Source organism: Euprymna scolopes, chromosome 19, assembly GCF_053919585.1.
Source record: "Euprymna scolopes isolate OS-2025 chromosome 19, ASM5391958v1, whole genome shotgun sequence".
Classification (NCBI taxonomy): Eukaryota; Metazoa; Mollusca; class Cephalopoda; order Sepiida; family Sepiolidae; genus Euprymna; species Euprymna scolopes.
In genome coordinates, this window is record NC_136500.1 from 152,646,619 (window position 1) to 152,718,707 (window position 72,089).

Consider the following 72,089-nt stretch of genomic DNA (forward strand, 5'->3'; position numbering starts at 1 on the left):
TGCAGTCCTTGAGCAGGTGAGGACACTGGCACCGGAAACACTTGATGGCAGGTCTCCCCTTCTGTCGCCTCGCTGCCTGTCTCTCGTCATTCAAGTGGGGCCTCATGCACTTATTTCCACTCACAGCTGCAGCCACGATTGGGCCCTTGACATTCTCGACTAGGACTCTGGCGTGGACCAAGAGATTGTCCACTTCCATCGTATTGATCTCAGTGATTCTTTGCATGTTCGCGGAGATTTCTGGGAAGCCGTTCACGAGATATAGCTTTACCGTCATCTCCAGGCTCCTCCCCATGTAACCAGCCAATCCTGCCAGTCTTTCTGATTTCTACAGCAAAGACGGCAACAGACTTGCCAGTCCACCTCAAACTTGCAAGCTTGCCGAGTGCTTCAAATGAACTCTCAGCAAAATCCAATTTCAGTCTTTGCTCCACTGAGGCAAGGTTTCCCTTATCTTCATCGCGCATCTGCTGGTAAATAGTGAGGGCTTCCTCCTCTAAGTAGAGCGGCAGCAGGGTGACCACGTCTTCGATTTTTTGCAACCTTGCCACCATCTTTAATTTTTCCAGCCATTTAATTAGGTCACGCTCCCCAGTGAAGGGTCTCAACATCTGAGTTGAGAGTCTCCAGTCAGCCATGTTAACCTGCTTGATGAGCCGAAATAGCTTCTCCCATCATGTCCTGCCTTCCCAAGATGCCCTTCGTGTATATAAATGAGCTAGCCATCCTTTTTTTCTTCTTTACCAAGAGCGATGCAGATACGCCCGGTACGTTTATTTTTCTTTTTTTTCTAACCATATACCGCACACACCATCCGATACACAACCAAAAGCAACCTCTGCCGAATACCATCCTATATACAACCAAATCCAACCAAAAGTATTCGATCCACACCACAATTCACTACACTACCATAAGAACCCCTTCCTAAATAGCATCTCATATACATCGAAATCCCCAACACACCAGTCTGTCAGCAGATATAATTAGGCGAAACTGTTTGATAATAGAGTCTCCAACGGCCAGGTAAGAGAAAATGGCAACTGTTTTCGTTGCTTTAGGGTTTTATAACAAAATCAGTAAAAACTTTCTCAACGAGTGAAAACATGTTTTCTTACATCTGCATGATCGACTGAGAGTATCTTTTCGATCATTTGTAATACATATAAAAGAGAGAGTCTGTTCGGGTGGTGCTTTTGAGCTCCTCACATGTGAAAGAATTTATCCGTATTATTTCGTCTTCATAAAAAAGACAAGTAAAGATGTTCAATGGTTTAGTTACTCACAGAATTGTGGAAGACGTGATTTTAACAAAGTGAATGTGTTCAAAATTGATGAAAATTATTCAGATTGTGATAAGACATGCAAATTCCACCAGTTGTTTTTCAAAGTGTTTCAAAAGCACCGTTGCATAAAAAATGATGATAACTAAGGGCAATAACTCTTTTTAACTTGAGAGTTATAAATAGAGTAACTATCAAAAGATCCAGCAATCACTTTTTTACCTAATATTTAAAGTATTTACCTAATATTTAGATTGTTTACTATGAAATAACGTTTGATTAGACTGAAATTGTTGGAATTTTGAACTTTTCAATCTGTATTTGATGATTTTTATCATAATTTTGAATATAAGTTCCTTCTGCCAATCATCAAATGACTATCAATTATTGTACAATTATACTCGTTGTCAAATAATGGTAAAATGTTAATCTGATATAAAAATGTGAGTGAATCGTTTGGAGACTTTAAATCTTACCAGATTAGTAACGTAATAAAATCGCTAATTTTTACACAAAGCTAAAATTGAAAAAGTAGTGTTAATATTCCTTAATATGAATACTTGATTTTCACAAAAAACGGTTATTTAACAATAACTATCAATTTATATAAACCTTTGATTTTCATAAAAAATAATTATTTGACAATTACTATAAATCTGGATGAAAAAAGAACAAAAATATATTAATCATGTATTCATGATAGTCAACTGAAAATATATGAAAACCTAATTGAAAATTAAGAAATCAAAAATTCACAAAACGTTTGAAAAATTTTATGACACTATGGTAAACATGATTATAATTTAATGGTTTAGACAATGCATTGCACAAATATTGATTCGATCCTCATATATGTGTGGAATTTGTTGACGGAAATATTAACTAACATAGCATTTCAATATTTTATTCTGTATTAATTTATAAGACTAGCATGGGTGCCCGGCGTTGCCCAGGAGTTTGGAGGTGTGTGTTGAGCAAAAAAAGTGTTAGTACAAAGGCATGTTCGAACTCGTACCGTGAAGGAGGAAAAGAACGTGAAAAAAAACGTGACGTCTGTACTGTTACGACTACCTCCAAATCGGAAGAGACGTAAGTTTAAATTAAAGCTAGAAAATCGAAAAGAGGGGATGACTTTAGAAAATATCGGCGAAAAAAGCGACCCCTCCCTGTAGAAAAGTGCTCACTTGAGGGTGAAGAAATTAATGTTTTTAGCCAATTGTTCGGTATTTGTCGCCTGACAGGTCGAGCTTCAAAACGATACTGATCTTGTGAAAATCTGTCGCCTCTGTCGAAAGTTTTAGGCCGACATGCAACCATACATACATAGATTTATATATTTGTTCCTCAAATTTTCGCCCCAAACCGATTAAAAAGCTTACCCTATCTCTGAATACCCTTAATGTTAAATTTCAAATGTTTAGACCAAAAATTGGTTGAGTAATTTGGTAGAGACCGCAGAGGTCAAAATTTTAAAACTTTGGCCCGTATTATGACCCCTTAACATTTATTGTTTTGGGATCTAATGATATTATCAAGTTAGATCCATGTCCACAAAACCTATATAAAAAATTCAAGTGTTTAGATCCAAAATTGGCGGAGGAGTTTGGTAGAGTTCTCAAAGGTTAAATCGTTGAACTTTGACCCTTTAAACGCTAAATTTCTGGCCGAAAACTGATTACAAAGATTTTCCCAAATCTCAGTACCCTGTATATCAAATTTCGAGTCTGTAGATTGAAAATTGACAGCGTTATTGTGCAGGGAAATGTACACAGACACTTTCACTTTTATAGATATTTAGATAAGAATATTTAATTTCCATTATATCTGTTCCTGGTTTAACTACTTTAACAAAAGTCACATATGAAATTAATTAGTCAAAATAATTGTTTGAGAAAGTGTGGAATATGTTTTACATTTTAATATCAATTTTTATTGTTAAGTTACTGATGTTAATATTAAATGAGTTTCATATGTTAACTTTATTCAGAGTCCACGAAAACATAAAGTAAAAAGAATTAAAATATTAATGAATTGCTGAACACTTGTCTCTAACAACGTTGTCTCCGGCAAATGAACCACTAACTAAAAATATGAAGATTCCATATAAAATTTCTATCCAATTATGTGGGTAACTAATATTCACTAGCTGAATAGGCAAAACACACTACATATAAGATTGTTTGTATAGATTCTGTATAATTTCATATATATTTTCATTAAGACAATTGCCCCTACCACAAGTATATTTCTTTCTTAATAGTTTAGATTGTTTTCAAGTTATTCCCTCTATACCACTTTATTTGCTGAGATAAAGTTATATCCAAGAGCTCATTCAGCGAAACTTTCCTTCTGTTCATGTTAAATACATATTGGCATTACATATTATGTTGGGACAGCATTATCCATGTTTTTGTGTCAAGGCAATTTATATAGCCTGGTGGCCAGTCAATAAAGATACATTAATGAGAAATGACAGCTTCTGTCACTTGATTGATTGACGTTATTTTAAATTTTTTTTCTGTGCGCATTTTATTACAGCGGTTGATATATTCTACCTGAATCTTATTTCTCATCATCCGAGGCAGATTTACTCTTTTTGAACATTATTTTTCATCATTTGACACTAATTCGTTGTATTCTCTTTTACTTCGAAGTATTTACAAATGTGAATTACTCCCAGGTCTTCTGAATAACAGTATAATAATGATAGTATAGAACAATACGTTGAAAAAACTCGCAAAAATTATTTTAGGATGTTTACATTACAGATTGTAATTGTTCAATTGATATTGTTTAATAAAATAGTGTTTTAACAGATTATCTTGATTGATTTTCTGATGAATATTTCAAAGTATCGTAATACACATGTGTAATCAATCCAAGCAATGCTTATATTTCTTGCGTAGCTTCTTACAACACTCAGTGATTTTCTAGTTAGTTAACAACTGATTTTTGATAAAGCATTTTCTGCTGGATTCGTTTGTTCTTTTATAATGGACAGAATGATTCACAGATGTATTATGCAAGCAGACGAGTGAAGACTTCTATATTGTAGTGAGACAACAGATTCATCTGTACATGTTAGGGCGTTGTGGCTCAATGTTAGGGTTTGCTGGTTATATCGCAGTTTATTAGCTATGCTTCAGTGGCCTCCTTACTAGTCATTAATGTTGTTTAATAACAAAGTGTTTTGCCATAAATTTCTTGATTACCTGATAGTAAACAGTAGTTTGATCATCAATCCAAGCAATGTTTAGATTTCTCTTACACCACCTTTTAATCAACAACTGATTCTTGATACGAAACACTTCCTGTTGCATCATGTTTATTCTTTCATAATGGACGTTCTAGACAAGAAGGATTCAGAGATGTAGTATGTAACCAGATAAGTGAGGACTTCTATATTGTAGATTCATCTGTAGTTGTTAGGCCATTGTGTCTCAATATTACAGGTGCTTCTGTGGCCTCGTTACAAATCAAAAGATTAGTGAAACAACACTATAGTTGCTATAAAGTTATTCTAGCTTCTTCAACTAGAAATTTGATAGGTTGTCTATGCAGGGATTTGTGATACTAGAATCTATCTAACATTAACATTAGGCTATATTTAATATTTACTCTATATCCGTTTTCATAGGTTTCTTATCAGTTGGTAATCGGTGGGGATATATTGCATCTGATCAGAAAAACAATATTCAACATCTATCTCGTACATTCCAATGAAGATATCTTTTTACGATTTTAAGTGTCCCATAAAGAACAATTGTTTCAATATCTAGAACAGTTTGAAATTATTTTGTGTGAGTTCACATAAGTAAAACTAAACGTAGAACAATTGTGAAAGGAATAATAACATGATGTGAACAATTATGCTTTTCCTTAGGAAATCAAGCGGTTCCTTATTTGATAGTAATATTTGATTTCGTTATATACCTTTGGCTTTTTTATTTTCTTTTTTTTGCAAAAGCATAGTCATAAAGGTATGGTGACTATATCTTAGTATATAGTTTCTCATAATGTGTTATATTCTTAATAGTTATTTGGAATAGTTTATTTTTATTATGAGACATTTTCAGGTTGTTTACTGTAATAGTTCTGTAATAAATCGTAAAATATCGTTTTTATAAATCGTGTTTTTTCATATGCATTATACAATTTGACTTATGAGAACAAGAATATTCACATTATGCAAGAATATGGCTTTTCACTGGAGTGAGTTCTCATATGAGTAATTTAATAGGATTTTTTAAAAGAAGGATATACTCACACTTCACAAGAATGTGGCTTCCCTCCAGTGTAGGTATGGCCAGTCTCGATTTCTGAGACCATTATATCCACTCACTTCACAAGGATATGTGTAATTTCTCATATGTTCTATTAACATTGGTGTCTGAGAACAAGAATAGGCACACACTTCACAGGAATATGGCTTTTCCTAAGTGTGAGTTCTCATATGTTTTATTAAAGTTGATTTTTGCGAACAAGAATATTTACATATTTCACAAGAATATGGCTTTTCTCCAGTGTGAGTTCTAATATGTCTCACTAAATTTGATCTGTCATTACAGGAATATCCACACACTTTACAAGCATGTGGCTTTTCTCCAGTATGAGTTCGCATATGTTTCAGTAAAGCTGATTTAAAAGAACAAGAATATTCACATATTGTGCAAGAATATGGCTTTTCCCCAGTGTGTGTTCTAATATGTTTCACTAATGCTGATTTGTCATGACAGGAATATCCACACACTTCACAAGTGTGTGGATTTTCTCCAGTGTGAGTTCGCATATGTATAACTAAAGCTGATTTAAGAGAACAAGAATATTTACATATTGTGCAAGAATATGGCTTTTCCCCAGTATGAATTCTTATATGTCTAATCAAAGATGATTTCCGAGAACAAGAATATTCACACACTTCACAAGAATGTGGCTTTTCTCTCGTGTGAGTTCTCATATGATTCACTAAATGTGATTTACGAGAAAAAGAATAACCACACACTTCACAAGAATGTGGCTTTTCTCCAGTGTGAGTTCTCATATGTCTCACTAATTTTGATTTTTCATGACTTGAATATTCACATATTATACAGGAATGTGGCTTTTCCCCGGTGTGAGTTTTCATATGTCTCACAAACGATGATTTTTCTGAACAAGAATACCTACACACTTCACAAGAATGTTGCTTCCCGCCAGTGTGAGTTCTCATATGGATCAGTAAGTTTGATTTATGAGAACAAGAATATCCGCATATTTCACAAGAATACGGCTTTTCCCCACTATATATTTGCATGTTTCAATAAAATCTATTCTGAAATTAGTGTATCCATATATTATATTAAGAAGAGAGTATCCATATACTATATAAAGAATATATAATTTTATCCTCGAATTTTAGTCTTAATTCAGTGAGTTAGAAGTCATTTGATTTCTTGATTGCAGAAAAGCCAAACCAGAACATAGCAGTTTTCTAGTGTTATTTATGTAAGATATATTTTTAGTAACTATCGTTTCCCATACTGTATCAAACAGTATATTTTCCAAGGCCACATACTTTTCTGCAATTTGTGATACGATCTCTTCATACATTTTGCTGCATTTCAACATTAGACACATATTCCTCTATAAATAATATTACCTTCAGGATGTGTGGGTTTCATTACCATTGCAAAGGAGTTATAAAATTTTAATCCCACGTAAATCAATACTTTCCAATGTAATAATGTTAAAAGAATGATCCATTGTAATTCAATAATAGCGTTCAATCAGGAACATCTGTAAATAAAAATAAATGAAAGTCAATATTTTCATTATTTGCAGTATTTAATATTTTTCTATTTGCATTCATATATTCGTAATTTCTTTGTTTATTGTGACGATTTTATGTGATTGAACTCACAACCTTTACAATGTAATCTTAAATACATTTGAAACATATAAGTAAAATAAACAATAAATGGATGTTCCTTATGATATATTCTAGAGAAAATTATATCTGGTACTTGCTTATAATTTTTTATAGTAGGAAAACACACACACACACACACACATATATATATATATATATATATATATATATATATATGTGTGTGTGTGTGTGTGTGTGTGTGTAATACACATTTAAGTAAAGTTATATATAAAATGTTTAAACTATAAATCAAATAAATAATTTCCACCCAAAAAGAAAATTCTCTAGTAACATAATCTATTTTGGGTGGTAAATAATTTAAAAAATTCAGAATATAAGCAAAATCTATAGCGACTTATGATGTTATTAGGTTATATACTAAAATTCAACATGAAAAACTTATAAAAGAATTTAATAAGGTAATATATAGATTTTTTTAAACTCTAAAGCTTATTGGTGTAAAAATAAAAACTGCAAAAAATAGTGTTTCCAAAGTTACATTAAAATTACTTATACGTCATCTCATTAAAGAAAGTTATTACTTTAAACTATAGGTATCATGATAGGATTAAACCCTTCACCATTTTGGGCAAATCTGTGTTTACATGGACTTGAATATATATATATATATATATATATATATATATATACATATATATATATATATATATATATATATATATATATATATATATATATGTATGGAGAGAGAGAGAGAGAGAGAGAGAGAGAGAGAAAGAGAGAGACCTGTTTGTAATATACTGAATTTTACTGGGTTTGTATAATTCAGTAAATTTTCATATACAAATAAATTTTAAGCCAAAGGGAGATGACTTAAATTGTAAGCTACAAATAATTGAGCATTTATATACTTTATACTGTATTAACAAAACCAAAACTTCAAAAAAGGAATTGATAGCAACAAAAAGTGTATTTCATTGTTAGTTACAATTGTTTCAAGATTAATTGGACACATTCAAACATTATGGCGTTTGAAAATTTTCACATAACCAGCCTTTCTTCAGACTTCTTGAATAAAACACATTTTAACAATAGAACATTATGTAAAGACATTTCCCTTAAAGGAAAAATAAATAAATTAGCAATTAGTGGATTGGGAATTAATTGATATTGTTCTCTGACAAGTAAAATTTGAAAAATCCCTGCTTGTTAAATTTACTCTTGTTCTAAATGATTTTATCCAAAAATGCAAGGGTAAACACCACTTTATCGGAGTAAAACACACTTGGAGCTATAGACTGGTTTTATTATCAGAATAATTATTAATAGGATATATATTATTTTATTTGGGTATCCAAGAACACAATTCACGAATTGTAATTTTTGTCTGGAGCCATTAATAACCCCAGCAGATGGATGGATGGCAGATGTAGGTTATACCCATGGGTATACAATTAGCTTCAAGATTAAAAATACACTTTAAAATCTTAATTTGTTGAATAAGCTAGCATAGCCTTTTCTGTATCTGTTTAATTAATTAATAAATCGTAGGCGTATTTTAAGGTTTATCAAACTAGAAAAATCAAACGGCCCTGGCAGTCTCCGTTTAACTGTTATAAGTACCTACGGCAATCTTGGTTCCCCATAATTTCAACTAATTTTAAAAAATTAATAACGAACTGGATTATCTCCCTTCGTTGCTAGGAATACCCGCTTATCGCTTATCACAATAGATGAGAACGAAAGAGAATAGTGGAATAAAAATAGAATGGGATCCCTAACCTTGAATGATGAATGAGGATTAAATAAGTATAAGGTAATGTTGGTTTTTATTTCCCTAATTAATAAAATATAAACCTAAAACTAGTCTTAAATCTAAGTAATAAGATAGCTGATATTTTTGTAAACATAGAAGCAAGCATAGGTTGAATACGAAACTAACATAACCGTAACGTTTTAGCTTAGTTAATCTGGCCATATTATAAATATAAAAATAAAATTCTAAAAAATTTAAAAAAATAAATAAATTATGTGAAATAAAGAAATATAGAAATCTAATTTAAGAAACCAACGAATAGTATTATCAAAAGATATTAGATGGCTACAGGTTTTGTGGTAACTTCTTATGACAGGTTTTAAATAGTGATACGAAAATTCGGAGATATATAAATATTTAAATAAGCTCCTAACAAGATGCGTCCGGGATAAATGTTTTTGCATGCTTCATTTCCTTTAAGGGAAGTGTCTATTGTTAAAGTGTTTTTATTCAAGAAGTCTGAAGAAAGGCTGGTTATGTGAAAATTTTCAAACGCCATAATGTTTTAATTTGTCCAATTAGTCTTGAAACAATTGTAACTAACAATGAAATACACTTTTTGTTGCTATCAATTCCTTTTTTAAAATATTGGTTTTGTTAATACAGTATATATATATATATATATATATATATATATATATATATATATATATATATATATATATGGAATAAAGACAAGGCCCCTAACTCGGAATTGTTTGCTAGGTGTGACATTTTAAGTATGGAGGCCTTCCTGATGAAGTCTCAGCTTCGATGGGCTGGACACCTTGTTCGCATGGATTAAAACTGTCTTTCTATGCAACTAGTATACAGTCAACTGAAAGAGGGTAATCGAAACGTGGGTCGTCCATTTCTGAGGTACAGGGATAATCTTCCCCTTTCAAATAGTTTATAGGTAGCATAAAGGTCAGAGGTTTGGAAAATAGCTTGTGTTACGTTGAAATTAATAGATTTTATACTCCCAGTTTCTTTTTTTTTTTTACAAAGGAGTCACTACTTATCAAGGCCTGGAGGCCACTCGAAAATAAGAGTTAATGAGTAGGGCTAGGACAACAGCATATTCCTTTCATTGCTTTGACTCTCGCGTATATATTCATTGGTATCCTATATGCTTTTGTATAGAGTAATGTGGTTCTCAGTTGATTAACTCTTGGATATATACTCAAGAGTCAAAACAACGAAAAGAATATGCTGCTGTCACGGCCCTATTAATGTTGTAGTAATTGTTAGTAATGGAAATTTAGTAACTTGGATTACTAAAGGGGAACGGCTCATCAAGAACTTGTTCATGTTGGATTTAATGACTACCATATTGTAGTCAGTTGGGAAGTAGGAAAATGGAAAAGAGTTTCATGGGCGTGCAGTTTTAAGTAATTATGGAAGCAACCAGATTATTTTAAAGGCCATTTATAAAAAGTTGAATATTGAATGCAACAGCAAGTCTTTGGAACATCTCTATATATAAAAGACAAAATGTGTGGGTGTATGTATGTTCGCTTTTTGTGTATGTCTGCAAAAGGCTTTTTTCTGAGGCCTTCTCGGGGATGGGGGGTGTTCATTCTTAAAACTTTTTATATAACGTCTAAATGATAATATCTACGACTTAACAACGGGGGTCACATGTGTATTTAATTTGCCCGACTTTTACCAGCTCGCCGCGTCTTCGAACAGCGAATGATGGAGCGAGGAAAACAGTTATGCTTATCAGTTACTCTCCCCTCGTAGCCGAGATGATTAAATGGCTGGCTTTTTTTTTACCTTCGCGTCCAGGCTTAGGGTTCAATCCTACCTTTCTACTAAAACTTTTTTTTTTCTTTTACACTTCCCAAAACCCAGCCAACGTTTTTTTTTAACACACACACCTCCAAACACCCGGGCAACGCCGGGTACCCCCTGCTAGGTCTATAATATAAATCTCACTAATCTGTTTAATGTATGTCTGCCTAAAACTTTCGATAGATGTGATGGATTTTCATGCGATCAGTATTGTTTTGAAGCTTGACCTTCGGACGACAAATATAAAAAAATTGGCTAAGAATGTTAATTCCTTCACCCTGAACCGAGCACTTTTCTATAGGAAGGGGTCACTTTTTTCGCCGACATTTTCGAAACTCATCCTCTCTTTTTGATTGACTAGCTTTAAATTAAACCTACGTCACTTCCGGTTTGGCAATGGATGCAACGGTAAAGATGTCAGGATTTTTTTTGTTTTTTTCCCCATATTCTTTTCTTCCTTTGCAGTACAGGTTCGAGCTTGCCTTCCTACTACCACTTTTTTTTTTGGGGGGGGGGGGGCTCAACACACACCTCCAAGCACCTGGCAATGCCAAAAAGCACCCAGGCTAGTATACCAAAAAGAACAGTCGGAAATAATGCATACACCATCCATTATGACTATGCAATTCCGAGAGCTGGGTACCTAAAAAATGGAGTTATTAAACCTGATATAGTGATAGAAAAGAAGCAACGTTGGAAATTAGTGTGCCATATGATGCAGGGTTTCAAATGATTTGAAATAACAGCAAGGGGAGACTTAATTCCAAATCCAAGAACATATGTTAAAAAGTCAAATTTAAAATCCTGCAATGTTATACAACATGTGTATGCAAACAACAACGTGGTATTGCAAGGAAATCATTTCTACTTTAGTAATAAGGATGCTTAAACAAGATAATGTGGATGGGTCAAACCAAAGCCTTCTCTGCTGTAAACCAATCTGTGTGAATTTCCGAGCAACTTAGTTGTTGGAGCAGAACCTCATACGTTGGAATCGACGGAAGTGTCCATTATGTATAGCCTTATGTTATGTGAACCTTTTGTTTTAATGAGAGAAAATATCAATTCATCCACAATTTTTTTATTACATACATTTCTTACATTTCAAATGACGACGAGAATGAAGTATTAATGAGTTAAGGAAATGTTCAAATGCCATCCTCTCACCACAACTATCAATATGAATCCAAGAACATATGTTAAAAAGTCAAATTTAAAATCCTGCAATGTTATACAACATGTGTATGCAAACAACAGTGTGGTATTGCAAGGAACTCATTTTAACAACAGCGATACTGTGATGAAGATATTGTTACAATTCAAATAGAGTGTCAGTACATATATAGCTTTATGTAGTGTGAAACTTTTGTTTTAGTGAGAGGTGTCGATTTATTAACAAATTTTTATTGCATACAATTGCTTCTGCTACAATAAGTGGCGACAAGAATGAAGTATTAATGAGGTAAAACTAATGGATTTGTATGCAAAAACGATGAAAGATAGTCTAACTCAATTAAAATCTCGATACCTGTAAAACAATAGAAAATGGAAGATGTATTTCAAAAACTGTTTTTGAAACAACAACGAAAAGGATGCTACTAAAACAAGCCAAAACATTTGAATATTAAAAAGGAAATATAAGATATAATGGAGGACTTACGGTCTGCTTTTACACAAATGTGATAAGTGCAGATGGAGTTGCATTCAAAAAACGATGACAGGCAGGTTGACTTAATCAAAATCTCGATACAATAGCAGAACCAGGGCGAATAAAAATAGGGATGGGAAATAGATAAAAAATTTTAAAAAACTGTTAAAACATTTGAATACTAAAACCTTTAAAATATACAAAAACCAAGTTACAAAATGTAACAGTGCGTTTCCACCAAACACAATCTTAAATGTTTGGCTTGATTGGGAGGACACTAAAACGATCGTTTATTGCTCATAAACTTGGACCACACAGAAAATTCATGGATTATATTCTACCATGAAATACGTGCGACTTATCCTTTCTGAAACCGTAAAGAAACTAACAGAAATTTTCAACCAGAATTCATCATTTATATGTTGGAAATGAATTTAAATGTAATTAAATGTTCAACCGGAATTCATCATTTATATGTTGGAAATGAATTTAAATTAAATTAAATGTCCCACCAGAATTCATCATGAATTTATATGTTGGACATGAATTTAAATTTAATTAAATGTTCAAACAGAATTCATCATAAATTTATATGTTGGGCATGAATTTAAATCTAATTAAATGTTTAACCAGAATTCATCATAGATTTATATGTTGGACATGAATTTAAATTTAATTAAATGTTCAACCAGAATTCGTCATAGATTTATATTTAGACATGAATTTAAAGATAAAAGATGATCAGTACTTTTTATCATTTGCATCAATAGTAAATAAACATTGCGTTGATTTTAAACTGGTATGGTTAAACGTTGATGATATCAAATACCTGATATACTTATGAAGATCAACATCTGCAAAAAATTAAAATTCGAGTCAGATTTTTAACTAAACTGGCACTACAAATGTTGGATGAAGACTACAACATTTAGCGTTAAAAAGAATTCAACATTGTGTATGTAAGAAAGATACATAAAAAGTCAAAACACTATTCTACAGAAAAAAATTAAAAAAGATTATTCATCCCATAGATGGAAAGAGCAATTCTCTTGAAATCAAAACAAGTCACCATACTAAGGCGATATTATCGATACGTTAGTATACATTTAGTAAAACACTAGGTGTGTCAGAAATTTCGCAAAAAATAGTGAATAATTCCACCCCGTCTTTCCAAGCTTATAACTCCTCGAAAAATGTAATTCAAGCACTATTTTTTTTTCAAATAAAGGAGCAAGGACCAAGTGTTTTTTTTTTTTTTTTTTTTTTAAAGGTTTTAACCTTCGAACTTTATAGGTAAATTTCTAAAAAAAACACTACTTTTTTTGTTTTAAATTTGAATACATTATTTATTGACTTTTTCTCTTCAATTTGTGATATATAACACTTTGGTGAGTAAATTAATTATTTACTTTTTAATAGACATTTCAAAATGGGAGGCGTGAATTATTCGACTCCCTGTCTTTCCAAGCTCATAACTACTCGAAAAATGTAATTCAAGCCCTATTTTTTTCAATTAAAGGAGCAAGGACCAAGGTTTCATAAAAAAACAAAAGAAAAAACAAACAACGTGATTTAAAAAAAAGGTTTTAAACTTCGAACTTTACAGGTAAATTTTTAAAAAACACTACTTTTTTTTTTAATTTGAGTATATTATTTATTGACCTTTTTTCTTTAATTTGTGATATATAACACTTTGGTGAGTAAATTATTTATTTTTTAATGGACACTTGAAAATGGGAGGGGGCGTGAATGAAAAAAAACGTTAGTCTAAAATATTATATTCGATTTATTGGAAAGAGCATAAATTTTCACATTGACCCTGAAAATATCGTAAAAATAGAATCAATAGAAAAATTGTGATAGATTTTTAAAGTTTAAAAATTGAAAAATATTGAGTTCGTAAAATTCATTACTGTTTTTTAAAAAATAAAAAAAATATTGCTATTACTTTTAAAACAACTTTAATAGTTTATTTTGGAATTATAATCCATAAAGAAAATAAACAACCTACTTTAAAAAGAGAAATTAGGAGTTTTATTTTTATTTTATTCGCAGTTTCGCGTTAGGGGTGTCAAAAATTCCTACAAAAATTCTGATACACCTAGTAAAACAAAAACACTGCCCCAAAACAGAATTGATCATAAAAGTGGCGTAAAGAAAAAATATAAGAGTCGAGTACAACACAACACAAACACATAAAAAAAAAAAACGGGAAAAATAAATTCTGGTAAACATTATTTTCTTAGAAATCACATTTTTCATCATCTTTTTGTTTGTTTGTTTGTTTGTTTGTTTTACTAAAATTAACATATTTACAAAAATCTAAATGTCAGATTATGGGGATTTTTTTTAAAAGCTAATTTTTTATTCACGTCTGTTAAAAAGTGTGGTGGAATCAATAAACCAATTAAAAAAAAATTAAGATTATTTTAAAAGTGAGTGAATGATATTTTTTAAAAGTGTAAAAAGAAAAAACAAAACAAAAAAAAACTAACTAACCTTTGATTCCAGAACGAGCAAAAAAAAAAAAAAAAAAAAAAAACCCGGATGAATTCATTTTTTCTTTTGTGTTCAAAATAGAAAATTTGTTTTGTTTGTGAGGATTTCTTTAGTAAATTGATACAACTTTTGTTTTGTGAATTTAATTTGGTAACAAATAAAATATATCAAAATATAAAAGAATCAAAATTTAAAGATGAAAAAACACGATTAAAACGTGAATTTATTTAAAAAGAAAATCAACTGCTAAAGAACAATGACTTTAGGTCATCGTAAAACGGTGTAGTCGTTATTTTTTTCCTCGTATAAAAATCTTTGTTCATTATTGAAGCGGCGTATTGTTTTCATATCAAATGTATATTATCTTTGTCCATTCTTAATTTAAAAAAAAAAAAAAATTAAGACATAATTTAAACCTGAAATTATCTAAAAAGAAAATCAACTGTTAAAAGACAATGAATTCAGGTCACGATAACACGGTGTAATCATTATTTCGTTTCTCTTGTAAACATTGTTTCTTTTTGTTTTTTTATCAAGTTTAGATTATATTTGTCAATGCTTAAGGCTTGTTATACTTTCTTATGTTAACTTTTGTTTTGTGTGTCCAATTCATTACAAAAATAAAATATATGAAGAAAAAAATAGGAATATTTTAAAGACTGAACATTTCCAAATTATTTGGATTATTAGGGATCGGGACACGTTACTCCGAATAATTAATGTATTCATTCCGGTACGCGAATAACTTAAGCCATAAAAAATCACGTTTATTTTTTAAGACTAAACATTTCATAATTATTTGCATTAGCCGAATTAGTGTTAGAATCCAAGATAAGAGCAACGCACTAACATTCCGATTAAAATCAATTCAAAGAATAAAAATTTTCTTAATTTATTGTTAGTTATCCTTTAAAATTTTTTAAATATTTCGATAAATAATAAAAAAAATAATTTTACGCGTAATATTCACCAAAAACATCGCATCCATCTAAAAATGTCTCATTTAAATTTTCCTCTTTTTAAAAAATTTTCTGCGAACTAGTTCTCACACATCGCCATTTTGAAAACGTGAAACTCGTCACTAACATCGTCACATCAATGATTGACGAACGAACTATATATAAATTTGTTCTTCTCAGTAAGTATTTTATCATTTATTGTTTCTTTAAAATATATTCGATGATTCGTTAAATTATATTTTCATCGATTTTATTTTAATTGATGTCATCAAATTTATTTTCTTAAAGATTAATTAATGTCATTGCAGTTTATTTGACACTAGTGCATACTGCATGGCATGACTGCATGACAGGGGCGAGGCCACCGAGAATTATCTCTTGGGGGTCTGGCTCCAGCCCTGTTATATATAAAAAAGAACACGTTGTATATATTGTAAACAGAAGTTTGTTTATATTAACGTGATTATTGAAAATGTAATCCTGTGATTAAAATTTAGGTACTATGCACTGCATGAGTCATGCAGAGAGTGACCCGTGCTGAAATAATAACGTTATTATTTATGGGGAGAGGAGGGTGTTTTGTGCCTATTCTGTACTTTAACTTTACAATTAAAAAAAATATATATCATAAAACTTTAATTAAACGTGGAAATACGATTAAAAAAATAGCACGGAAGCACCAAATTTTAAGTTATAAAATAAAGCACATTTAATCGTTTTATTTGTTAAACAATGTGGTTAATCTAAAATGTATTATACATAAAAAAAAAAACTGCTCCATATATACCGACCCAACGTGTAGCAGTATCAGAATTTTGGGGGAATTTTTGACACCCCTAACAGAAAACTGCGATTAAAATATAGAAAACTCGTAATTTCTCTTTCTAAAGTGGGTTATTTATTTTCTTTATAGAATATGCTTCCAAAATAAACTATTTAAGTTGTTTAAAAAATAATAGAAATATTATTTTTCATTGTTTAAAAAACATTGTTTACAAAGTGCGTGCGTGCGCTCTGGGAAGCCATGTTGTTACGTAGTGAAATCAATTGATTTTTATGAGATGAATATTTTTCAATTTTTAAACTTTAAAAATCTATCAAAATTTTCCTATTCGTTCAATTGTTACGTTTTTCTTCAGGGTGAATGTAAAATTTTATGCTCTTTCCGATAAACTAAATATAATATTTTAGACAAACGTTGTTTTATAAATTCACCCCCCCCCCCATTTTGGAATGTCTATGAGAATTTTAATAATTAATTTTGTTCGGCACGTTTTATATATCACAAATTGAAGATAAAACATGAATAGATAAAATACTCAAATTTAAAACAACAAAAAATATCACTTATCTGTAAATTTACCGGTAAAGTCCAAAATTTAAATCCTTCTTTTTTCGATAACCACATGTTTTTTTTTTGTTTGTTTTTTTTTTACGTGGAAGCTTAATTTTTGTTTAGAATGTTCCAGTAATTAATGGTCGATCAGTTTATATTTTTATATTTAATTCCTGGTTTCCTTTTTTTCGATAAAAAAAAAAAAAAAGACGAAATCGGATAATGCAGATTTATAGTATAATAAAAAAAGTTCAGGTATTTCTTTAAGATATTAAAAAAAAATAATAACATTGCATATCTGCGTCATATCGTAATTCGTGTTAATGAAAAAATGAAAACTCCCAGTTTTTTATTTACGATAGCGTAAAGGCACAAAAATAAAAAAAGGACAAGTTATCTCCCTTAAGTCAGGCAAAAACGTAACTGACTACAAAAAATATATCCAGTTAGGTAGAAAAGTAACTTATCTTGCCTTTGTGTTTATATATTTGTTTTTTTGACAACTTTTTTGAATCTATGTGAGTATCAGAATTTTTGTAGGAATTTTTGACACCCCTAACACGAAACTGCGAATACAATATAAAAATCTCGTAATTTCTCTGTTAAAACTGGTTTATTTATTTTCTTTATGGATTATACTTCCAAAATAAACTATTACAGTTGTTTTAAAAGTAATAGAAATATATTTAAAAAAAAAAAAAAAAACAGTAATGAATTTTCCGAACTCAATATTTTTCAATTTTTAAACTTTAAAAATCTATCAAAATTTTTCTATTGATTCTATTTTTACGATATTTTCAGGGTCAATGTGAAATTTTATGTTCTTTCCAATAAACCGAATATAATATTTTAGACAAACTTATATTATAAAGAAGACGTGTTTTGGTTTGTTATTATTGTTATTATTACATTAAATATTTGTTTAATCATATAGGGTAAATATGAAGAATTCCACCCTTTATTCATATAGGGTCAATATGAAGCCACCCTCGAAAATTCCTTTAAAATTACGGCCAAATCTGTTCATTGCAATGTGGCCATAAAGTGGGTGCCCATTTGACGTCACATCATTATAGAAAAGTGACCCCCCACTTTGTGACCATTTGTAAAATTTTTTATCTTGGAAACTACTAGTTTCGTTTGCCGTATATATAAATGGTTATTTCCGTTTTCAGCGCCTCCGAAAACCTTTAAAAGTGGAAAATTTGAAGGAATATAATCCAATATCGAGATTATTAAGGTTTCTGAATTAGTGGGGTTTTTTTTACACTTATAGGCGTCCGTACATAAGTAAGAGATAATTTTTCACTTCCGGTGTCGTTACAAGTTGCTTGAAAGCCACGCGTGGTCGCGATGTGTGTTGGAAAAAATACATGGATTATAATACATAAATATGAATAAATTCTCATACAGGAAGATTAAAAGAAAGCATATCTTACTCATTAACCAGGTAAGTTATATATTTTGCCATTTTAAAAATATATCGTAAGATTCAACTAGTGCTTTGTTCGACATTCCGTGAAATGTTAAGTGAAGAAATCGAAGGAAAAATAAATAAAATTGTTTATTTCTCTATTAAAGCTTTTATGATATTAAAATTTGGTCTTTGCTCGTTTTATTGAAATAAAATTTACGGGTTTAAATTACGTTTTACTATTATTAAAATCTGATAGAAATATAGGTGTATATTCAAAATGGCGACTCGCCTGAAAATTTCCCCAAAATTCTGATACTGCTACCCAACGTGTCCCTTTTTTTTTTTTTTTATAACGGGGTTAGAGGCTATTTGTACAAAAGGCAAATCTGCCACAGAGTCGACAGATTGATTTTTAAAAAAAAGTCGTTATAAGCATGTCGAAAATATTAATATATTCCAAAATTACGAAAACTCATCATTAAGCAACTTCTATTGTATTTTTAGTTTCAATAAAAGATTTATCAGTATAGTTTACAAATGTTAGTGTAATTTAAACTTTGCGTTCCGAGTGTGTTAAATTCTATGTGTTAAATTGTCTATTCTCTACTCTATGACATATAAAAAAAGATGCAATTTTATCCAATTTTCCGACAAAGTTACTTTTACCTATAAATAACTTCCTACTCGATGAATTTTCATAATCAAAAAAATATATTATATTCGAAATCATAGTTAAGTGTATAGTAATATTTTTGCTTAAATATTAAAAAAAAATTGATCTATTAATTCTATATTAAACAAATATCTCCTAAAATTATTTAATCTGTTATTTTAATATTTATGGAAAATCTTTCTTTTTTTTATATCCACATTACTAGGTGTATCAGAATTTTTGTAAGAATTTTTTACACCCCTTACACGAAACTGAAAATAAAATATAAAAAACTCGTAATTTCTCTTTTAAAAGTGGGTTGATTCTTTTCTTTATGGATTATACTTCCAAAATAAACTATTAAAGTTGTTTTAAAAGTAATATAAATAATAGTTTTGTAATAGTAATGAAATTAATTGAATTTTACGAGCTCAGTATTTTTCAATTTTTAAACTTTAAAAATCTATCAAACTTTTTCTATTGATTCAATTTTTACAATATTTTCAGGGTCAATGTGAAAATTTATGCTCTTTCCAATAAACTGAATATAATATTTTAGACAAACGTTTTTTTTTACATTCACCCCCCCATTTAAAGTGTCTATTAAAAAGTAAATTATTAATTTACTCACTAAATATCACAAATTGAAGATAAAAGATCAATAAATAATATATTCAAATTTAAAACAAAAAAGTAGTGTTTTTTAGAAATTTACCTGTAAAATCCGAAGTTTAAAACCTGTTTTTTTTTTAAAACACGTTGTTTTTTTCTTTTGCTTTTTTTTAAATGAAACTTTCGTCCTTGCTCCTTTAATTGAAAAAAAAATTGGGCTTGACTTACATTTTTCGAGTAGTTATAAGCTTGGAAAGACAGGGGGTCGAATAATTCATGCCTCCCATTTTGAAATGTCTATTAAAAAGTAAATAATTAATTTACTCACCAAAGTGTTATATATCACAAATTGAAGAAAAAAGGTCAATAAATAATATATTCAAATTAAAAAAAAGTAGTGTTTTTTAGAAATTTACCTGTAAAGTCCGAAGTTTAAAACCTTTTTTTTAAAAATAACCACTTTTTTTTTAATGAACCCTTGGTCCTTGTTCCTTTAATTTGAAAAAAAAATTAGGGCTTGAATTACATTTTTCGAGGAGTTATAAGCTTGGAAAGACGGGGTGGAATTATTCAATATTTTTCACGAAATTTCTGACACACCTACCACATTACCTATTATATCTCTAAAGAATTTCTTTTGATTTTTTATGTTTTCTCCAATATTTAAAATTTTCGAATGGAGATTTATTTCTTTTTTAAAATTTACATGAAATGAACACATTTATTAACCTTCACCAATTAGCAAAATCTTAATATAGAAAAAATAGTTCTAAAACTTTATAATCTAACCAAACGTAATTTACTCCTGAAAAAAATAAAATAAAAATTAATTTTTTATGGATAGTACGTTTCAACAGCCTTAAAAAATATCCACAAAAAGAAAAAATAAATAACTAACAAATATTTACAATTTTAGGATGATGAATCATTTTACTATCTAAATTTAACGTAAAATGAGCACCCACTGCATGGCCGGATGGCATCCAATATTTGTTCACAGTTTTAACGTTTTTATTAGGTTTTGCTTCCTTACTTTTTTTATCATTGGGCTGAAAAAAAAATTTGCAAAAAGTGTCATTTATTTGTTGGCTTTCTACCAGTGTTTTGTTTAATTATCGATTTTTGAATGATTATCGGGCCTTTCTAGATGGCTGTTATAGTAATTTTCCACTGTAGAGCATCAGTTGTCATTGGTTTGTTGCGACCTGTGCCATATGTAAAAAAAAAGTATAACCTCGTTGTTCTGGTTAATGTTAGAAAAAAGTAATCTCCACTGATCACAACTTCAGAATGATTAACCGCCCCTTCTGTCCCAGGGCTCTATATTGCGAGTGATTTTTCAAAGTGGCGACTAGAAATAAATAAATGCTTATCTTTGTGCGATTGTATTTCTTTCACTGGCTATCTTCCAAGCTCATTACTGAGTGAAAAATATATTTTCAACGTTTTTATAATAAAACGAACAAAGTTAAATTATTTAAACAATAAAACCCCAATAGAACAATATACTCTTTTTTTAACAAAAGCTGTTTAAAAAGATCTAAAGAAATCAGAATATTTATACCTTCAAGTATCAACATAAAATTTGTTGTATATGTAGAATTACACTTATTTAAAAATATATAGACAAATCTTTATGATGTACATACTCGTCACAGAATGGATATGTTATATTCTAAAAATCATGTGGGTTTGGCTTGTAACTTTTTATTTGGCTAGTAAAGAAAATATTTAGTTGTCAAAGGTCAACTAAATATAAATTTGTCCATAGAGCCCTGTGTCCATTCATGCGATTTTTTATACCAAGTTATCCAATCAAATGAGTTGAACGTAATAGCTACCATAAATATCATAAATAAAATCAACGCTCTTCCAAACATTTTTTTTTTGCTCCAGCTCTTTCAGATGTTTGCAGGTAAGTGTCATGCATCACTTTTCTGACAATATCAAGCATTTTTCTAATTCTAACACAAGACTCGGTACAAAATTTTAAAAGTAAATAAACACTTTAAAATAAGTTAAAACACAAAACAAGCTTATCCTAATAGGTAGAAGAGTTACTTTGGAAACAATCATTGGTTATATATTTGATTTTTACAAATTTTTCGTTTTTTGTCTAAAATACCCATTTAATAACTTTCTAAATAATATCATCATATGGAGATGTGTTTTTTGCGTTAAAAAAATAACCCCTTCCCTGATTAAAATTTTTAAATTATCCACAGTTCATTTTAAAAGAATATAAAAAATAAACGAATTGGATGGCACTTTTTAAAACTATCAAATATGAATTTGAATTTTAACATTAAAAAACACCAACAACATTTTTACGGTATCTTTTGTTTTATTAAATTAGTTAGTGAACATGTCGAATAGTTGAACACACGTGGGCTCTTATCCCTCCTTATAAAACGTAAGAAAGTCAAAAATTACCCCCTACTAATTGCTGTAAAAATTAGAAAATGCGACAAATTACATGCCTGGTTGATTACTAACTGGCAATCAAGTCACTGCTCATAATTTATATAGGAAAGTGATCTATTTTAAAGTCTAAAATATTTATTATTTTTTAAATTCATTAATTGCGTATATTTTTAGAGTTGTTGAAATATAAAAGCCTAAAAAAGTACATTTTGAACATTTAGAGGGGAAAAACTATGTTGAATTAGATGGGTGTAATGTGTGTTTGTGACATATTTGCATTGTTGAACGCCACCAAATTAATGTATGTTGTGTTGTTGTTATCTATGTCATGCTTATATTTTCTTGTTACTTAACGGGCCATATAAATGTATCTTGTACATTGTTTTGTATAACGGACTTTTGTCCTCATATCCGTAATGTCTATATTATGGCCCGCGATTCGTCTAGGAGTTTGTGTGTGTGTGTGAATAGCAGAACATAATACACGTAACATATCCATTACGACATACCTGTTTCTGCTGTTTGTTTCTGGGAGCATCTTTAACCATTCTTGGGGGAGCTAGAATCTGTTTAAAGGGACACTCAAGACAGGACTAAAGACGATGTGACATTTTATTTACAGGGTGGGCCAAAATAAGGGTCCTATTTTTAAAAATTCATAAATTCATGTAAGTTTTAAGAAGTGTTTTTCGGCCAAAATTTGTTTATTTTATTTCAAAAAAATCTCGGAAGGGTCAGTTTACAGACACATAAAGTTTGGTGAGTTTAACTTTTATTTTGTGGAAGTTATTCAAATTTAAAGATAAGACCCTTATTTTGGCCCACCCTGTATTATATTCACTCTCAGGTATTTGTCATTGCAGAAGTCGAGTGTCTTTGGCTTGTAGTGATTATTTTATATCTTTTTTCTGAGATTTTTCCCCCTTATGAGGAGATGCATTTTTAGCCTCTCTCTCTCTCTCTCTCTCTCTCTCTCTCTCTCTCTCTTATTGTCCCAAATCGAACTGCCAACTATGCTTGCAAAACCAGAACACATGACCTTTGATACGTCACTTTCAGTCACCGTTCTAATCTTCAGGTGCAAACTTGACCGATCACAGAGTTTGACATCATATACAACCTCTGAAAACATGACGATTCATATCTCTGTTGCCCCATCATCACTTTATATAGACAAGTAGATAGATCTATAACTAAACAGATTAATAAATAGATACAGAAATAATTAGATAAACAGATAGACAGATAAAACGCATGTATATAATTAGCTTCAGACTAAAAATGTGTTCAGCAGTCAATAGTTAATTGCAAAAATCAGCTAAATGCATATTTAGTACATACGAAAGTCTAGGCCAACACATAATTTTTAATGTTATTTCTCACACTAGAAATTTGTATTTTATTTTAATATAAAATATATTTTTTATTGATTGAAACATTTTCCTTTTTACAATTCCTCAAAAAATATTTTCCCCCTCCCACATGTTCGAATTCTTTTCTTAATAATAACTTTATTCTTTAGAAATTTATTTTAAATATAATGAAAGTGCGTTGTAAACTATTTTGTAAACATAGTTTTATTTAACAATTTAATAAAAATAAGACATTTTTGTCTCAAAATAAGGTAAGTTGAGACAGCTTTGTTTAATTATCTATTTTTTAATGATTATCGGGACTTCTAAGATTGCTGTTGTATATCAACCAACTTTTCTAACCTAAGCCTCAGTACGAATTTTTAAGTAAATAAATGCTTTAAAATAAGTTAAAACACAAGACAAGCTGATCCAAATAGGTAGAAGAGTTACTTATATTGACTTTGGTAATGATCATTGGTTATATATTTGATTTTTTTATCACTTTTTCGTTTTTTTTCTAGAATGCCCACTTAATTTATTTCAATTAGGGCCCCGTTTCTCATATTAAGAATAGCTTTCTAAATAATGCCATTATTTTTAATAAGTGAATGTCTCCTTTTTAAAAGCATAGAATGTAGGAGTAAAAAAATTTTTCCCTCCCTGAATTTATAATTGAGATTTAAGCCCTTTCATTTTTATAGAATGTAAGAAAAAATAAATGAATGGTATCTTTTGTTTAATAAATTAGTTGGTAAAATAAATCGAATAATTAACAACAGGTGAGCTCTTTTCCCTCTTGAAGAAATGTAAGAAAGCAAAAACATATATTAGCCTTCTCCCCACTAATTTCTACGAAAATTGGAAATTGTGACTAATTACATTCCAGGTTGACCGATAACTGATGATCAAGTAGGTGCTTATTTATGTTTAATTTATGATCCGCTAAGTGATACTCTACACTAAAATCTAAAACATTTATTTTTTTTTTAAATTCCTTCAAGGCATATATTTTAATAAAGTACATTTTAAACTATGCTGTATAAATTTCCTGCAAAATTGTTTTTACTTCGATTTTTGTATATGTGGAAGAGTGCATTTTTAATGAACAATTTTTATTTGGTCTATTTCTATGATGGCATCAATTTTTTTAGAGGGATATATCGACCACTCCTTTTTAATTTTTAAAATTCTAAACTACTTGTACAACAGCACATATATAATTAGTTTGGTTACAATTGTATGATTACAAAGAATTGCAGCTTCAGATTAAAAATGGTGCAGCAGTCAACAGGTAATTTGGTACATATAAAAGTCTAATTTTATAATGTGATTTCTCTCACTAGAACTTTGAATTTTATTTCAATTACTAGTGGGGGTACCCGGCATTGCCCGGATGTTTGGAGGTGTGTGCACAAAGGGGGAGGTAAAGTAAAGAATAAGCAAAGAAGTAACCCTGTTTAAAAATAAAAATAAAAACCATATTAAACTTCTGTAAAAAATTGACGAAAGCAAAACCAAAAAAAACAGCAAACAAACATAAAACTTCTTTAAAAAAAGAAATCGGAAAAACAGAAAGCATAAATCAGTAAAAAAGATGATGGACATGTTCTGAAAAACAAAAACAAAAAACACAGCAAAAAGCAGAAAAAAAATCGCATAAATAACCCTTCGATTCACTTAAATCCAATGGTGCGTTTCACCCAGTCCGTTCCAGTTTTTTAACAAAATAAAGTGAAACAAAAAATGGCATTAATAAACCTTTGATTCAATTAAATCCAATGGTGCGTTTCACCCAGTCCATTTGTGACCCGATGGGAACCGGGCGATGCTGAGTGACCTTGCTAGTCGACACGAATTCAGAGGAATTCGTATGGCTGAATTCTAATGATGATGATGGTTTGATGTTGTTTAAACAGAAATGTCTATGGGATTTTGTCAGAAAGAGAAAAAAACAAATGATAATTGTTCTTATCTTATTGCTATTATATATCTGTTAACAACGAAAAGTTTGTTTTGAAAACCTCTGTTGATACATATGAAGAATGGGGGTCAAGAGTAGGGGTCGCCGCGAAGCATTGTTTGACTTGGGGTGACTAATCACGCCTAATTGGTAATAAACAAAAACCTCAGTGCAGTTGAGGGTTGAGGTTTGGTAGAGATAAGCTCTAAGAGAAAGAAAGAAAGGTGTTTGTAACCACTCTCTGAAGGAGAGGGAGGGAAAAAGGGGTTAGATTTAGAAAAAGGATTTCTAAACAGCAGAGGAGTCATAGCCAGCAAGCTAAACGGCTGGGTTTGTCAGGCGCTCTCGATTTGGGGAGCCCTTCAGGGCCTGATGTTATGATGGGAACTAGCCTGTGTTAATGGGAACTCTGTGACTTTACTGGTATGGTCTTACATCGTTTCACTGCTATAGTCAGTCACCTCAAATTAGACAGTAGTTGTTGTGAAGTAATGGAAACAATAAATAGTTTGTTACTGTTATAAACCGGAGTTCTTTTTGTTTATGGTGAGGACTCTTGATTTTGCAGCAGACCGCAAGGACCAGCAGAGTGATTGATGTACCTGGAGACTACCTACACATGGAAAGAAAGACGATTCGATCGAGAGGAAAAGCGCCCCTCCATGAAAACACAGTGGGTAAGGACGATCAACAGGCCAACTTGTAACGAGACAAGGTAAAATCAAAAGACACCTGCCACATCGGTAACATTATAAGTGGTGTCGGATCGTACATCGTTATAAATGGTGCCCTCAGCCAAGATATTAAATCTCTTTGAGATGTCCACGGGCGAGTTACCACGAATGCATATATAAATGCTGCCATTAAGCCAGAATAAAACCCTGTGAAGATATTGGCTGTTTCAACAAAACAAAACAAAAACAAAAAACATGCTTAAAACTAGACACAAAGAATGCTAGACTTTGCAAAGAAGATGAAAAGAACAAAAAGAAATAATCATAATCATGAAGAAAAAAACGCACACAAAGCAAAGATTTGAAAAAGAAATGAACTCAAAAAGAAAAATAACAACAAAAATCTCGAACATGAAACGAAGAAGGTAAGGACGGTTCATTTTCTCCTTTTGTCTGTCTCAGTGTCACCTGGATAGGTTAAGTTTGTTGTATTGGTTTAGACATATTTGTAATATGTAATGTATTGTTGATTTTCTTCCCCATCCCTAGAAGGAAATGTGTAAATGTTTATGTGTCTGAATCATGAGTCTAAAAACAGTTGTATCCACAGGAATGGATATGGGGATATAGACAGAGGTAATGGGTTGATATGTCGCCGTACATACGCACATATGTTGTCATTGTACAAGCGAGCGAGAGAGAGAAAGTGGGGCAGAGAGATAGAGAAATGAGAAAAAGAAAAGATGAAATAGAGATGTGTGAAGAAAAGAAATAAGACTGCGACAGTTGATAGTTTTAGAAGAAAAAATGCGATCGTTTTTGTAATTTCTGAAATTGAATTGGTTTGTGAAAAAAAAACGAAATGTGCGATTTTGTTTGTATATCTTAAGTCATAGTTTATTGGCATGGACTGTAAGGAGATAGTGAGAAATAAATATGGAATTTCACAAAGTTACTGGCTGATTGGAAAAATGCATAATTGGTGGTGTCATGTGGGCTGGCGGATTGAGATGTAATGGAAAAATGCATTCAGGAAGTCAGAAAGAATTGGCTAAATATGATGTGATCCCCGTGGGAGGGATGTGAAGACATGCGGAGTGCTACAAAGTTGAGGTTGAGAATTGTGCAATGTGTACTAGTCGTAAAGGCGTGAAGAATTGAGTGGTTAAAGGTTTAACGAGACACGCGGTATGTCTGCATGAGGTGCCAGAGAAAAAAGGCATGAGGAAACGTAATGGGAAAATGCGGCGAGGCAGCCGAAAAGAATTGTCCCAAATGTGATGCAAACACCGCAGAGGGTGTATGAAAAGTGCTGAATGCACGGTGTGTAATACATGGAGTTTGACGGTATATTTAACGAGACACTGGGTGTGTCTGCGTGAGATGCCATGGAAAAGGCATGTGAGAATACGAATATCATGGATATGTGATCTCTCTGCCCAGTCCGCAGACAGACACTGTGCACCACTGATGAACGGGAAAACTCTTGAGAATAATGCACCATGAGATAGAAAGGTCAAATAAGTGAGAGAGAGAGAGAAAAAGACGCTCATGCCGAGATAACCTGAAGAATGGTTGTGAAAAGGGAAAGCAAAGAGGGATTGAGAGAAGTATACCGATCCTTAGAGAAATAGAAACCGGTGGTATCGATGCCGTTCTGATTTTGTAATTAATAGAAGCTCTCATAAGAATGAATTAAAGATGAAGTAATGATTTGCCTGAGATTAGCTGTGAGACATTTAGACTGCCAAATAAAGGGACGTTTGGTTGGAGAATTTTATTAAAATTAGAGAACAAATGAAAATTGATAGAACCGGGATTTTATTGAAGAAAAAAATGAATAAAGGGAACTGTTTCGTCTATTTTAATATTTGTATTGAAATGTACTAATTTAAAAAAAAAAAAAAATTTCGAGATGAGGACTGATAACATGTGTAATTGTGTAGCATTCTCACTTGCTTTGAATAAAAAATCATTTAGTGTGAAAACTTTCATGAAAGGTGAATAATAGATTGTTGGAAGTGATGTTAAGACATTTAAACTGTTGAATAGAAAATCAGTTGGCCTGACAGCTTTCATGAAATGTGAATAAAATATTGTTGGAAGTGATGTTAAGGCATTTAAACTGTTGAATAGAAAATCAGTTGGCCTGAGAGTTTGCATAGGGTGTGAGATGGTAAATTGGTTGAAAGTGGCATTAAAACATTTAGACTGTCAAAGAAAAAAAAATCATTTAGCCTGGGAAATTACATAAAAAATGAAATCAATTGCCTGGTAAATAGTTTTGAAGCATTTAACTGTCAAGTAGAATGTCTTAAAGAAACTAACGCTGCTGATAGTATTCTGGTTTTAAAAAAATTAAATATGCAGTCGTTGAGAAGGCTTTGAAATTGTGAAAGTATGAAATATCATTAGGAAATGTGCCTCTATGCCAAGAGGTGTGCATGAGCTGAGGAAGTGAGTTCTTTCTCTTCGTGTAAAGAATCGAGTGAAAAAAAAGATAATAGTAAATAAATAAAATAAAATACAAAAATAGGTTGAAAGATTGGATGTGTGTAAAATTAATCCCCCAGCAAACAATTTTTAGAGTAGAATTAAATAGGCAAAAAGGCCTAGAACCAATTGAGATCTCAGGTGACAGTATTTTGGGAGAGCAAATGGCGATTGGAGATGGGCTGAGCCTTCAAAGTTACCGAACAAAATTATGGTTGAACTAGGACTGAAAATGAAAATTTAAAGAAAAAAAAGAGATTGTTTTGCAGGCATATAGACCAAGTCGTATAGAAGGACCGAAATTAAAAAAATGAAAAAAGAGGGGTGAAAGAAAGAAAAAAACGTCTGCATGCACATGGTCTGATGGGTTATAGTTAAAGGGAAGAAAAAAAAATGTTTTGTATGCACATAGATTAAGTCGTGGAGATCGACTGAAAGTAAATAAGAAAAAAGAAAAAAAGTGAAAGAAACCCCATGTTTTGCATGTACATGGTTTGATGAGTTACAGTTATACAGAGGGACTGAAAATAAATAAGAGAAACTGTTTTGCATGTACGTAGTTGCAGTCACCTTAAAAGGACTAGTAAAGTGAAAAGAAATACAGGAATTAACAGTCTTCTGAAAAAAAAATAATGCATGTGTAGATGAATATAGAATCCCTGACTCAGAAACTGTTGAGGATGCAATTAAACCTTTTACTTGGGGTTTATACTGGGTATTTTGTTTCTTTGTTTTTCTGACAGGGCTGAGTGGAAATGCTGCAATGGCTGCATTTCCCCCATAAGGATGGAAGGGATATGACACCAATTGGTGTCATGAATGCATGCAGCGAGGTGCATATTGCAGTGAGAGGGGGTGTTTGACTGGACGGGATGGTGTGAAGGAGTGCAGAGAAATGCAAAACCTTACCTAGGAAAATAGGACCATCCGCCGATGTGTCATTGTAAGCTTGTTAGACGCAAAGCAAATGTTGTGTTGCCTCAAAAAAAGGGAGACAGATTTGGAATTATCTACATGTCAAAAGAGATGGTCTTGTTTTTCAAATAGAGGAAGAGATGACAGAAGGGGGGTGTTGATGTCTGGTTGGGGCTCGGGTGTCATTTACAAAGTAAAGGACAAAACAGGTAGGGTCGAGATGTGACCCGATGGGAACCGGGCGACGCCGAGTGACCTTGCTAGTCAACACGAATTCAGAGGAATTCGCACGGCTGAATTCTAATGATGATGATGGTTTGATGTTGTTTAAACAGAAATGTCTATGGGATTTTGTCAGAAAGAGAAAAAAACAAATGATAATTGTTCTTATCTTATTGCTGTTTTATATCTGTTAACAACGAAAAGTTTGTTTTGAAAACTTCTGTTGATAGGTATGAAGAATGGGGTCAAGAGTTGTTTGACTTGGGGTGACTAATCACGCCTAATTGGTAATAAGTAAAAACCTCAGTGCAGTTGGAGGTTGAGGTTTGGTAGAGATAAGCTCTAAGAGAAAGAAAGAAAAGTGTTTGTAACCACTCTCTGAAGGAGAGGGAGGGAAAAAGGGGTTAGATTTAGAAAAAGGATTTCTAAATAGCAGAGGAGTCGTAGCCAGCAAGCTGAACGGATGGGTTTGTCAGGCGCTCCCGATTTGGGGAACCCTTCAGGACCTGATGTTATGATGGGAACTAGCCTGTGTTAATGGGAACTCTGTGACTTTACTGGTATGGTCTTACATCGTTTCACTGCTATAGTCAGTCACCTCAAATTAGACAGTAGTTGTTGTGAAGTAATGGGAACAATAAATAGTTTGTTACTGTTATAAACCGGAGTTCTGTTTGTTTATGGTGAGGACTCTTGATTTTGCAGCAGACCGCAAGGACCAGCGGAGTGATTGATGTACCCGGAGGCTTCCTACACATGGAAAGAAAGACGATTCGATCGAGAGGAAAAGCACCCCTCCATGAAAACACAGTGGGTAAGAACGATCAACAGGCCAACTTGTAATGAGACAAAGTACGATCAAAAGACACCGACCACATTGGTAACGTTATAAGTGGTGCCGGATCGTACATTGGTATACATTCTAGTTTTTTAACGAAATAAAGCGAAACAAAAAATAGCATAAATAAACCTTCGATTCACTTAAATCCAATGGTGTGTTTCACCTAGTAGAAAACATAGAATGAAAAGAAACGTTAAAATGCCATTCCATTTTTTTACACAACTACAAACCCAAACCAGTGTTTCTTCATACTGTCTCTCTTGAATGGATCCGCAACGGTGTAAGTGGTAGCGGGGGTAGGAGGAATTTATTAGTGAGGAAACATTTTATAACTTCCATTTATTCTAACCGATTTTGGCCGTGAACTCTCACCAGAAAAAATATAGTAATCCACAGTTATCGAGGAAGTTTAGACCTAATCTTAGAAAATGTATCAAGAAATAGAGGGACATGTGTAAATTATATTGTAGACACGTTTTACCGGAAGTGAGGGTCAGCTGATCAGATTTGCGTGGGAGTCATGTGATCAGGTTAGCTGGAATCAGTGAGTTGGATTTAGGATGTGGACAAGAGTAGACGGATTAATGGGTCATCCCCTTCCCTTCATATGTAACACAACAAAAACAATTTTGGTGCTGTGACCAGGATTCAAACCTTGGTTACCACGTGTTTGTTTTGTTATCTAATAAGGGTGCGCGTTGTATGATCGTCTAGTTGTTCTGCTGTCTATTTCTTTTATATTCATATTTAATTATTCATATGCTTTTGTCTTTGTGTGCATCTGGTGCATGTATTTTGGACATACCTTCATGCATTGTTGATCTTCCACCTGGAATTCATTTTGTTCTTGGAGGGGAGCTGGACCTGTTTGGACGAATATTCATTCACTGCAAGACGATGAATGGTTTTATCTAGTTTTTATTCACTTTCCAGATGTCGATTGCAGAAGGATAGAAAGTGAATCTCTGGCCTGTGTGGTTTACTTCTAGGTCTTATTGTCACACACGTCAGATCGCTCTGGGAGGGGACGACCCGTTAAGCCATCTACTGTTGTCTACATCCCAAATCCAACTCACTGATTCCAGCTAACCTGATCACGTGACTCACATGCAAATCCGATCAGCTGACTATCACTTCCCGTAAAACGTGTCTACAATATAATTTACATACGTCCCTCTATTTCTCGATCCATTTCCTAACATTAATAGGCCTATAACACACCTCAGATAATGTGCTGCAGTTTGTGTATATTACATTTGCATGAAATGCCTGGATTTTAAATCCCATTAAGGTCAAAATCAGAGGGGAATAAATGAGTTTACTTTATATATATAGGGAGGATAAATATATTTCTTATTAATGTAAATTTGCTCCTTTTAAAAAATCATGAAAATACTTTTAACAAAGCCACATGTTTGTAATGCTTTTCTAAACATCTTTACTCTTTAGAAACTTATTTTAAATATGACAATAGGGGTTGTTAACTATTTTGTAAACACTTTCATTTAACAATTTAATGAACAGAATAATTTCTTATGCCATAATAAGATTAGTTAACAAAGTCGTTGACTTGAACGTAATAGAACATAATATAGCTGGCAATGAACTTCACTACATATTAAATTTTTGAACTGCATGTTCTTTTTTGGTTGTTAAACATCTGTGCTCTGAATCATTGCACTCTGGCTAAGTATCTCTTAAATTTTAAAGAGTTATATTTTAATCTAAAAAGTATATATCTAATCACATATAATAGTACATTATTACTTTGTGTAGGGATTGGGTTATGTTTGATAAAAATCTATTTGAATTGTTTTAATTTGCTTAAGTTTGCAATAAACTAATCAATGATTTTTTATGATGCGGTCTATCATTTTCTTTTTTTCTCTCGAAATATTTACTTATATAGAAAAGAATTACATATACCACACATTTTTTAGCACAAAGTTTAAATGGAAAATTTTTAGTGTTTGATTAAGAAATTAAAATTCTTTAAGCTTGAGCATTTATAGATTGTCTCTTATTGTCATAAGCTAACCTTTCAATGAATGGAAGCTTGGCTCAATTATTTTTTTGGAAAATATAAAAAGGTCCTTATACAATATTGAAAACATTGCAAATATTTTGAAAAATCTTTTCAGAATTTAATTAGAGTGATTTTTTAGATTAGAAAAAATTGTTTTCTAGTTATAAAAACGTTTAAAATTGATACTTATTTTTAATTCATAGTTAAATGATCAACGATTAAATAACAACACAAAAAATAAATTGTAAACAAGAAATAACATAGGTTAAAGATTAATTGTGTATAATTCAAAACAGTAAATTAATTTGTAAACAGGAGCAGATATGCAGGAATACATGATTAATAATCTCACAATAAAATATCAATTTTAAACTTATCTTTAATTTGCTAAAATTATTTGGACTATTGTTTAATAAACCATTCTTAGAAATCCTTCAAACTTGTATTATGAATTTAATTGCAACATATTTCAGCATTTCCTTAAGACATGACATGTGAAACACATACAATTCTTAGACGCATATCCTCAATGGCCAACCAAGGTCTTATGTAAAAAAAATGAGGATAATTAATGACAATATCGGTCATCAATTCTTGTTGAATAATGGTAGTGTTCCTTCAAGACGTTTTCCTACTCATCTAAACTAAGTCATATTATCACCTGGGATTATTACTAACAGGAGAGTAACGAGATGTCTGTTCACATTACATTTAAACTACTGCATTTCAGTACAGTCAGGGAAGCAGAAAACAGCAAGCAAATTCAAGAGTCTAGCAGACCGAGGGAAAGAACTATTACAGTAAAATTTTTTCTGGTATATATAGACATCAACAGTGAAGGTGTGGGATTTTGCTGATACTTGGGTTAATTTGAATTATGTACGTTGATATTATACAATTACTATATATTCATCACAACACATTCTATACAATTACTTTTAAAACAGGCATATGGATGCAAAATGGTGGTGGGATAGATAATGAGATGGATATAGGGGCAGAACCTATTAGATTAAAGACTCTTTTTTTTAACTTTTTGTCTAAGATGATTGTTATGGTATTTGCAGCCACCTGTATGTCTTAACAATATTCAATGCATATGCAAATATAGACTCTTGAATAGTCCCTTCAGCTAACATTCACGTATGTGGAAACTCCAATGTCCACAATGTGGAATGGTTAACCCACTCAAACAAGTCAGATGAGGGAAGGTTCTGTCACGATTTCTCCATTGCTTATTATCTCCCTTAGATTGTTCATAAACCCATGCATGTGCCCGACACTGACATCCAGTATGCGAGTCTCCTAAATATTTATCTCAAAACTTGCCCTGAACCAGGTTCAGTTTCCTTTGTTTCTACTTGGATCTTCCAACCACTCTGTTGTATCAATAAGATAAAAATGAAATGTAATACATCCTCAAACGTACCTCTCCATCGTTCAGTATGTAGACACCCTATGGCTGACTTGAATAGCTTCCATACATTTATATCAGATCTACCTCTGCGTTCGATGTTTAAAAAGGATGTGTCCTCTATAGTATCAGACTTGACAGAATGATTAATTGTAGGTATAAACCGTTTCCTACCCTCAAAAACGTTCCAGCTAAAACCTAACAGCCAGCCATGGTTCTCTGCAGAATGTGTTGCTACCATTGCACACAGAAATAACTTTTTCCATTGCTTCCAACGAAATAGATGTACTGAGATTAAACCCGCTTTCAGGACTGCCAGCAACCACTGTAAAAATAATAATAAAAAAAGCATGAGAGCCGCCAACACCATAACACATAACTTCTCTATATCTCATTCCCTATCACAAAGTGTTAGATTTCCAACCTGTTTCCCAGACGAGCAAGAAGAACACATCACTTCTAGGTCTGTTTCTGACCACAGTTCCCGATGACTGTGTAACGAATGACCACAACCCTCTTGGGAATGCCGATCATGCAGTGGTAATGGTTGAAATCGCCCTAAACTCTAGATCCAAAACTGAAGAGCCACTGCTAAAAGAACAAGATATTATAAAAAGGCTGACTGGGAAGCCATCAGGGATCTCATCAGGGATGCTCATGGCAAAATATCTTTTCATTTCCTGCTGAACATTGCGCTTGTAAGACTACTGAATTGTTCAAAATGGCCATGTTCCCACACGCAAATTTTATAGCAAGCCCTCTCCCCCAATGATCTACTTCTACTTGTGAAGCTACCAGAGCACAAAGGCAGCAAAATTTAACTAACATAAATACAGATCAAACAGAAAGAAGTATATAGAAGCCAGAATATTTAAGACGATAATTAACCAAGCTCAAGTCCATCACCTTACAGATTCTAAACTACTGACTATATATATATATAGATTTAGGCAAGCCCATTCAACAGCAGATATCCTAACTGCAATTTCAGAACATATATACCATTCCCTGGATAAAGCGGGAGAGGGTAGAGTGCTAACTCTAGATATATCTAAGACTTTTGACAGGGTATGGCATGAGGATCTTCTCAAGAAAATCAGATCATATGGTATCACTGGAAGAATACATAACATAATTGAATCCTTCTTAGATAAGAGAAAAATCCAGGTTGTCCTTGATGGGCGTACATCTAAACAATATGATACAAATGCAGGAGTGCTTCAGGGGTCTATCCTTGGACCTCTATTATTCTTAATATTCATAAATGACCTCCCTGGCAAAATTGTTTGTGAGATGGGTATATATGCTGATGACACCACACTCTATGACAGACACAACAGAAAAACAAATGAACACATATCTAAAGAAATGGCAGAAACACTAGAGAATGACCTCCGATCTGTAGTGGAATGAGAACAAAAATGGATGCTCGCATTCAATGCTGCCAAGACTAAACTTGTTTCCTTCAATAATTACAAGTAACCTTCTCTACCACCAATAGCAATGGCCAATGACTTTATCTGAAAGTTACATCTTTTAAACTCCTCGGCCTAACGTTCAAAGAAAACATGACTTGGAACAATTACATTGAGAGTATTGCCAGGACAGCTGCGAAGAAAGTGGGTTCCCTCTATCATGCTAGAAAGCTACTAACGCCTGAAGGTATCCTTTTTTTATATGTACATAACCACTTATCAAGGCCCAGAGACCACTCGAGGATAAGGGTTAAGAGTGTACAGTAGTCAATTAGACAATATAGTAATCTTTAGTAACGGACATTCAGTAAATTTATTAACAAGTGGAACGGCTCATCAAGAACTTGTTTATGTTGAACTTGAAGGCAACCATATTGTAGTCAGCTCGAAAGCAGGAAAACAGAGACAATTCCACAGGCGTGAAGTTCTAAGAAAGAAACTTTGTTCATGGAATTTACGTTTAGGTTTAGGCAAAGATAAAGAGTGGGGGAATTATTGATAGTGTTTTCAGCTAGATGAGGGGGTACCATAGATTGAAGCTCAGTCGAACACTTTCCATGAAAATAATAAAGCGGAGACAAACTCACAACATCTCTCCTGTGAGATAGAGGTTGCAGTGAAGAGAAAAGGACATCTATAAGGCTACGAAGTCTATTTTAAACTCTATCAAGGCAGGATAGGTACTTTCTAGCAGCTCCTGCCCAGATGTGGCAACAGTATTCCATCCTTGGACGTACCTGGCTCTTATATATATAGAGAATTGCATCAGCAGTGAATATCTACTGGATCGGTAGGAGGATCCCACCATTTTTCCAGTGGCCTTGGCAACAGATTCTATGTATGTGTTCCATTAAGGATCAGGAGTAAAGGTCACGCCCAGAAGCTTGTCAAAACATGAGGCTTCCCCAAGACGAGAGCCATTCATTTCAATTGATGCCAGATGGGAATCAAAACGTTGATGAGGTAAAGAGAGAAGCTTGGTTTTAGATGCATTAAAAGTAACCAGCCATCCCTTTCCCCATTGTACCCCATGCACAAGATCAGAGGAGAGAGAATCAGAGAAAACTTGGTCATTTACTGTCTTAGATGTGCTACCATAGATGGTAGTGTCATCAGTATAAATGTTTACGAATAATGTAAGGATGTTATTTGGAAGATCATTAATGTAGATCAGGAAAACAATTGGGCCCAAGATGGACCCCTGAGGGACTCCAATATTAATACTGTGAGCTTCTGATTTTTGCCCCTCAACTACTACTCTTTTGAACCTATCAGAGAGAAATAATTTAATAATTGAGAAGACATTTCCAGCTATACCATAGCTGGAGATCTTGTGAAGTAAACCTTTATGCCATGCCCTATCAAAGGCCTTTGATATGTCAAGAGCAATTGCCCATGAAAGGTTGCCCCCATTGAGAGATTTGCTAATCCTATGAGATATAACTGTAAGCACATCTGCTGTAGATCTAACAGAACAGAAACCATATTGTGTGTCACTAAGAAGGTTTTTTTTGCTAAGATTACTTCTTATTTAACACAGATTCAAGCAACTTACTCATGACACACAGGAGACTTATTGGCCTGTACTAAGAGAGGGATGAGCGATCACCTGAATTCTTAAATACAGGGCATACTGATGAGATTTTCCAGGGTGGTGGGAAGCAATTTTTATATTCAGATGAATTAGAGGTGATATTCCCTCAAACAAATGCAGACGGAATAATAGGATTGACAAATACGAGTAAAAACATTTGAATGAATAAAAATAAAAATATATAGAATATCATTGTAGTTTTTTCAACCAAATTAGTGTTCTCCTCAGCCAATCAAATCACGCTAAACCCCAACCACGGGTGTCCGGTTCAACCATGATCTGAGATTCAATTCAATATTTAAATCCCATAACCTTGATGTCACCACCCATCATTCAATCAGTACAATATGTTCTTCTAACATCCTCACATTTCCTGTTGTTGAGTTTTTCCAAATAACAAAATATCTCAGGTTTTCCAATCAAAAATCAAATATATCTATTTTGATAATGAATTAAAAATATATATTTATATTCTCTATTTTAAATCCTCTGGTTATCTACCATCACCCGGGAACGATTAGGTATCTAGCATAGTTATTCGGCCTCTCAGCCCCTGGGGGGATATAAATCTCCCCAATGAGGGCAATAATGTCACAACTTACCCTGTGTCAAGTTAGAAAATATCCCGTCATTTTTATGATGTGTCGTATATGAATTGTTTTAGACTAAATAAATCTTGATGTTGTAGTTCAATCTAATAATAATGACACCAATAAAAAAGCAGAATACTAATATGTGAATGCAAATACTAAAATATTGAACTTCATTATTTTTTACAGATGTTCCTGATTGAACCCATTTCAATTTTAATGGAGGATCATGATCTTTAAACATTTAGCTGTAAACAGTTATTACTTTATTGGGAATACTACTGCAACATCTGTGAGAAAATTTATTATGCTGGACTATTATTTAATGAATTTTGGAACACTACAACGACATCTGTGAGAAAATTTATCATACTGGGCAATTTAATGCATTTTGCTAAACAGTGATGAAAACATAATGCGATTTGAAGGTAATATAAATGTTTGAGAAAATATATGCAATGTTCAAATATAAGGAATGACAAAAGTATGTGACTTTAAAAACCAATATCTTCTTAAATACCGGAAACTATAGAAAAAATATTTTGTAGACAAGTAAAAACACATACAGGCTAAATTCTTTGAAATATCATTTAAAAAATTTAAATATATGAAGTAGTAGGTTGATGTTTGTCATCTGTTCAGTGTCTCATCCACAGCTTGAACCAATAATAAGATAATTGAAATAAAAAAAAGAATGTGTGTGTGGATATAATCTTTTTGCCAGATACGATTGAGTAAAAAAAATATAGGTACTCACACTCGAAAATGACACATTTTTGTAAAGTTTGTGGATTTTTTGTTTTCATAAACTTTTGTGACCAATATGAGAACTCACACTGGGGAAAAGCCACATTCTTGTGATGTGTGTGGATATTCCTCTTCTGAAAAATCGAATTTAGTGAAACATATGAAAACTCATACTGGGGAAAAGCCATATTTTTGTCAAGTGTGTGAATATTCTTGCTCTCAAAAATGGAGTTTAGTGAGCCATATGAAAACTCATTCTGGGGAAAAGCCACATTCTTGTGATGTGTGTGGATATTCTTGTTCTGCAAAATCAACTTTAGTGAGACATTTGAGAACTCACACTGGAGAAAAGCCACATTCTTGTATAGTTTGTGGACATTCTTTTTCTCACAAATCAACTTTAGTGAAACATATGAGAACTCATACTGGAGAAAAGCCACATTCTTGTCAAGTTTGTAAATATTCTTCCACTTCAAAATCAGACTTACTGAGACATATGAGAACTCACACTGGGGAAAAGCCACATTCTTGTCAAGTATGTGGATATTCTTGTTCTCAAAAATCAACGTTAGTGAGCCATATGAGAACTCATACAGGGGAAAAGCCACATTTGTGTAAAGTCTGTGAATATTCTTCCTTTACAAGATCAGGATTAGTGATCCATATGAGAACTCACACAAGGGAGAAGCCATATTCTTGTGAAGTGTGTGGATATTCTTTTTCTATGAAATCACATTTAGTGAACCATATGCGAACTCACACTGGGGAGAAGCCACATTCTTGTCAAGTGTGTGAATATTCATTTTCTCAAAAATCAAGTTTAGTGAAACATATGAAAACTCATTCTAGGGCAAAGGCACATTCTTGTAAAGTGTGTGGATATTCTTGTTCTCAAAAATCTGTCTTAGTTACACATATGAAAACTCATACTAGTGGGCCCCTTGATTTCTGAGAACTTTGACTGGAGTAAAATAAAACAAAAAAAGGGAGAAAACTTAAATGCCTATTAGACACTGTCTGCGAGTGTTTAAGGTCTCTATGTACAGGGGTTTGTCAGAATAACTGTAAGAAATTTCTTTCCTACCCGCTCAATTTTCCTCTGTTGGAATGTTAGTTCATTGTTCCTTTGGAAGGATCAATGTTGTTCATGGAAAACACGGCGGGAATGATGGTGCATAATGGTGATCAGGCATAAAATGAGTCCCTTAGGACTCATAAATAAGATAAGTTCCAATAATTGAATAATAACATGCCGAACATTAGTAGAATGTCCTCTTAGTTTGAATAGGTTCAGCAAATAGGTTTTCTCTGTATGTAGAGTTGAATCCTTCGATCACCAACTGTTTGGTGTGCATGAAGGAATAATTTTGGATCCCTCGACAGAGAGGCCGCTGGGTTTAATCTATATTACACCGTGTCTTTTCTTAGACTGAAAAATAAATGCATGTATATAAAAATGGCCCTAGCTCAATCACCTGACTTATTCAAAATTAAACCAGTCACAGACCAGCTAGTATAACTTTATGGGCAGCCTAAAGCAAGATGGCGGTTGAATGTGGAATTTTCTCACACAACCTGTCATGAGGATACTTTTTCCAGAGAAGTAAACCCTGATGAAATATTCAAAATCACATAGTATTCGCTGCCCAAATAAGATCTCACTGTGGCTAACCCACATTAGCTTTTACGAGGAATGGTGCACCGTCTCCAAGTGATGATACCTCAAGTAATAGCACAAAGCTTGATACTCCACTAGACTAGATAAATACTTGTCCTGGAATCCAGTAAGACCAAGAGACCAAAATGAAAGATATACTACAACGTATAAAAATGGTTATTTGGGGAGAGGAAAATTATGTTTTCAATTTCTTTACTAACTCAGTGTTTGAGTGATAAAGAACTTAAATAGAACATTCGAATATCTATGTATCTCATATAAAGTTCAAGTGTTAGCCCCAGGTTGTGGGCCCCTTGATTTCTGGGAACTTCGACTGAAGTCAAATAAAACAAAAAAGGGAAAAGCCATATTCATGTCAAGAGTTTAGTGAGCCATATTAAAACTCATTCTGGGGAAAAGTCACATCCTTGTAAAGTGTGTGGATATTCTTGTTCTCAAAAATCTGTCATAGTTTCACATATGAGAACTCCAAGTGATAGCCCCAAGTTGTGGGCCCCGTGACTTCTGAGAACTTTGACTAAAGTAAAATAAAACAAAAAGGGGAAAAGCCACACCAAACCAGAGGGAAACTGAGTGCAAAAGAGAAATATTACAATGATTTCCTGATGGAAATGTATAAAATTGCAGGTGACTGTTTGGTTATCTGGTAGGATTCCTCACCCTGACTTAAACAAAATGATACAAAAAGAGACGAAAACCCCACGTTCTTGTCAATGTCTTTGGAGAGATTCAACTTGACAGATCGTGGAACATCTGGGAACATGAACCACAGCAAACAGAAAAATGACTGTTCTATGATAAAGAAATACAGCTGGGCAGATACATAAAAGAAAGGGCCAAAAAGTCAGACATTGTAATATGGAAGAAGCCTGAACAGGAAAAGATAACAAAATATCAGGAGCTAAAAATGACTTAAAAACTTAAAGAGTGTACAGTAGAAATTGGACATTATAGTAATCATTAGTAATGAAAATTTGGTAAAGTTGATAACTTATATGGAACGGCTCATCAAGAACTTATTTACGTTAGACTTGAAGACAACCATATTGTAGTCAGCTGGAAAGCAGGAAAACGGAAGACAATTCCACAGGCGTGCAGTTCTAAGAAAGAAGCTTTGTTCATGGAATCTACGTTTAGGTTTAGGCACAGATAAAGAGTGGGGGGAATTATTGATAGTGTTTACAGCTAGACGAGTGTTTCTTGTGAAAGTTTGGCGAGGGGGGACCATAGATTGAAGCTCATTCGAACACTTTCCATGAAAATAACAATACATCAGATACAAACTCACAACATCTCTTCTGTGAGATAAAGCTTGCAAGGAAGAGAAAAGGGCATCTCCTACGAGGCTACGAAGTCTATTTTGAACTCTATCAAGGCAGGCCAAGTCCTTTCTAGCAGCTCCTGCCCAGATGTGGAAACAGTATTCCATCCTTGGACGTACCTGGCTCTTATATAGATAGAGAATAGCATCAGCAGTGATATATCTACCGGATCGATAGAAAGATCCCACCATTTTTCCAGCGGCCTTGGCAACAGATTTGATATACGTGTTCCATTTAAGATCAGGAGTAATGGTCAAGCCAAGACGAGAGCCATTCATTTCAATTGATGTCAGATGTGGATCAGAATGTTGATGATGTAAAGAGAGAAGCTTGGTTTTAGATGCATTAAAAGTAACCAGCCATTCTTTACCCCATTGTACTACGTGCTCAAGATCAGAGGAGAGAGAATTGGAGAGAACTTGGTCATTTACTGTCTTAGATGTGCTACCATAAATGGTAGTGTCGTCAGCATAGATGTCTACAAATGATGTAAGGATGTTATTTGGAAGATCATTAATGTAGATCAGGAAAAGAGTTGGGCCCAGGATGGACCCCTGAGGGACACCGGCATTAATACTGTGAGCTTCTGATTTTTGCCCCTCAACTACTACTCTTATGAACCTATCAGAAAGAAATGATTTAATAATTGAGAAGACATTTCCAGCAATACCATAGCTAGAGATCTTATGAAGTAAACCTTTATGCCATACCCTATCAAAGGCTTTAGATATGTCAAGAGCAATTGCCCTAGAAAGGTTGCCTCCGTCGAGAGATTTGCTAATCCTATGAGATATAACTGTAAGCACATCTGCTGTAGATCTAGCAGAACGGAAACCATATTGAGTGTCACTAAGAAGGTTATTTTTGTTGAGATGTTTGATTACTTCTGTATTTAACACAGATTCCAGCAACTTACTCATGACGCACAGGAGACTTATTGGCCTGTACTGAGAGGGGGATGAGCGATCACCTGAATTCTTAAATACAGGGCATACTGATGAGATTTTCCAGGGAGATGGGAAACTATTCTTCTTAAGACAACGCTTAAACAGTTTTGTAAGTATGGGCGCTAGTTCAGGTTGAAGTTTTTTGAGTACTATAATTGGAATACCGTCAGGGCCAGTTGCTTTACTGGAATCAAGGTTTTTGATTAGCTGCACAAAATACAGATAGCAGCCTGATTGTTGAAACTATTCTTAATGAATATTGTAAGAATAGAGTGAAAAAGAAAGAATATAATACAATACAAAAAAGTATCAAATCATTTAAAAACGACAAAGTCTCTAAAAATATAAGAGTTAGGGTTAGGTTAGCGATTGTTTTATAGACTAAAAAAATCTAAAGGAATACATACAAACAATTCTTGGAAGATTAAACCTTTATGAAAAACAGATCAAGTTATAAAAGCGACAATGTCTATACTAAAATAAAACGTATAGTATTTATTTTTATCATAATGTCTGCCCAGTCCTATTGGCAAATGGTCTTTACATTGTCAGAACAAAGTATGTAAATACCTTAATTGGAAGATCTGTTCAGAGATGCAGAGATCGGACATCTACAAACATGAACCACCACCAAATACATGAAATGCAAAGGTGGCAGTGTTATACGACAAAGTCATCCAGGCAGATACATAATAGACAAGGTTATTAAGCCAGACATTGTAATATGAAACAAACCTAAAAAAACTGCATTATTGATTTCCTCAGTCCAAATGATTATGATTTTTATAGCAAAATATTGAAATGATTGTAATCAACAATCAAATAAACATTGAAGAAATCATAATGAAATCAAGTGTAAGCTCCAAAAGGGAACCTCTTCATTTTGTAAATTGAAGTGAACGTTTTAAAAATTATGAAATATCTGGTAAATATATATGGTGAACAAGTTGTTAATATATGCAAATAATTGTGATTAAATGAAATTTTAGAATCTTTAAAATGTCTTGGTTGGAATGTATAAGATAACACTTGGCATCTGATAGGTTGCTTCATCACAGCTAGAGGAAAATGATTAGAAAATAAAACAAACAAGAGATCAAATAGATATTGAATATATCTCGATATAACGAAAACAAATCTTAATATCTCATCATCACAACTAGACGAAAATGATTAGAAAATAAAACAAAATAAACAAGAGACCAAGAAAATATCTAATATATTTCAATATAACAAAATTAAATCTAAATGCCTCATTATAACAGCTAGACGAAAATCATTAGAAAATACAAAACAAGTAGATATTAAATATATTTCAATATAACAAAAACAAATCTAAATGCCTCATCACAACAGCTATAAAACAGAATTAAACAAGAGACCAAGTAAATATTGAATTGACTTAATTATACAGCAAAAAACCATAAGCCAAGAACTCCGGAAATCCTAACCTGCTGAGACCCTCATGCCGCATGAGGTTCCTGTGTGAGCATGGTAAATCCTAGCTACTGGCCCCTTCAACTTTAATGGAACTAATTATCTCCTCATCATAGATTATTACTCGAAGTACCCCTTCATCCACAGGCCCAGGGAATTCTCCAGCATGGAAGTCATTAATATTCTCAAGCGAATATTTGCTGAACAAGGAGTCCCAGAAAGGTTCGTTAGTGATAATAGCTTTTATTTCAGCTCCCAGCATTTCTAAGAATTTGCTAAAGCATGGGATTTTGTGCACATCATCTCTTCTCCCAGATACCCCCAAGCAAGCGGCATGGCAGAACACTGTGTACAGACTGTCAAAGCAGCCGTGAAGAAAGCCATGTTGAGTAATCGAGACACAAACATGAGCCTATTGTGTCTCCGAGAGAGCATGTTATCTCATCCCTGGGAGAATTGTTTTTTAATTGCAAAGTGAGTGAACCAATCAACTTCGACAGATCATGTTATCCCATTCCCAGGAGAATTGCTTTTTAATTTAACCTAGTCAGTAATCTCCCGACAAAGAGCATGAACCAAAATGTCTATAAGGAGGAAATCCAGGGTCGTCTATTAAGACACAGTTGTTGCAAATGAGACAACATAGCAAACATGCTAAGGATCTCCCTAATCTTAGTGCAGGATAACGAGTGCAGATACAAGACCAAGATACAGGTAGATGGACTCCAGATACATAAGAGACAAAGCCTTAAGCCAGACATTATAATAGGGAACAAACCTAAAAAAAAAAAAGACCAAGACGTGAGTATTTTGCTCGTACTTATGTAACTACATAGGTACGGGCAAAATGAATGCCGATGCTCAAAATGTATAAACATTTTGACTCCTCCCTTTACTTAAAAATTCACCAAAAATCAGGAAACTAACCAATTTTAATGATATTTTCAGTATTTATCAAGTAATGATCGCAGAATATAATGAACTTATTTTTATTTAAATTTGAGTGAAAATGTATTATTTTGTTTAAACAACCAATACCTTTACTAAAGTAATGGTTTTCTGTAGTAAATAAAAAACGCAGGAATTTATTTTTGTTTTTTTTATATAAATAAAGCATAGTAATTTGTAATAATAATTAAATTTCTTTTACAGAAACATTACGAAAACAGCTCCTAAAGTCTGTATTAATAAATTCAATATAACTCGCTAAATCGGCTTTCAAAACTAGCCCCCCCCCTATTTTTGCCCGCCCATTTTTTCCTGTACCTAATTAAATATGTTTTATTTTATAATTTAAAAATAAAAACATTGAACAATATAGATAAAATGTTGGTTTTGTTCTAAAAAAAGTAATAAAATAATTACACTGTTATAATAATAATGAAATAATTACACCGTTACATATTGAATTATTGTGGAGACGCATCATTAGGCCTGTCAGAATTTTTTTTGAATTTTTGACACCCCTAACACAAAACTGCGAATAAAATATGAAAAAAAATCGTAATTTCTCTTTTTAAAGTGGGTTTATTTTCTTTATGGAATATACTTCCAAAATAAACTATTAAAGTTGTTTAAAAAGATAATAGAAATATGTTTGTTTTTTTAATTTTTTTAAAAGACAGTGTTATCGTGCGTTCATGCAGCTATTTTTTCTATGTAATGAAATCAATTGAATTTTACGATATAAATTTGTTCAGTTTTTTCACTTTATAAATCTATCCAATTTTTTTTATTGGTTCAATTTTTACAATATTTTCAGATTCAATGTGAAAGTTTATGCTCTTTCCAATAAACCGATTATAATATTCTAGACAAGCGTTTTTTTTAATTCACTCCCCTCATTTAAAAATGTCTGTTAAAATGAAAATAATTAATCTTCTCACCTGAAATTTATATATCACAAATTGAAGATAAAAGATCAATGAATAAAATAAGCTAATTGGAAATAAAAAAGAATAGTTATTTGCATATTTACCTTTAAAGTCCAAAGTTTAAAATCTTTTTTAAGCACATTGATTTTTTTTTAAGTGAAACGTTATAATCTTGCTATATTGTCCAGATTTCACTCGATATTTATTTTTAGATATTAAAAAAACATTCACTCCATAAAGAAGAAATAAAATATATTAAATCAAAAAAACTCATGCATTTCTTCGATAGAAAAAAAAAATTCGTCGAGTGATTTGCGTTTAATTGTGGAAAATTGATAAGTGAAATGTGATCATTTTTTATGTACAGTAATCCATTTCGACCAACTTTACTGACCTCAAAAATCTAATTAATTACAAAAGGGGAGATAAATTAAATGTTTGTTTCTTCATATCGTTACTATCGAGATTACTTATGAAATGTATTCGGTCTAATGTGTTGTTTTTACGTTTTAGAAATATTTATTTATAACCCTATGAGGCCTTCGTATTTGACAACTTAAAAACTCAAAGAAACAGCACTTTGGCTAATGGCGGATAACGAGTTGCGAAAATGCGGTTTTCTGGGACTCTTGTTTAAAAAAATCCTTTTATTTAAAAAATACATGGAACATAAAGTATAAATAAGGACAATTCTTGTAAATGAAGAATGGAAGCACCCATTGCTTAGTTTTTTGCTTTTTTTACATAAGCATAACCACTTATCAAGGCCAGAGACCACACGAGGATAAGGGTTAAGGGTGTACAATAGTCAGTTGGCTAATATATTAATCGTTAGTAATGGAAATTCTGTAAATTTGTTAACAAGTGGAACGGCTCATCAAGAACTTGTTTACATTGGACTTGAAGACAACTATATTGTAGTCAGCTGGAAAGCAGGAAAACGGAAGACAATTCCACAGGCGTGCAGTTCAGTTCTAAGAAAGAAGCTTTGTTCATGGAATCTACGTTTAGGTTTAGGCACCAAAGCAAAAGGGAAGAAAGAGGATGTTGAATGGTGTTGACTTTTATACCGGGGTCAGTATTCTGACTGCGCATGTCTGGATTTTCTTTTCAGAAGTGACGTTTCCCATGTGTGCGTAGATGTGTGCGTAGATGTGTACGTTAGCGTGTGTGTGTGTGTGTGTGTGTATGCACATGAATGTGAGTGTATATACGTGAACGTGAATATATGTACGTGTCTGTGTGTATGTGCATGCGTACTGTGGGTGTGTGTATGTGAGGAAAAAAACATGTTCGAACACTATAAATAACTTTTTACTCAATGAATTCTGGTAATTTAAAAAAAAATATTACTATTTTCAAAATTTCAGTTAAGTACATAATAATGTTTTTGCTTAAAATAACATATTTGTTAAAGATTAATCTATCGACTCTATCTTAAACAAAATCTCTTAAAATTATTTATTTGTCATTTTAATTTTCATCAAAAATCTTTCCTTTTTTTCTGTTTACATTACCTATTATGTCGCTGGAGAATTCCTTTTGATTTTTATGTTTTCTCCAATATTTAAATTTTAGAATGGGGATCACTTTCTTTTATTAAGTTTACATAAAATGACCACATTTATTGACCATCACCAATTAGCAAAAACTTAAAATAGAAAAAATAGTTATAGAACTTTTAAATTTAATCCAGTGTAGATTAATACTCATTAATTAATAAAATAAAAATTAAAAATTGACTTTATTTTAGCTACTACGGTTAAACAGCCTTAAAAATATCCGCGAAAAGAAAAAATAATAATAAATATTTAAGATTTTAGGATGGGGAATGACTTTCCTATATAAATTTTACGTAAAATGAGAACCCACTTCATGGCCGGTTAGCAGGCAGTAATATCTGTTCCAGTTCTATATTTTTTTTTATTGAGGGTAAGAGAGAGGGCTCATCGTTTTTTTGCATTTTTAGGATTTTTTTTTAAATCGTTAGGCATAAAAAACTTTCCAAAAAAATTTCATCATCATATATTTGGTGTTTTATTAATTATCGAATTTGGCTGTTGTAATTTGTCACTGTAGAGTGTCGGTTGCAGTGGCGGCTCGTGCATGGAGCTGTGGGACTACAGCACCCCCAAGTTATTTCTACACAATATTAATGATAAAATTAAAAATAATACTTTTGTTTATTATTATTATTATTATTATTATTATTATTATTATTATTTTATTTTTTCTATGTGTACATTATAAAATCATTAACTTTAATGTCGGTATCTCCAAATTCATATAATAACAAAAATAAAACTTGCTTGGAGCTGTGAAATTCACAGTTACACTTTCTTAATGAAATTCTCTTGTACGCATGTGCGAATTTGACGCGTTAGACAGCCGATGAAAGCCTCTTGAAGAACTGTCGCTTGGCGCAGCTCAGCTCCGTGTCGTGAAATTCGTTGTTTGCTTAGAGTGTGCGCCTGTATAAATATGATAACATTGTTATTGAAAAAAAGGAGGTTTACTTATATTTTTAAAAATTATTATTAAAATCTGCACCTAACGTGTTCTTGTACATAAAATATTGTGCTATTTTTTTTAAATACGCACACTTTTAGCATTGCGATTTAAGTCGGTAGCAGACGGAAATATATAATATGCAGAAACTGTTTATTTTTATTTATTAAAAGTATTCGGGAATTTAGCAGTGAAGCTAACACGCGGCCAAGGGTAAAAACCAAATATACAATAAATAAATCTTACCATAAAAAATAAAGTTACTTTACTATCTACCTGCCTTTTTGTTTGTTTCTTTAAAGTAGTTTTAAATGCAATTTATTTTGCAACAACTAAACTTTACAAAAAAAAACTGTTTACATTTTTTCCTAGAAGCAAAAAAGCGAAGAAACAGTTTATGTTGAAAATACATTTTAGTTAGAAATTGTTTTAACGTGTATGTTTTAGATATAAAAAATTAGCATTTATTTGCCTCCGACAAGGACAATGTTAGAAGTTTTACACTTTGAAAAATGGATTTTTTACACAAGATTTTTTTAATTAAAATGTGTTTTAAGTAAAATAAAACACACACAGTTTTTTATAATTATGCATTTTTAAACTTTATATTGAATTTGTTAGTAGATGGGTCAGATAATACGCATTAAAAAAGTAATTAGAAATCCTTCTGGACTGAGACAATTTTAATTTTTTTGTTTTTTGGGGAAGAAAGCTACATTAAAATTCGATGTTTTATAATGCTTATATATGACATCCTATTTTTTTATAATAAATCTCCACTTTATGTCGATCTTTACCGGCATGGGAAGGTCAGTAAATAGCCAAGTTTGTTCTTTTTACATAAAAAGCAAGTTGTTAAAAGATTTGTAAATAAAATTTTGTATCTTAAAATATTTTTGTTTGTTTGCTCACTATATAAAAATGTAAACTTTTTATTTTGCATGTTATTTACAAATACGTTTTGTTATAAATACATCTTTAAAAATAAATTTTGTAAATAAAACTGTTATTAAATAAAACGCTATTTTCAAATAGTAAACTCCTAAATTAACCCTCGTAGGGAGGCATGTAAATTTCAAAGTTTTTCTTTTTTGTTTTTATAAAAAAATAAGTTATTTTTAAAAATGTTTTTCGTTTGTTTGCAAAAAAAAAACGCAAACTTATTTAATCTGAAAAGTTTAAAAGGAATATATATATTATTTTTATTCTGTAAAGTGTATATAATTTTAAAAAAATCTTTTTAATAAAACAAGTTTTTGCGTATTATCCATTTCTGATTGATTATTTGTCTTCGTTATATATTTGAATATTTATTTGAATGTTTGTTTATTATTTGATTAAATATTTATTTATATATTCGAATTCCTTTACACGATATTAAAAAAATACGTAAAATCTTTGAAGCAGCACTCCCACTAATCTTAGGCACGAGCCGCCACTGGTCGGTTGTCTAAGGTTTTCAACAATGGTTTGTTTCAACCTGCGCCATAGGTAACACAATAAGTATAAACTCCAAGCATTAATAGAATCAACACTTACATTTCCTTTGTTTCAGCTCTTCTAGAGGGTCGCAGGTAAGTGTCGTGCACATCTTTTTTCTTTTATCAGCCATTTTTCTAATTCTAATGTAAGATTCGGTACAACATTTTTAATGTAAATAAACGTTTCCAAATAAGTTAAAACACAAAAAAGCTTATTCAAATAGGTAGAAGATTACTTTGGTAATAATCATATGTTATATATTTGATTTTTTACAACTTTTTCGTTTTTTTGTCTAAAATACCTATTTAATAGCTTTCTAAATAATACCATCATTATTTAGTGGATATGTTCTTTTGTTAAGAAATATACAGAATATATGAGTAAAAAAATGTCCCTTCCTCCAATTGAAAATTTAAAATTATACCTCCTTCATTTTTTATAGAATGTAAAAAATGAATAAATAGGATGGCAGTTTTTGTAAAATATCAAATATTAATTTTTAAAATAACACAACAAAAAGCCAACAACAATATTTAACGAATTTAAAAATGAAATTGAATTTTTTTTATTTTTATTAAATGTAAAACAAAAAATAAATAGGATGGCACTTTTTGTAAAATAGCAAATATTAATTTGTATATTAACATTTTTTAAAAAGCCAACAACAATATTTAACGAATTTAAAAATGAAATTTAATTTCTTCATTTTTATAGAATGTAAAACAAAAAATAAATAGGATGGCACTTTTTGTGAAATAGCAAATATTAATTTGTATATTGACATTTTTAAAAAAAGCCAACAACAATATTTAACGAATTTAAAAATGAAATTTAATTTCTTCATTTTTATAGAATGTAAAACAAAAAATAAATAGGATGGCACTTTTTGTAAAATATCACATATTAGTTTGAATAATAGCATTTAAAAAGGCCAATAACAATATTTTACGGTATCTTTTGTTTATTAAATTAGTTGCTGAAAATGTCAAATAGTTAATCACACGTAGATTCTTATCCATCCTTATAAAACGTAAGAAAGCCAAAAGATATGTTAGCCCCCCCCCCACACACACTAATTGCTGCAAAACTTAGAAACTGCGACAAATTACATGACTGGTTGACTGCTAACTGGCTATTAAGTAGGTGTTTATATTAAGTTAATTTATATAGGAAAGTTATCTATTTTAAAATCTAAAATATTTATTATTTTTTAATTCCGTCAGTTTTAAGGGCTGTTGAAATGTAAAAGTCTAAAATCGAACATTTTGAACACTTAGGGTTATTTATATTATGATTTCTTGTTACTTAATTTAACAAAATTGTAAACAGGCGTAGATATGCAGGAATATATGATAGGAAATAACATAGGTCAAACCTTGATGTGGAAAATTCCAAACATTAAATTAATAATCTCAAGATAATATATCAGTTTTTAACTTCTCTTAAATATGCTAAAATGTATTGACTTTTTTTTATTCACCATTCTTGAAAATCCTTACAACTTTTATCATAAATTTAATCCCAACATATTTACGCATTTCCTTAAGACATGATATGTGAAACACATACAATTCTTAGTAGCATAACCTCAATTAATAGCTAACTAAAGTTTTCTGTAAAACAACAAAGAAGATAATTAATGACAATATGGGTTCTCAGTTCTTGTTAAATAATGACAGTGTTGATGAGACCGTCTTGCAATATAACAACAACACCTCTATCCAAAACATTGGAAACTATCCTTAAAATAACTTGTGCTCCAGCTCCACTTCTAATTAAATGGCTTAATACATTCGAGATTACACCTTATAAACCACACATCAATTGAATGTATTATTATTATTACGTGAATAGCAAATAGTCTTGACACAAGGCGTAAACAAGTGTTGATTGGACACAAAAGACCAAGTTGTTGAAATTGTTTCTGTAAGACTAGGATTAAGAGATCAGACAGAATAACTCTGTGAAATAGCAATTATGTGGTATCTTTACATCATTCCTACCAATCACATTTTAAGAGTCAGTCGATTTAGCAGGTAAATTCTTAAACATTTTTTACATATTAAATTATCCATCGTACTGTGCTTTTCTCTGAACAATTCAAATTCCACTGACAATATTATGACGTCATATCATCATAGTCTGCATGTAATAAAGCACATGTAAAATTGTTAGCAGCATATAAGAACTGTCTCAATGTCATGCCCATATTAGGTGTAACAACACTCACAACTGATGTATCTAATCATCTTAACCCTAACCCTTCATCTTAAAAGGGGACACTGGAAAAAAGTGAATCATGTAATGCACCATTTTTCGTTGCTATTTATTTATCTGTTACCTATTTGTTACCATATATATTGTCGCGGCTAGGCCGCTAACAACAACAACAACAACGACAGCACAACAAACGACCAGCCTTTAACAGCCTCCGCCGAAATCAGCAGTAGCAGTAATGTCGGCGGCCGTCACGTGACTCCAGCGCCCCGTTGTAGGAAAGAAATTTAAAAAAGACATCTTTTCTACAACATGACAAAAACAACTAACTTTAATTTCCTGGAGAAACTTCGTGAAATACACACAACGAACTCCTCCAGCATCGACTGTTTGTTAAGAACATATCCGAGAATTAATATTAACTGTTGTTTAGAAATAGAAACAGCTGCCTGCCCGTCCCCGGTGACTGGCAGCCTCCTGAACATTTCGGCGATATTTCCACCGTTCGCGAGCTTGCTGCCCCCCCAATTTTTTGGTTTTGGTCATTGGCCAAAAGTTATTCTTTTTGCGTTTTTACGTTCATTGTTGTTTTTGCCCACTCTAGGCAACCATTAACTGCTTTTTCTCTTTTTATTACAGATAGTCCAGGGTCCAGCTGTCACTTAAGCAGCCGGCAGGGCCAAGGGATACTGACGTGCCTCTTTTGGCGAAGGTCCCCTTGGTTTCCGAATCGGCGGGTGATCAGCCGGGCCTTGGGCCAACAAAATAGATGGAGCAGGCCTCTGCTCCTTCCACCTTGGGGGACGCCCCGGGTGTAGTGTCCGTGAAGGGTCCGGGGGGTGCCGTCCCGCAAGGCACCCCCAGTTCGAGAAGGGTTACCGGGGTCGCCGCCCCAGAGTGGTTCGGATCGCTAGCGGGGGTCGCCACCCCCAGTAGGGTCGAGTCGGGTGTTGCCACCCCGAAAGGCAACACCACCATGTCCGGATCGAGAGCGGGGTTCGCCAACCCCAGTAGCGGAGAGTCGGGTGCTGCCACCCCGAAAGGCAGCACCAGTAGGGTCGTATCCGCAGCGGTCGGTACCCCAACGGTCGAGGCGGTTAACAAGAAGAGACCGGTCAAAAAGTGGTGGGTGCTGGAAAAGGAACCTCTTACCAGATCGCAGTCAGCGAGGGGAAGTCCGGCTAAGGAGACAAAAGAGGGTCTGCGGAGGTGCAAGTCGGCGGAAGTCATAGTAGTAGATGGGTGCTCCCCCAGGGTGGGAGGGGTCGGGTTGTCGATGCCAACCAGCCAATTCGAGTGGCCATCCCTCACAAACAGCGACTGTTCCCCAATTCCACCGGGACAGGGAAACAAAGTGGTACCACAAGAAACAGCAGGGACCAGCAAATCCACAGCAGCGGTACAGGAGAGCGGGGTATGGGGTCCAAAGAAGATAACGAAGAAGACCCCGGAATACTACCAAAGGCTGCTGGAAGGCAAATACAAAGAATATGTCACCGGGAACAAGTTGGGAATCATCCCAGGAGCCTTGGAGGACATTAAGCTGCGTACAGTCTCCCTGGTCACCTTAGACGCAAACGGCAAAGGTTTGACGGGCGTACCACTAGAAAAAATGTGCGACGTCATCGGTGACTTAAAAATACCCGCACAGTACCTAGTCAGGAAGTACCACGCTACGTGGGATCTCCTCCTGCCGACGAAGGAGGAGGCAGAAAAGCTGGCAGGAGGAGACCTCACGTGGAAGAATCTGAGGTTACGCCCCGAGTACTTGTCAAAGAGGAGAGCCGGGATAACAGTGCTCAGGGTACCAAGCTTTATCACGGGGGATCAGTTGGGTGCCACCTTGGCCCAGTTTGGAGAAGTCGAAGAAGTTGTCCCTACAAAGGGGCCTAGAAATATCCAAACTGGGTCATATAAAATTTATATGAAGGTGGACCGAAAGAGTTTCCACGACATCCCGGCCCAGTTGACCTGTGAAAGCTGGCAGATGGCGGTGATAGTTGAAGGAAGGAGGCCATACTGCTGGCAATGCTCAAAACCCGGCCACGTTGCCCGTTTCTGCCCCCAAAGAAAGGGACCTGACCCTCCAAAAACCGGAGCAAAAACGGGGGCTAAGGAGATACCAGTGGCGGAGGGCAGTAAGGAGAATGTCGATGAAGGAGGTGTATGGAGCAAGGTCGTCGCCAAGAGGGGCAAGAAGGAAGGAGTCGCCCCTCCAGCACCAACAAGGACACCGGCGACGACCGCAAAACGAAAGCTGAAAGTGAGCTCCTCGGAGTCCGAGGGGGAGGAAGGTGAACCCTCGGGCAAACAAGCAGGGAAAAAAGAGAGGAAGGGAACCCCAAAGGCATCCCCGAAGAAGTCTCCCCCTCGGAAATCCTCGGAAAAAGAGGAGGAAATGGAAGAACAGGAAGAAGCAGCTACTGAGCCTCCAACACAACCATCCCCAGAGGACACTCAGCCCACCCCTCCCCTTTTCAACACCCCGGAGCAAGATGTGACGGCTCCAGTAGATCACGAGGTCATAGCAGAAGAACCGGAAGTGGAGAAGACGGCCCCCAGGAAGGAAAAAACCAGAAAATGTCCATTCTGGCCGGGGGTCCGTCTCTGTGAGGTCGATGAGGCGGTCGGTGACCTCAGTGGAACACAGAAAAAATACCTACGAATACTAGAGAGCCTCAAGATGGTGGAAGGGAAGGAGGTCACCGACCCCAGAAACTTCCCTGACGCTCCACAGATCGTAACGTTCGTCAGGCCAAACAGGGGTGGGCGAGCTAAGGCCCTTTGGAGAATGTTGGAGGAGGGAAAATCGGCATTCCCGGGGATAAGATTAATAGACGGGGAGCACCCATCTCTGGAGCCAATCGCGAAGCGATGCGAAGGGAGGGTCCCGGTTTACGTTCACCCCTCATTTTATAGGGCTATTAAGTTGACGTTCCCTCTGGACGTGGGAGGTCTGGCCAAAGACGGGCGGCTTACGCCTGTCCTGCTTACGGGCAGTCTTGGGCAGACCTTTGACGCCCTTTCCCCCGAGGATTTCAGACCCTTGATAGACGAGTATTACTAGTTAGGGAAACATGGCCACAAGCTTAAACCTAGCTAGTTTGAATGCGAGGGGCATGAGGTCTCGAAGCAAGGCTTCTCGCGTGCTGAGGGACCTCATGGCCCTTGAGGTAGACATAGCTGCAATTCAGGAGACCCACTTTGTTGGGGCTGGGGACTGCGATGTGCTGGTGAACGACTTTGACGTTTACTCAGCATATGGCAGTCTCCATAGCCGGGGGGTTTCTGTGCTAGTAAGTCGCACCCTATCTGCGACGGTTACACTTGTTCATGCGGACGCTCATGGGAGGCTGGTCGTGGTCGATGTTGCCGTTAGCAGCGGCGCGTTCCGGATCATGGCAGTTTATGCGCCCAACATCCAAACCGAGAGGGTTTCCTTTTTTCGGCGGGTGGAGGGGTTTCTCTCGGGTCTGGAGCGGGTAGTATTAATGGGGGACTGGAATGCCATCCTGGACCCCAAGTTAGATAGGGTCGGGGGGCCTAGAGGGTCGGGTAGGTGTGAAAGCAGCCTGTCTGACCTGATGGCCTCGTGCGATCTGGTCGACAGGTTCCGTCTGGATCACCCCGGGAGGGAGATGTGGACGTGGCATACTAGTGCGGCCGCCTATCCAAGTACATACTTGGACAGGATGTTAATTAGAAGGGGCGACGTAGATTTTCTATCTTGTCCCACGTTCCACTGGTTAGGTCATTCGGACCACAAACTCGTGTTGGCCCGTTTGAAGTTAGGTAATAGGCCTAGGTTGGCTGGCTACTGGAAGATGAACGCCTCCTTGTTGGAGTCGGTCGACTTCCGGGAGCAGCTGACAACACTAATTCAGAGGGAGTTAGCGGGGGCGGTTACCGGGAGTAGATGGTGGGTTAATCTTAAGGTGACCATTAGGCATTTTTGTGTCCAATATAGCCAAAGCCTCGCTTTAACTAGGGCTCGGACCAAAAAGCACCTAGAGGATAGATTGACCCGGGCGGTGGCAGGGAGGGATTCCCTAGAGCTAGCACTAATTAAGGGGGACCTCAGTCGCTTGGCTAGCGAGCGATATGAAGGTCAAGTAGTTAGGGCTAGGTTAAAGAGAGTCTCCAACGAAGCCGTGAACGTTGACGCTGTTGAGCGTAAGGCCGCTTTAAGACGCGGCTCGGATGGGTACATTCGGGAGGTGAAAAACCTGGAAGGACGTTCTCTCGTATCGACGCGGGAGATCTGCAATGGGTTTCGGCAACATTTGGAGGAGCGCTTCACCAAACTACCCAGACTCCGCGGCCAGGAGTTTGGCAGCTATTTAGCTGGCTCGCCCCGCCTTACTGCGGCCCGAGCGGCTAGTTGCGAGGGGGTGGTTACGGAGCGTGAGGTCATTACTGCGTTGAAGCAGGTTGGCCACAACAAATCTCCGGGGCTCGATGGTTTGCCCTACGAATTGTACTTGAGGCTGTCGCCCATGTTTGTGCCCCTTTTGACGGGCGTGTTTAACCACTGGTTTGCCCAGGACTCGATCCCGAGGCAGGTAACCAAAGGAGTGGTCACGCTTCTGAAGAAGGGAAACCAACATGGTGGGGGGAACTTAGATGATTATAGGCCCATAACTCTGCTTAACGCAGATTTTAAGATTTTGGCCCGTATTCTTGCAAACCGACTGCAGGTTGTTATCGACGAGTTGGTCGAACCGGATCAGAACTACGCTGTGAAGGGTCGAACAATTCAAAACAATCTGCACTTGGTGCGCACGATAATAGAGGGGTTAGAAGACGACACAGGAGCCGCGCTGATCAATTTAGATCAGTCCAAGGCGTTCGATAGGGTGGACCATGGGTTCCTGAGGGCTGTTGTGGAGGCCGCCGGCTTTGGTCCGGACTTCCGCAAGTGGATCTCCGCCCTGTATCGTGACCCCGCGGTGGTGGTGCAAGTCAATGGTAGGTTGTCGGAGTCCTTTGGGGTCTCCCGGTCGGTGCGGCAGGGCTGTCCGCTGTCGCCTCTGCTCTATGTCCTGGCGTTGGAGCCCTTCCTTCGCAAATTAAGGGACGAGGCGGCGAGACCAGTCCTACGCGGCATTGCTCTACCTGGCCGCCGATTTGCCAGGGTGTCCGCATACGCCGATGACGTCACCGTTTTCGCAGCCAGTCGTAACGACATCGAAGCGGTGATAAAGGCGATCGCTGAGTACGAAGTTGTCACAGGGGCCGTGATCAATCGCAGCAAGTCCGTCGGCCTGCGGTTGAGCGCCTGGACCGGGGTAAACTCGCTTCCAGGTGCGTTCGGCTGGACTGATGGCCCGGTTAAGATCCTCGGTGTGTGGTTCGGGCCGGATCTCCAGCTGGACAAGAATTGGTCGGAGGTACAGACTAAGGTCGAATCCGCTGTCGGAACTTGGATTCGAAGGAGATTGTCCTTGAAGGGTCGTGCGGAGGCATGCGCCACTTACGTGTTTCCGTTGATCCTTTACCGTTTATCTGTTCTTCCCCTGCCTGCGGACCGCTGTAAGGCTTTAGAGCGACTCCTTTTCAAACTGCTCTGGAAAGGAGGAAAGCCGTATGTCCGTAGACAGGTCTGTACGCAGAAGCTTAGCGAGGGAGGCTTGGGGATGCCTGATCTGCGCAGCCATCAACGAGCAGAAAGACTGGCGTTCCTGAGTCGGACACTGATAGAGGAGGCACTCTGGGTTCCGGCCGTGCAGCGCGATTTCCCACGGCTATTAACCAACCCCGCCGCCGAAGGTCGCCGTCGACCAGCGGGGGAAGGGCGCTTCCTGACCGAATGCCGAGCCGCCCTTAGGGCATTGCCGGGGTCCAATGACCTTGCACGGCCTAGGTGGAGGCTATATGAGGAGTTAGTGGAGGGTACCGCGAACGATCCGCTGGTGGAGCGGCTACACCTGTCGAGGGGGGAGGTTCGCTCGCTTTGGAGTTGGGCGCCTGCCAGTAGCTACATCAATAATGCGGAATTTTCGGTAACGTGGAGGCTAGTCCGGGATGCGTTGCCTCTCTTCGACCGACTTGCCAGGGATTTCCGGGATCCCGATTATTATTTTCCCCCGTGCCCACGCTGCAACGATGAGAACGAGGACGAAACGCGTGACCACGCGTTCTTTCTTTGCAGCGGGGTGCGGAGTCTCTGGAGGTATGTCGAAGGTGTAACGGCTCGCATCGACCCCGAGCGGTCGGTGCCACTTGATTTGGCGTACGTGGTTGACAATGTGGACCCGCCGTTTATCAGGGAGAAACGGGCGGTGTTTCTGGCGATACTGGCTGTAGCTAGGTTAGTGACGTGGGTTACACGTCTGAGCATTGTCTATGAGGGGCAATCTGCTTCCGATCAGGATCTGGTCCTTTATTTTAAGCATCAACTTAAAATAAAAATCAGATGTGATTGGAAAAGATTGCCCCGCATCGACTTTGATAGGAGATGGGTGCACAACACTAGTTTGTGCATCCGACGAGGAGCTAGGTACGAGCTTGTGTTTCCACCCTAGTAGTATTCGTCTGGAGGTGCTGAAGTTTCGATTGTCGTGCACTCGGAACCCAGCCCCTCATATATTAATACGGGGTTTACCCCGTAATCATGGGTAGGAGTAGGTTTGCTAGTTAGGCGGAGTAACCACCTAGAGTGGAAAGCACATACTTTATTTAGGGCCTAGACTAGGGTGAATGTGAATTTGATCCCGTCCCCTGTAGTTCTTTGTTTTCCGATAAGATTGGCACTAGGAGAGCTTCCAAAGATGCCCAAAGTCCACCAGTTTTATTTTGTCCTCGGCCCGATTGTACCCCTTACGTATTTTATCTTGGAAGACGCCATCCATCCCTGTTATCCCTGACCCTAAGTTGTTTTTCGTACAAGTCCCTAGTTCCTCCACTCCCCCCTAGGGAGCGACCTGCTTGCTTTCACCCTTTCCCCCTGGGGGAAGTGGATTGGAAGACAGTGGGCGTTTCATACGACAGACCAGCCGTTAGGTAGGGAGGGTCCCCTTACTAACCCGCCCCCATAGGCATTTTATTAAGTTGTTTTCTTTTTCTTTCTTTTTGGGTGTATCTTAGTTTGCCCCCCTCCCCATCATCGCACCCCCATTTATATAAAAAAAAAAAAAAAAAAAAAAAAAAAAATACAATACATTACTTTAAGTTTGTAAATACCATTTTGTTTTGTTTTTCTTTTGTACATATTCTTCTCTTTTTACAGTACGAGTGTCGCCCGCCATCCCGATAAGCTGGGGAGCTGTCTCTTTTAAGTAGGTCCTGGTAAGAATGTAGGCGGATGTGTTATGATAGAATCTAGTATAGGTTTTCTAAATAAAATACTTGCTTTCTAACGCAAGTTTAGCTAGCGAATTTAGCAAAGTCCCGTTTTCTTCCCCACTTCCCCCCTTACTGGCCTTGTGCCTAAGTTGTATCGGACCCCAAATGAGGGCCTGGCAGTAGATAATGCCAGGTCCGGGGCCGATACGACTAAATAACAGCTTGCTGCCCCCCCAATTTTTTGGTTCGCGGCAATCAAGCGCTTTTGGTCATTGGCCAAAAGTTATTCTTTTTGCGTGTTTACGTTCATTGTTGTTTTTGCCCACTCTGGGCAACCATTAACTGCTTTTTCTCTTTTTATTACAGATAGTCCAGGGTCCAGCTGTCACTTAAGCAGCCGGCAGGGCCAAGGGATACTGACGTGCCTCTTTTGGCGAAGGTCCCCTTGGTTTCCGAATCGGCGGGTGATCAGCCGGGCCTTGGGCCAACAAAATAGATGGAGCAGGCCTCTGCTCCTTCCACCTTGGGGGACGCCCCGGGTGTAGTGTCCGTGAAGGGTCCGGGGGGTGCCGTCCCGCAAGGCACCCCCAGTTCGAGAAGGGTTACCGGGGTCGCCGCCCCAGAGTGGTTCGGATCGCTAGCGGGGGTCGCCACCCCCAGTAGGGTCGAGTCGGGTGTTGCCACCCCGAAAGGCAACACCACCATGTCCGGATCGAGAGCGGGGTTCGCCAACCCCAGTAGCGGAGAGTCGGGTGCTGCCACCCCGAAAGGCAGCACCAGTAGGGTCGTATCCGCAGCGGTCGGTACCCCAACGGTCGAGGCGGTTAACAAGAAGAGACCGGTCAAAAAGTGGTGGGTGCTGGAAAAGGAACCTCTTACCAGATCGCAGTCAGCGAGGGGAAGTCCGGCTAAGGAGACAAAAGAGGGTCTGCGGAGGTGCAAGTCGGCGGAAGTCATAGTAGTAGATGGGTGCTCCCCCAGGGTGGGAGGGGTCGGGTTGTCGATGCCAACCAGCCAATTCGAGTGGCCATCCCTCACAAACAGCGACTGTTCCCCAATTCCACCGGGACAGGGAAACAAAGTGGTACCACAAGAAACAGCAGGGACCAGCAAATCCACAGCAGCGGTACAGGAGAGCGGGGTATGGGGTCCAAAGAAGATAACGAAGAAGACCCCGGAATACTACCAAAGGCTGCTGGAAGGCAAATACAAAGAATATGTCACCGGGAACAAGTTGGGAATCATCCCAGGAGCCTTGGAGGACATTAAGCTGCGTACAGTCTCCCTGGTCACCTTAGACGCAAACGGCAAAGGTTTGACGGGCGTACCACTAGAAAAAATGTGCGACGTCATCGGTGACTTAAAAATACCCGCACAGTACCTAGTCAGGAAGTACCACGCTACGTGGGATCTCCTCCTGCCGACGAAGGAGGAGGCAGAAAAGCTGGCAGGAGGAGACCTCACGTGGAAGAATCTGAGGTTACGCCCCGAGTACTTGTCAAAGAGGAGAGCCGGGATAACAGTGCTCGGGGTACCAAGCTTTATCACGGGGGATCAGTTGGGTGCCACCTTGGCCCAGTTTGGAGAAGTCGAAGAAGTTGTCCCTACAAAGGGGCCTAGAAATATCCAAACTGGGTCATATAAAATTTATATGAAGGTGGACCGAAAGAGTTTCCACGACATCCCGGCCCAGTTGACCTGTGAAAGCTGGCAGATGGCGGTGATAGTTGAAGGAAGGAGGCCATACTGCTGGCAATGCTCAAAACCCGGCCACGTTGCCCGTTTCTGCCCCCAAAGAAAGGGACCTGACCCTCCAAAAACCGGAGCAAAAACGGGGGCTAAGGAGATACCAGTGGCGGAGGGCAGTAAGGAGAATGTCGATGAAGGAGGTGTATGGAGCAAGGTCGTCGCCAAGAGGGGCAAGAAGGAAGGAGTCGCCCCTCCAGCACCAACAAGGACACCGGCGACGACCGCAAAACGAAAGCTGAAAGTGAGCTCCTCGGAGTCCGAGGGGGAGGAAGGTGAACCCTCGGGCAAACAAGCAGGGAAAAAAGAGAGGAAGGGAACCCCAAAGGCATCCCCGAAGAAGTCTCCCCCTCGGAAATCCTCGGAAAAAGAGGAGGAAATGGAAGAACAGGAAGAAGCAGCTACTGAGCCTCCAACACAACCATCCCCAGAGGACGCTCAGCCCACCCTCCCCTTTTCAACACCCCGGAGCAAGATGTGACGGCTCCAGTAGATCACGAGGTCATAGCAGAAGAACCGGAAGTGGAGAAGACGGCCCCCAGGAAGGAAAAAACCAGAAAATGTCCATTCTTGCCGGGGGTCCGTCTCTGTGAGGTCGATGAGGCGGTCGGTGACCTCAGTGGAACACAGAAAAAATACCTACGAATACTAGAGAGCCTCAAGATGGTGGAAGGGAAGGAGGTCACCGACCCCAGAAACTTCCCTGACGCTCCACAGATCGTAACGTTCGTCAGGCCAAACAGGGGTGGGCGAGCTAAGGCCCTTTGGAGAATGTTGGAGGAGGGAAAATCGGCATTCCCGGGGATAAGATTAATAGACGGGGAGCACCCATCTCTGGAGCCAATCGCGAAGCGATGCGAAGGGAGGGTCCCGGTTTACGTTCACCCCTCATTTTATAGGGCTATTAAGTTGACGTTCCCTCTGGACGTGGGAGGTCTGGCCAAAGACGGGCGGCTTACGCCTGTCCTGCTTACGGGCAGTCTTGGGCAGACCTTTGACGCCCTTTCCCCCGAGGATTTCAGACCCTTGATAGACGAGTATTACTAGTTAGGGAAACATGGCCACAAGCTTAAACCTAGCTAGTTTGATGCGAGGGGCATGAGGTCTCGAAGCAAGGCTTCTCGCGTGCTGAGGGACCTCATGGCCCTTGAGGTAGACATAGCTGCAATTCAGGAGACCCACTTTGTTGGGGCTGGGGACTGCGATGTGCTGGTGAACGACTTTGACGTTTACTCAGCATATGGCAGTCTCCATAGCCGGGGGGTTTCTGTGCTAGTAAGTCGCACCCTATCTGCGACGGTTACACTTGTTCATGCGGACGCTCATGGGAGGCTGGTCGTGGTCGATGTTGCCGTTAGCAGCGGCGCGTTCCGGATCATGGCAGTTTATGCGCCCAACATCCAAACCGAGAGGGTTTCCTTTTTTCGGCGGGTGGAGGGGTTTCTCTCGGGTCCGGAGCGGGTAGTATTAATGGGGGACTGGAATGCCATCCTGGACCCCAAGTTAGATAGGGTCGGGGGGCCTAGAGGGTCGGGTAGGTGTGAAAGCAGCCTGTCTGACCTGATGGCTTCGTGCGATCTGGTCGACAGGTTCCGTCTGGATCACCCCGGGAGGGAGATGTGGACGTGGCATACTAGTGCGGCCGCCTATCCAAGTACATACTTGGACAGGATGTTAATTAGAAGGGGCGACGTAGATTTTCTATCTTGTCCCACGTTCCACTGGTTAGGTCATTCGGACCACAAACTCGTGTTGGCCCGTTTGAAGTTAGGTAATAGGCCTAGGTTGGCTGGCTACTGGAAGATGAACGCCTCCTTGTTGGAGTCGGTCGACTTCCGGGAGCAGCTGACAACACTAATTCAGAGGGAGTTAGCGGGGGCGGTTACCGGGAGTAGATGGTGGGTTAATCTTAAGGTGACCATTAGGCATTTTTGTGTCCAATATAGCCAAAGCCTCGCTTTAACTAGGGCTCGGACCAAAAAGCACCTAGAGGATAGATTGACCCGGGCGGTGGCAGGGGGGGATTCCCTAGAGCTAGCACTAATTAAGGGGGACCTCAGTCGCTTGGCTAGCGAGCGATATGAAGGTCAAGTAGTTAGGGCTAGGTTAAAGAGAGTCTCCAACGAAGCCGTGAACGTTGACGCTGTTGAGCGTAAGGCCGCTTTAAGACGCGGCTCGGATGGGTACATTCGGGAGGTGAAAAACCTGGAAGGACGTTCTCTCGTATCGACGCGGGAGATCTGCAATGGGTTTCGGCAACATTTGGAGGAGCGCTTCACCAAACTACCCAGACTCCGCGGCCAGGAGTTTGGCAGCTATTTAGCTGGCTCGCCCCGCCTTACTGCGGCCCGAGCGGCTAGTTGCGAGGGGGTGGTTACGGAGCGTGAGGTCATTACTGCGTTGAAGCAGGTTGGCCACAACAAATCTCCGGGGCTCGATGGTTTGCCCTACGAATTGTACTTGAGGCTGTCGCCCATGTTTGTGCCCCTTTTGACGGGCGTGTTTAACCACTGGTTTGCCCAGGACTCGATCCCGAGGCAGGTAACCAAAGGAGTGGTCACGCTTCTGAAGAAGGGAAACCAACATGGTGGGGGGAACTTAGATGATTATAGGCCCATAACTCTGCTTAACGCAGATTTTAAGATTTTGGCCCGTATTCTTGCAAACCGACTGCAGGTTGTTATCGACGAGTTGGTCGAACCGGATCAGAACTACGCTGTGAAGGGTCGAACAATTCAAAACAATCTGCACTTGGTGCGCACGATAATAGAGGGGTTAGAAGACGACACAGGAGCCGCGCTGATCAATTTAGATCAGTCCAAGGCGTTCGATAGGGTGGACCATGGGTTCCTGAGGGCTGTTGTGGAGGCCGCCGGCTTTGGTCCGGACTTCCGCAAGTGGATCTCCGCCCTGTATCGTGACCCCGCGGTGGTGGTGCAAGTCAATGGTAGGTTGTCGGAGTCCTTTGGGGTCTCCCGGTCGGTGCGGCAGGGCTGTCCGCTGTCGCCTCTGCTCTATGTCCTGGCGTTGGAGCCCTTCCTTCGCAAATTAAGGGACGAGGCGGCGAGACCAGTCCTACGCGGCATTGCTCTACCTGGCCGCCGATTTGCCAGGGTGTCCGCGTACGCCGATGACGTCACCGTTTTCGCAGCCAGTCGTAACGACATCGAAGCGGTGATAAAGGCGATCGCTGAGTACGAAGTTGTCACAGGGGCCGTGATCAATCGCAGCAAGTCCGTCGGCCTTCGGTTGAGCGCCTGGACCGGGGTAAACTCGCTTCCAGGTGCGTTCGGCTGGACTGATGGCCCGGTTAAGATCCTCGGTGTGTGGTTCGGGCCGGATCTCCAGCTGGACAAGAATTGGTCGGAGGTACAGACTAAGGTCGAATCCGCTGTCGGAACTTGGATTCGAAGGAGATTGTCCTTGAAGGGTCGTGCGGAGGCATGCGCCACTTACGTGTTTCCGTTGATCCTTTACCGTTTATCTGTTCTTCCCCTGCCTGCGGACCGCTGTAAGGCTTTAGAGCGACTCCTTTTCAAACTGCTCTGGAAGGGAGGAAAGCCGTATGTCCGTAGACAGGTCTGTACGCAGAAGCTTAGCGAGGGAGGCTTGGGGATGCCTGATCTGCGCAGCCATCAACGAGCAGAAAGACTGGCGTTCCTGAGTCGGACACTGATAGAGGAGGCACCCTGGGTTCCGGCCGTGCAGCGCGATTTCCCACGGCTATTAACCAACCCCGCCGCCGAAGGTCGCCGTCGACCAGCGGGGGAAGGGCGCTTCCTGACCGAATGCCGAGCCGCCCTTAGGGCATTGCCGGGGTCCAATGACCTTGCACGGCCTAGGTGGAGGCTATATGAGGAGTTAGTGGAGGGTACCGCGAACGATCCGCTGGTGGAGCGGCTACACCTGTCGAGGGGGGAGGTTCGCTCGCTTTGGAGTTGGGCGCCTGCCAGTAGCTACATCAATAATGCGGAATTTTCGGTAACGTGGAGGCTAGTCCGGGATGCGTTGCCTCTCTTCGACCGACTTGCCAGGGATTTCCGGGATCCCGATTATTATTTTCCCCCGTGCCCACGCTGCAACGATGAGAACGAGGACGAAACGCGTGACCACGCGTTCTTTCTTTGCAGCGGGGTGCGGAGTCTCTGGAGGTATGTCGAAGGGGTAACGGCTCGCATCGAACCCGAGCGGTCGGTGCCACTTGATTTGGCGTACGTGGTTGACAATGTGGACCCGCCGTTTATCAGGGAGAAACGGGCGGTGTTTCTGGCGATACTGGCTGTAGCTAGGTTAGTGACGTGGGTTACACGTCTGAGCATTGTCTATGAGGGGCAATCTGCTTCCGATCAGGATCTGGTCCTTTATTTTAAGCATCAACTTAAAATAAAAATCAGATGTGATTGGAAAAGATTGCCCCGCATCGACTTTGATAGGAGATGGGTGCACAACACTAGTTTGTGCATCCGACGAGGAGCTAGGTACGAGCTTGTGTTTCCACCCTAGTAGTATTCGTCTGGAGGTGCTGAAGTTTCGATTGTCGTGCACTCGGAACCCAGCCCCTCATATATTAATACGGGGTTTACCCCGTAATCATGGGTAGGAGTAGGTTTGCTAGTTAGGCGGAGTAACCACCTAGAGTGGAAAGCACATACTTTATTTAGGGCCTAGACTAGGGTGAATGTGAGTTTGATCCCGTCCCCTGTAGTTCTTTGTTTTCCGATAAGATTGGCACTAGGAGAGCTTCCAAAGATGCCCAAAGTCCACCAGTTTTATTTTGTCCTCGGCCCGATTGTACCCCTTACGTATTTTATCTTGGAAGACGCCATCCATCCCTGTTATCCCTGACCCTAAGTTGTTTTTCGTACAAGTCCCTAGTTCCTCCACTCCCCCCTAGGGAGCGACCTGCTTGCTTTCACCCTTTCCCCCTGGGGGAAGTGGATTGGAAGACAGTGGGCGTTTCATACGACAGACCAGCCGTTAGGTAGGGAGGGTCCCCTTACTAACCCGCCCCCATAGGCATTTTATTAAGTTGTTTTCTTTTTCTTTCTTTTTGGGTGTATCTTAGTTTGCCCCCCTCCCCATCATCGCACCCCCATTTATATAAAAAAAAAAAAAAAAAAAAAAAAAATACAATACATTACTTTAAGTTTGTAAATACCATTTTGTTTTGTTTTGCTTTTGTACATATTCTTCTCTTTTTACAGTACGAGTGTCGCCCGCCATCCCGATAAGCTGGGGAGCTGTCTCTTTTAAGTAGGTCCTGGTAAGAATGTAGGCGGATGTGTTATGATAGAATCTAGTATAGGTTTTCTAAATAAAATACTTGCTTTCTAACGCAAGTTTAGCTAGCGAATTTAGCAAAGTCCCGTTTTCTTCCCCACTTCCCCCCTTACTGGCCTTGTGCCTAAGTTGTATCGGACCCCAAATGAGGGCCTGGCAGTAGATAATGCCAGGTCCGGGGCCGATACGACTAAATAACAGCTTGCTGCCCCCCCAATTTTTTGGTTTGCGGCAATCAAGCGCTTTTGGTCATTGGCCAAAAGTTATTCTTTTGCGTTTTTTGCGTTTATTGTTGTTTTGCCCACTCTGGGCACCATTAACTGCTTTTTCTCTTTTTCTTACAGATAGTCCAGGGTCCAGCTGTCACTTAAGCAGCCGGCAGGGCCAAGGGATACTGACGTGCCTCTTTTGGCGAAGGTCCCCTTGGTTTCCGAATCGGCGGGTGATCAGCCGGGCCTTGGGCCACCAAAATAGATGGAGCAGGCCTCTGCTCCTTCCACCTTGGGGGACGCCCCGGGTGTAGTGTCCGTGAAGGGTCCGGGGGGTGCCGTCCCGCAAGGCACCCCCAGTTCGAGAAGGGTTACTGGGGTCGCCGCCCCAGAGTGGTTCGGATCGCGAGCGGGAGTCGCCACCCCCAGTAGGGTCGAGTCGGGTGCCGGAACGAGAGCGGGGTTCGCCAACCCCAGTAGCGTTGTGTCGGGTGTTGCCACCCCAAAAGGCAGCACCAGTGAGGCCAGGTTCGCAGCGGTCGGTGCCCCAGTAGTCGATTCAGCGAAAAGGAGACCAGTAAAAAAGTGGTGGGTGCTAGAAGAGGAACACAGAGCCCCTCTTACTAGATCACAGTCCGCAAGGGGAAGCCCCAGTAAGGAGGTAGAGGAGGGTATGCGGAGGTGCAAATCAGAAGAAGTAATAGTAGTGGATGGGTGCTCCCCGAGGGTGGGAGGGGTCGGTGATCCATCGTCAACCAGCCCGTTTTAGTGGCCATCCCTCACGCAGAGTGACTGTTCCTCGATTCCACCGGGACAGGGCAAAGACGTGGTGATAGAAGCAACAGCAAGGACCAGCGCGTCCACAGAAGCAGCAGAGGAGAGCAGTGTGTGGGGTCCAAAGAAAGTGGCAAAGAAAACCCCAGAATACTATAAAAAACTGCTGGAGGGCAGATTCAAAGAGTACGTCGCGGGAAACAAGTTGGTAATCGTCCCAGGTGCCCTAGAGGACATAAGGTTGCGAACAGTCTCCCTGGTGACACTGGACGCGAATGGCAAGGGTCTGACTGGCGTGCCCCTTGAGAAGATGTATGACATTCTAGGAGACCTAAGGATTCCTGCACAATATCTGGTCAGGAAGTACCACGCCACGTGGGATCTCCTCCTGCCAACGAAGGAGGAGGCAGAAAAACTGGCAGGAGGGGACCTCACATGGAAGAATTTAAGGCTCCGCCCCGAGTACTTATCGAAGAGGAGGGCCGGCGTTACAGTGCTCGGGGTTCCGAGCTTCATCACAGGAGACCAGCTGGGTGCCACCTTGGCCCAGTTTGGAGAAGTAGAGGAAGTCCACCCTACGAAGGGACCTAGAAATATCCAAACTGGGTCATACAAGATCTATATGAAGGTGGACCGGCAAAGCTTCCATAAGATTCCGGCGCAGTTGACCTGCGAGAGCTGGCAGATGGCGGTGATTGTGGAGGGAAGGAGGCCATACTGCTGGCAATGTACGAAACCAGGCCACGTGGCCCGATTTTGCCCCCAAAGGAAGGAACAAGACCATCCAAAAGCCGGTGGAATGACGAACGTAAAGGAAACACCAGCGGCGGAGGGCAGGAAGAAAAAGGACGAGGAAGGAGGAGTGTGGAGCAAGGTCGTCGCCAAGAGGGGCAAGAAGAAGGAGGGAGACGCCCCTCTTGCACCAACAAGAACACCGGCGGCGACCGTAAAAAGGAAGCTTAAAGTGAGCTCCTCGGAGTCCGAGGGGGAGGAGGGTGAGCCTACGGGAAAGCACGTGGAGAAAAAGGAAAGAAAAGAAACACCACAGTCATCTCCGAAGAAGTCTCCCCCTCGGAAATCCCTGGATAAAGAAGAAGAAATGATAGAAGACGCAGATACTGAGCCTCCAACACAACCATCCCCAGAGGACGCTCAGCCCACCCCTCCCCTATTCAACACCCCGGAGCAGGATGCGATGGCTCCAATAGTTCAAGATGTCGAGGCAGAAGAACAAGAAGCGGAGAAGACGGCCCCCCTCAGGAAGGAAAAGACCAGAAAATGTCCATTCTGGCCGGGGGTCCGTCTCTGTGAAGTCGATGAGGCGGTCGGTGACCTCAGTGGAACCCAGAAAAAATATCTGCGGATACTGGAGAGTCTAAAGATGGTAGAAGGGAAGGAGGTCACCAACCCCAGGAACTTCCCTGACGCCCCACAGATCATAACGTTCGTCAGGCCTAACAGGGGTGGGAGAGCTAAGGCCCTTTGGAGAATGTTGGAGGAGGGAAAATCGGCGTTCCCGGGGATGAAATTAGTAGACGGGGAGCACCCATCTCTAGAGAAAGTCGCGAAGCGATGCGAAGGGAGGGTCCCGGTTTACGTTCACCCCTCCTTTTATAGGGCTATTAAGTTGACGTTCCCTCTGGACGTGGGAGGTCTGGCCAAAGACGGGCGGCTTACGCCTGTCCTGCTTACAGGCAGTCTTGGGCAGACCTTTGACGCCCTTTCCCCCGAGGATTTCAGACCCTTGATAGACGAATATTACTAGTTAGGGAAACATGGCCACAAGCTTAAACCTAGCTAGTTTGAATGAGAGGGGCATGAGGTCTCGAAGCAAGGCTTCTCGCGTGCTGAGGGACCTCATGGCCCTTGAGGTAGACATAGCTGCAATTCAGGAGACCCACTTTGTTGGGGCTGGGGACTGCGATGTGCTGGTGAACGACTTTGACGTTTACTCAGCATATGGCAGTCTCCATAGCCGGGGGGTTTCTGTGCTAGTAAGTCGCACCCTATCTGCGACGGTTACACTTGTTCATGCGGACGCTCATGGGAGGCTGGTCGTGGTCGATGTTGCCGTTAGCAGCGGCGCGTTCCGGATCATGGCAGTTTATGCGCCCAACATCCAAACCGAGAGGGTTTCCTTTTTTCGGCGGGTGGAGGGGTTTCTCTCGGGTCCGGAGCGGGTAGTATTAATGGGGGACTGGAATGCCATCCTGGACCCCAAGTTAGATAGGGTCGGGGGGCCTAGAGGGTCGGGTAGGTGTGAAAGCAGCCTGTCTGACCTGATGGCCTCGTGCGATCTGGTTGACAGGTTCCGTCAGGATCACCCCGGGAGGGAGATGTGGACGTGGCATACTAGTGCGGCCGCCTATCCAAGTACATACTTGGACAGGATGTTAATTAGAAGGGGCGACGTAGATTTTCTATCTTGTCCCACAATCCACTGGTTAGGTCATTCGGACCACAAACTCGTGTTGGCCCGTTTGAAGTTAGGTAATAGGCCTAGGTTGGCTGGCTACTGGAAGATGAACGCCTCCTTGTTGGAGTCGGTCGACTTCCGGGAGCAGCTGACAACACTAATTCAGAGGGAGTTAGTGGGGGCGGTTACCGGGAGTAGATGGTGGGTTAATCTTAAGGTGACCATTAGGCATTTTTGTGTCCAATATAGCCAAAGCCTCGCTTTAACTAGGGCTCGGACCAAAAAGCACCTAGAGGATAGATTGACCCGGGCGGTGGCAGGGGGGGATTCCCTAGATCTAGCACTAATTAAGGGGGACCTCAGTCGCTTGGCTAGCGAGCGATATGAAGGTCAAGTAGTTAGGGCTAGGTTAAAGAGAGTCTCCAACGAAGCCGTGAACGTTGACGCTGTTGAGCGTAAGGCCGCTTTAAGACGCGGCTCGGATGGGTACATTCGGGAGGTGAAAAACCTGGAAGGACGTTCTCTCGTATCGACGCGGGAGATCTGCAATGGGTTTCGGCAACATTTGGAGGAGCGCTTCACCAAACTACCCAGACTCCGCGGCCAGGAGTTTGGCAGCTATTTAGCTGGCTCGCCCCGCCTTACTGCGGCCCGAGCGGCTAGTTGCGAGGGGGTGGTTACGGAGCGTGAGGTCATTACTGCGTTGAAGCAGGTTGGCCACAACAAATCTCCGGGGCTCGATGGTTTGCCCTACGAATTGTACTTGAGGCTGTCGCCCATGTTTGTGCCCCTTTTGACGGGCGTGTTTAACCACTGGTTTGCCCAGGACTCGATCCCGAGGCAGGTAACCAAAGGAGTGGTCACGCTTCTGAAGAAGGGAAACCAACATGGTGGGGGGAACTTAGACGATTATAGGCCCATAACTCTGCTTAACGCAGATTTTAAGATTTTGGCCCGTATTCTTGCAAACCGACTGCAGGTTGTTATCGACGAGTTGGTCGAACCGGATCAGAACTACGCTGTGAAGGGTCGAACAATTCAAAACAATCTGCACTTGGTGCGCACGATAATAGAGGGGTTAGAAGACGACACAGGAGCCGCGCTGATCAATTTAGATCAGTCCAAGGCGTTCGATAGGGTGGACCATGGGTTCCTGAGGGCTGTTGTGGAGGCCGCCGGCTTTGGTCCGGACTTCCGCAAGTGGATCTCCGCCCTGTATCGTGACCCCGCGGTGGTGGTGCAAGTCAATGGTAGGTTGTCGGAGTCCTTTGGGGTCTCCCGGTCGGTGCGGCAGGGCTGTCCGCTGTCGCCTCTGCTCTATGTCCTGGCGTTGGAGCCCTTCCTTCGCAAATTAAGGGACGAGGCGGCGAGACCAGTCCTACGCGGCATTGCTCTACCTGGCTGCCGATTTGCCAGGGTGTCCGCGTACGCCGATGACGTCACCGTTTTCGCAGCCAGTCGTAACGACATCGAAGCGGTGATAAAGGCGATCGCTGAGTACGAAGTTGTCACAGGGGCCGTGATCAATCGCAGCAAGTCCGTCGGCCTGCGGTTGAGCGCCTGGACCGGGGTAAACTCGCTTCCAGGTGCGTTCGGCTGGACTGATGGCCCGGTTAAGATCCTCGGTGTGTGGTTCGGGCCGGATCTCCAGCTGGACAAGAATTGGTCGGAGGTACAGACTAAGGTCGAATCCGCTGTCGGAACTTGGATTCGAAGGAGATTGTCCTTGAAGGGTCGTGCGGAGGCATGCGCCACTTACGTGTTTCCGTTGATCCTTTACCGTTTATCTGTTCTTCCCCTGCCTGCGGACCGCTGTAAGGCTTTAGAGCGACTCCTTTTCAAACTGCTCTGGAAGGGAGGAAAGCCGTATGTCCGTAGACAGGTCTGTACGCAGAAGCTTAGCGAGGGAGGCTTGGGGATGCCTGATCTGCGCAGCCATCAACGCGCAGAAAGACTGGCGTTCCTGAGTCGGACACTGATAGAGGAGGCACCCTGGGTTCCGGCCGTGCAGCGCGATTTCCCACGGCTATTAACCAACCCCGCCGCCGAAGGTCGCCGTCGACCAGCGGGGGAAGGGCGCTTCCTGACCGAATGCCGAGCCGCCCTTAGGGCATTGCCGGGGTCCAATGACCTTGCACGGCCTAGGTGGAGGCTATATGAGGAGTTAGTGGAGGGTACCGCGAACGATCCGCTGGTGGAGCGGCTACACCTGTCGAGGGGGGAGGTTCGCTCGCTTTGGAGTTGGGCGCCTGCCAGTAGCTACATCAATAATGCGGAATTTTCGGTAACGTGGAGGCTAGTCCGGGATGCGTTGCCTC

The 72,089-nt window shown here is 38.1% G+C and overlaps 1 long non-coding RNA gene across 1 annotated transcript; it reads left to right on the forward strand.

Annotated features, from left to right (window-relative positions):
- The first annotated feature begins 15,926 nt into the window (after positions 1 to 15,926).
- On the forward strand, positions 15,927 to 49,410 carry LOC145240068 (uncharacterized). The gene is made up of 3 exons (XR_013862482.1): positions 15,927 to 16,029; positions 26,175 to 26,705; positions 38,040 to 49,410. It is a non-coding gene; the product is annotated as an uncharacterized LOC145240068 (long non-coding RNA).
- The last annotated feature ends 22,679 nt before the right edge of the window (positions 49,411 to 72,089 follow it).